This window comes from Hydractinia symbiolongicarpus, chromosome 6 (assembly GCF_029227915.1).
Source record: "Hydractinia symbiolongicarpus strain clone_291-10 chromosome 6, HSymV2.1, whole genome shotgun sequence".
Taxonomy (NCBI): Eukaryota; Metazoa; Cnidaria; class Hydrozoa; order Anthoathecata; family Hydractiniidae; genus Hydractinia; species Hydractinia symbiolongicarpus.
In genome coordinates this window covers 9,457,008-9,513,310 of record NC_079880.1, presented here as the reverse complement: position 1 = coordinate 9,513,310, position 56,303 = coordinate 9,457,008, and the positions used below count along the sequence as shown (strand labels likewise).

Sequence of the window (56,303 nt, the reverse complement as noted above, 5' to 3'; positions counted from 1 at the left end):
TTGTCTATAGGGAGGGTGGATGTCAAAACTGGGGTTAGGCTCCCAGAAGAAGGTTCTGAAAACACTCTCGGACAATTTAAGTCGCGTCCGTCAAACTGGCCACTTCCCCTTGAAAAATTCATAACTTTGTTTAACTAAGGCCTTTATTTTTCCTATCACATTGCAAAAAGAGCTGTACCCTAACAAAAAAAAATTGATGGCCGTCATTATATCGTTAAATTGTGTAACGTCATTATACACACCGTATAAAAATCGCGCCAACTTTCCATGAACAAGCAGAAGTACTTATTGGTACGCATAGTTTTAAAGGCAGGCGTCCTGACGCGGAACTAAGAAACAGCTATTTTTGGCCAAACGTATAGAACGTACGGCATTTTCATAATTTTCGTGCTACGGTTGTAAATTTAGGCGCATAAATATGGTAGTTGAGTTAACGGATATGTTTTCTTGTTTTGAAACCAGATATAATTTTTGAAAGTCATGGCAAAAGTCTTTCAATGTGGATTTTTAAGGGTTTTTTTAATAAGCGCACATAAGAAAATTCATTCGTCGAATTATGACAAAAAATATGAACTGTTTGAAGCTCAAGTTGAAACCACTGGAAGTGTTATGGAGAAAAACATTTCGTTAGAAAATCGATAGCGTTTGTTGCCTATTCGAGGAGAAAACGCTGGCATGGTGCTGCAAGGGAAAAAATATATTTCTGAATTTTTCAACCGAAGTTTGGAAATTACTACCTGCGCACAGTAAAAGAAACCCTCTCCACCACTGTCGAGACTGCTATATCACTTATCAAAGATCACAAAAACTATATAAAATCTTAGATGGACTTTCAACAACATGGGGAACAATTGCACAGGTTCCAATTAGCGAAAATAATATGGGATTTTGAAGTGAGTGAAGTTTGAAGTGAAAACAGTCAACAATTTGATGGTAGGGATATGGAATTTTCTTAGGGTACAAGGTAATCACATGCCCGCTATGAACAATATCGAAAAAGCTTGTACTTAAAAACAACTCCAGGTATGATTAGATATTGTATTACTTTGGGAAATATAGAAAAATTTGGATTTATTAATTTTGACAAGCATCCTTTAAATCAAATTCTACCAAAAAGATTCAATTCGTTTGTTGGCAAAAATCTTGATAAAAAATCAAATTGAAACAAAAATTGGACAAATAAAAAAACTGGGTGAGATTTTAAAATACATTTTGCCCATATGTCAGCAAATTTCAAAATTTTCACGCTATTCGCGAGAAACAGGTAACTTATGAATCTTTGAAAAAGTGCAAGAAATTAAAACTTTCAAAGGACACCAAAAAATATAATGTAATGCATAAAATATACACAATGAAAACGGAGCTCTCTAGGACACTTTCGACTTATCACCGTTTTTCACTCAAAACCCCAATTTCAAGGGTCTAGGACAGCACTGTTTCCTCGCTATATTGATCCTCTGACGCACTCGCCGTGTCTCACTCAAAACCCCAATTTCAAGAGTCTAGCGCAGCACTGTTTCCTCGCTATATTGATCCTCTGTGCAAAGGGTCAATACCGCGGGCAATTACCGCTGTCCTGCAGCACTCTCGTACGACCGCAATGTTGTCACCCTGGTTGGGGTCAGCTACATAAACAAATGGACAAACTGCGACAAGAAGCTAAAGCCTTAGGTCTCAAAAGGTACTCTACGCTAAAGCGAATAGACCTTATTGAGGCCATACGCAAGGTCAAGTATAAGGATGCGTCGACACAAACGGACGGACCGTACTGCGAACTTTGTGTTAAAATTGCATGGCAGAAAAATCTAGCTCAATATTTGAGGGATCTCGCTCAGCGACGTGTCGTACATGATGGCGACTTGCTCATAGATCAAGATACGGGAGAAGTGATCGTCTAGTATGTTGACCAACATATTAGACCCTGTAGGCGGGTGGGGACTCTAAGTAGCGCTGGCATACTGCGCAGATTGAAGTTTTTTCAAAATTTCATCCTTGGCTTCTTGCCTGCCTTGTGCCACCAACTCTGCGCGTTCATTCTCGTTGATGGATTTCACAGCTTTTCTCGTTCGTTGTCGGATCTGCTCCTTGAGTATCATGTAGCGCTGTTTTTCCTGCATGATCCATGTAAACTCGTAGTCTGAAATTGTACCATCTTGGATCGCTCTGGAGATCTTATCGTAAACAGTGTCTAACTTCGACTCTGCCAGGAGTTTGATGGATTCGTGCTTGTGCACCTTATACTGTATCCTTTTGGAAGCATTCTTCAAACCTACTTGGCCCATTCCCACTGCAAGAGCCGCGGCTTCAAGACCAATTGCTATGGGGGCTCCGAATCCGGTTGCGAGCGTGGCAATACCTGCCGCGGAGGTGATGACTGTAACAGCAATCATACCATGATCTGCATACCGAAGCCCCATTCCCCAAAGCTTGAACTTTTTGTATAGTTTTTCTCTCTCCTTGATCTCAGCACGCAGGTACTGCTCAATTTCTTCGATCTTCTTGAGCCTGTAGACCTGACTTTCGTGCCCCTGCGGAGCCGCCAGGCGATCAGGCTCATGCTCAGGCGCACTTGGCGGCAAAGTTGGGTAAAGCTTCATTGTATCAGTCATTTATTCTATGAGTAAATGCATCGTAATTCCAACGAACGAAACATTTTTTTCATGATGATGCTCGTCCGTCAGCATGAACTCCAGTCTGTCTGTTGAGCCTTTCAAAGGAAGGTAGATTGGAGTGTCAAAATTCCATGTAAGCATGTCTCCCCATGCGTTTAACTCTTTGGTGGGAAGCAAAGCAAGAATTTTTGATTTCTTCCCATCCAGTAGGCAATCATCTTCATTCAGCTGGGGGCAAACGAGTCTCAATCTTTGGTATACGTCAGTTTTGTAGTAGCTGTCATAGTCGCCTTTGGTAAAATACTTTTTTGCAGGGTCGTAGGGTAGCCCCATAAGCTCTTGCAGTTTTCGATGAATTACCACAGTATACCCGTCACTAACCCTAAGCCTACAGAGTCCATTTTTCAGGACAAACAGCTTAATCTTGTCCTGTGCCTGACTGTTGACGATGGCCGCGATATCCTCGATCTTGTACAGACCGTTCATTATTTCAATTCGGGTAACAGTCTGATCAGGTCCTACTTTGCGTATTGTAAAATCGTTGTTACTGTAGAGGTTCAGCCATACGGGCCTGATACTTATCGATTTCAGGGCAATTCTCGTGTCCTGCCCTAGGTAATCGTCAAAAATTGTAGGCCTCTCTATATCCGTGACATACAGCTGTCTCATGTTTATTCTTAAAGAAACATGAACATTTATAGCTATAACCACAAGGCAAAATACAAGTCCAATAGAGGAGAATGGCCCCTCGGTGTAATTAATCTAGAACATCAAGACCTCTACGTTTCTACAGAATCACACATTCCCGTGACCTTCTCGATGTTCACGAAATACCCTATAAAAGTCCCCACTAACCTGTTGAACGACCCGGTTAGTGTAAATTGGACCGGTCAAGCCCTTGGCTACTGGAATATACAAGTTAATTTCGCCTGTCATTGCGCTAGCACCGCCTTAGGTATATCCGCCAAACACTTGAATGGCTCCGTGCCTCTCATCAACAGTATCTTTAAATTCCACGTCTATTACCACATGCGGCGTATCCTAGCAAGAATGAAGGTACCCATGCCATACGATGACGGCTTTTCTCAATACGAGAACCCCTACTCTACATCTGGATATGCCCAGATTTGTCGTGAATATGGTGCCGACCCCAATGCCCAATACAAGTTTAAAGCTCTCATGTCCTCGCTCACAAATGGTGGCTGGTGGCCGCAAGTTGATGGGGACTGGGCCAAGTTTATCATGCCTACGAGCCAAGGCCTGACATCGGAAGGTCTGTCGAAGCTTAGCGAGAGTATTCGTGTTTACGTGATTTTACTACTAGGATCCCAAGCTGATGCCAAGGCATCCCTTATAGGTTCGGATGCTGACAATTTTACAGCGAGACAGATACTACTACAGAAATTCGAAGCCATGGTACAACGTAAGGAGAACGTAGGCCACGATATCACCGAGTTTCAAAAGGTGCTTCAATATGCCAGGACCCCAGTGAATTTGGCCGTGATGCACCACGTGTACATGCTACCATCCGATATGAACCTGCGTATTGGTAAAATTGTGGGGTATAACAACAACATCTTGATTGCGCCGGCGAGTGCGATGATTGGCATAACGCTAAACCTAAACAACAAGCCCACACAGCCTCAGGGTTCAAAACGAGTAAGTCCTACCCAAGCGGGGTGGGGTGCCCTAACCCGGGGGGCTGAAAAGATGCCACCGATACCTCAGTCAGGTCTAGGAGATGGAAACCCTCACGAGGACACCAAGACCACCTAGGTTACTGCGGGAGTAGGTCTCATCTTAGCATATCTATGGATTAAAAAATAGGTGCTCATGCTGAGACGGGCTTTGCCCTTCCTCTGACACGGCCGCAAGGCGATTTAATATGTTTTTTGTCAACATACTAGATCATCTACGATAGTTTACCTCTCTTCCCAACATATACCACAACAAGAGCAGCAGCGGCAGCGATCGCCATGTATAGATGTTTGGCTACATATTCGACAACTCTCGCAGCCACTCTGAAAAAGAACGAGACAACCGTTCCAATAATCCCTGGTAGCGCCGCACCTGCCTTACCTGCTAAGTATTTTAAAAATTTTCCAAGCCTTTCCAGCTGTTTTTGTATGAAACCCTTCCCTGCGGCACTTCCTCCTGCGCCTGTTGCGGAACCACCACCACCTGTAACTGCGAGTACGCTGGTGGAAATCAGTAGACCAACGGCCGCCACGATGCTAGCTATAGTAATCCCTTGCTCCTTGAATAAGATTCTAAGCTTTTCAGCCAGAGATTTATCGCCTTCTGCGATTTTCATCAGCGTTTCCTTAATTGCTTTCAGTTGGCTCTGAGTGTCAGATGATAGTAAACCGTGTGCTTCCCGTACTGCTTCCTTTTGATCTTGGAGTCGTTCTTAGCCTTTGCAATGTCTTCGTTCCAGATAGTTTGCTGCTCCTCTGATACTCCAGGTGTAGCTTTCTTCGTCTCAAGCCTTTTCACCTTGGCTTCTGCCTTGGCGATCTCGCTGTCGTAGAAGATCATCTTGTTTTTCAGGTGCCTCAGGTTATCCCTTAGCGTTTGAAGCTCGAGGTTGAGCCCTCTTCTTTCACGCTCTGTGAAGCCAAAAGGAGTCTCTTCCTCCGGTAGGCGATCGATCAGGCTCTCCGTTTCATCAAGGACGTTCTCGAGCAGCGGCATCATTTCGATATCATCGGCCTTCTGTTGCTGAGCCGCTAGGCGATCAACGTGAACAATCTCGTTAAGGAGTTTCTGAGCCATTACCTTACTGCCTTTTTTTGGTGTAGTATAGTCGGTAAACCCCATGGCTCGCAAGCGATTTGTACCTAACCTCCTCCGTATCTCGGCAACGCTCCTTAATTCACCATGCCTTTTCGTGATCTCTATACCATCGAAAAGAAGCTGGTTTCCTTGTACCTCAAACTCGTTATAAAATCTCGCGATTGGCTGCCCTAGCTCCTCACCAAGGTGTTCGTAAAGATCGTCGACCTTTGATTTTAATAGCTCTTCCCTCTGCCTTGTTGTGGTGTCAGTGAGGTCGCCTCGTGCTGAGCCGGATTGTTCCTGATCTTGCTGGTGATGTTCTTGCAGAGCCGCCAGGCGATCGGGCGTTAAATTGGCATCAGGCTGGAGCGTACTGAAATCCTCGTCTGAATTTTTTTCCTCTGGCGTAAAGTCGTCTCCTTCGTATATTGGATTAATTGGCATTTATTTGAAACGAATATCAGCTAATAATAAAGCATGAGTAACATATTCGGAACTAACTCCATCCCTACGCGGAGATTAAAACAATGGTGGCTATGAAAGGGAAGAAGCAGCGTGTAAAAGTAAGTCATGTTCCTAGTATGATTAATCAGAACGAGGACTTGTATGTTGACATCCCCAACATGGGGCAGAACGATGTAATTTTTCCATCTAGTATCAAACTACTTTTTGATCTGGAACTTACGGGAACAAACACGAAGCGCACTATCGTCAGCAATATAGGTAAATCCTTGGTGCAAAATCTTCGTATTACTTTGAAGGACAACGAGGTGCAAAATATTAGCGACTACAGGGTGCTCGCTACCTACAAGGACCTATGGTTGCCCAAGTTTGATCGGGAAAACAACCTGATCATAGAGGGGATCAATCCCAACGACGGTACAATCCGCGCCCTACAGCGACTGATCATGTAGGCACGGATGAGGAAAAAGCGATCGTCGCAGCCTATGGCAGCACGTTTTGCATCCCTATCAGTAAAATGTTCGAACTCGCGAGGGATCTGCCGTTCTACCAGCCAGGGCTACGCGATAGGTTACAGTTTGTGATCCATTTTGCATCATATGGTGACGTTATAAAGGATGCCGGTACCCCAGCTGTTGGAAGCACGGCAGCTAAACCCGCAGACAGTGCGTACAAGATCACTAATATCGCACTAGAGTTTGACAAGGTTAATAACGAGGCTCTCGCGAGCGCTATGATGTCACGGTATAGTCGTTTGGCGCTACCCTATGAAAGGGTACTCCGCAGCAAAGTTGTTACGATAAAAAAGGCTGATACCAGCTAAAATTTGCAAATTGATACTCCAGCAAAAAGTTTAAAAGGCGTCTTATTATTGTTCGTAGATCCTGGAAAAGTGAAGGCTTACTCGGGTGCTAACGAGGTCTTCTACAACCCAAAGATCGAAAAAATCTCGATCACTGTCGAGGGTGAGCCTAATGAGCTCTACACGCACGCGATGCTCCCGAAAGATAACCTCGAGCAGATCGTAAACTTATTCGGTAGCCACGATTCAAAGGTGACGATTGGGCAGTTCTTCACAGAGAGATACGCCCTGTTTGTTGATTTCCGAGCATCACCTGATCATAGTCTACACGGTTCCGGAAGGCCATTACAGAGAGTGTCAGACGGTATAACCTTGCATATGACCAAAAAAGCAGACGGAACAACGGGGGATATTAAATGCTACGTTTTCCTACTTCAAGATGCTCAGCTGAACATCTTAGATGGGTGTTTTCACGGTGCCAAATATTAAACTAGAATCCTAAAATAAAGATGGCAAGCATATTAGTACTCGCGGGTGGGGCTATAATCAATGCCCTCGCGTTCTCGGGGAGCAACTATTTGTTCAGTAAGCTGTCAGGCCATGGTGAGGCCGAGCGTAAAAGGCACGACAAGGCGATTGAACAACTTCAAGCAGCTCAGCAACAGTGGGTAAGAGATCGGCAGGCAAAGATCGATTGGTATAACCATCAACGAGAGCTGAAAAGGCAAGCTGGAGAGAGCTTGAAGGAGCTCGATGAAGCTATGAGAGACTATTACATCGCAACGATCGAGAAGGCTCCTAAGTTATCCGACTTCTACACGCCCAGCAAACAGCAACAAGACGGCGAGCTGACATTTATCGTAGGATCCTTAGCCCTCCTTGGTTTTGCAGTGTACAAGTTCGCCTAGACGGTGGGCGTAAAATGTTTTCGACATGTCGAATATTAAAATAAACATGTCGAAACATATCATTACTCTAGAAGAAGTGAAAAATTCAGCAGTATTTACTATCAGCCCACACATCTCTGGATCGGAAACGAAGCCATTGAAAAACTTGTTGAACTTAGTGGCTTGTCTGCGAAAAAGGTCAAAATCTACCTTGCCCACCAGGCCTTCTGGCAGGTTCACATTCCAGGGCCAAAGGTGGTAAAACATCCTCATTACACCGTTACCGTTCCAAATGCAGTACATCAATTTGATTTGCTTAGCATGCCTCATGATCGCCTGTATGGCTCGAAATACAAATACATTCTTACTGGAATTGACATTGCCAGCAGGTTCAAAGTGGCGAGACCCCTGCGAACGAAAAAGGCTGCAGAAGTGGCCAAAATGATCGAGGACATTTACGCGAAGCCCGGAGGCAAGGCCAGACCCTTGACGTGGCCCGAGACTGTCATGATAGATGCAGGAACCGAGTTCCTTGCAGACGTTACAAAGACCTTTCAAAAACATGACGTCAAGATCGACAGGACGGTGGCAAAGTACCATCATAGACACACTGCCTTTGTGGAAAACTTCAACAAGCAGCTCCCCAAACATCGGAGGCTACGATGCATTGACCTTTATCCTGAACGAAGAATGATCGGACTTGCTTTCCTTTAAAGTAATCAACCACAAGAGACATCTTTCTTATACACGCCAAGGCTCAACCACAGTTTTTTTGTGATTCGAAAAAAGTCACAAAATTACGAGGTCCAATAACCAACACCAAGCTGAGGAAGCCATGGATATTTTTTGCATAACTCTTCAATATCCCGAGTCGTGTTTACCAGTTTGCTGTCATCGTCATCATGCACTGCATCCATTAGTCTAGAATGGGCTCTCAAAAGAGCTTGATACACAGCTTTAATTACGCTCTCATTATCCATCTTTCTTATATGTCAAGAGTCTAACCAACAATCTTGTAACTTCTAGGATGCTCCAGTCTTACGTACAAGCAAGCATGCTTGTACTTCTTGAGCTGAGCCTTAATAATAGAAATTTCTTCCCTACTTGAAATTACATCGTTCTCTTCATGAATGAGCTCAAACTCCTTTCGATTCTTCGGATACCAGACAAAAAGCTGTTTCATTTGATCCCTTACTGTTATTGGGATCTTCTTATATCTCTGTGTTAGTAGCCAGAGACTGTGTTTGCGATGTCTACCCGAAACAGCTAGTTCTATCAACGCACCACGAGTTTTGTCGAGACTCTCGTCGGCTATCATATCGTCAACGATAAACAACGTCTCTTCGCCCGCCAGCAATGACAGTTTTTGGATCCACTCGAACAGCTGCTCCTTGGGCTCTATCAGAAAGACATATTCATCCCTCCATAGCGAGGACCTCTCGAGATAGGTCTTGTTCCAGCGGATTGTAGGGCAGAGAATGACAATGTTGTCGAAATGCTGCCTATACTCGTTCTCAAGCAAATCAAGGACACGCTGCGTCTTACCACAGCTTGTCGGTCCAGTAAAGATTGCCGTATGCGGCTCCTTGACAATGTCATTTTATTTTAGGTCCTTCGGGTCACACAAACCTTGTAGGGCGCTTACTTAGAGATGAAGCGGTTACCTTTTCTAATGTTCTCGCTTGCCCACATTGGTTGGGTATTTGTATAGTGTAGTCTTCTCGTTGGTCAACTATTTTGGAGGCATCATGGAACGCTTATACCACCCTTGTTTTATCGCGTAATCGTCGAATAATATCGCTCCTGTCATATAGCCAGCGAGCTTCAAGCCGTCCCCCATGTCCATCTTGGCCCCCGGTCTAGAAACTCCCAGAGCCTTTTTCGCGCCTAGCGCCAAGACAATAGTATAGGATACTAGTCTGACAGATTCCCACAAGGAATCGACGACTTCTTTCTGATACTCTTTGCTGCTTATTTATTATAGGTTTATCGCATCTTGAAAATGTCAATTTAGGGTTTCGAAGGCTCTCGCGTGTGCTGCTGAGACGCACGTACTCCTGTGGAGACGGTTTCAGCAGGCTTCTTAGAACTATGTTCCGCGCTGCCACGTATGTAATAGACTGCCACGCAAACGGCAAGTACGGCAGCTAGACCTCCAGCGACATAGAGACTGTCTGGGAACTTGTGAGGACTTGCGACAGGTTCCTGACCCTCTTGCGAAGTACTTTTGCCCAAGTTCTTCTGTAAGTCAGCCTTGTTCTTGCGATTCCATTCAGCAAGTCTCTTGCCAGCAGCAACACGACCCTCATTCTTCTTAGTTATGACTTGGTTAGATTCACTCATTTATTTGTAAGGTGAGACCTTGGAAAAAGATGAAGACAAAAAGCCTTTATCTGAGGTCTCTAGAGGGGGTGACCAGATGGGGTGGTGGGGGACGATTCATCCTCCACCTACAACGAGGGAAAAGCCATCTATATTAATGAATCGATCAAAGGCACGCCTGGGCTAAAAATTTTGTAAAGAGCTTTACAAAATTTCCTCGTAGTGACGAATCAGTGAATTTTCGACTTTTCTAGTAGAGCCAAGTTTTGCTCAAAATTCTCCCATACCTTCACCAAAGACCTACAGACCATCGTGTAAAGTAACGATGGTCTCTCTTCAAACCTTATAACAGCCTGAATGTAATGGCGCCTGCCGCGTTTGTGGAACGAGCTAAGCAAAACTGGAAAGAGGCTCAACCCACTCTCCACAAGTACGTGAGAAATAACGAGCCTACATAACCTCCCGTTCCCATCTTCGAATGGATGGATATTAATCAAGTCTATAAACAGCCTCACCGCGTTCCATATCGGATCGTCAGTCTCTGTAGAGTAGTATCGATCCAAGGCGTTTGTCGTTAACCTTGGGATTGCAGAAACAGGGGCAAATTCGTGAAAACCAGCGAATGCCTTAGTCGTCCTGTATTTCCATGTCAGCACGGGTTTGCCGCCCCTGTGTTTTTCCCCGCGCATCATGATTTCATGGATAGTTTGGATTTTGTCAGGCGTGAGACGTCCACAGCCCTTCATCCATCTTAGAGCGCACATAAAGTTTATCATCTGCCTTTTGAAACTTTTCGTCTTGCCGTGTGCGTCTTCAGGATCTTGCATCAGCTTCCAAGTATCAGATGCTGAAAAGTTGGAGCCTACCTCCCCTTCGGATGTGTAGGTTCCGTACGCGAACAGGACTTCCCACCCTTTTAGAAATTCCTCTACGTATGCGTGGGTTTTTCGCTTTCGCGAGAGTTCGGCTAGCGTCGCAGTCTTTCTCAAAACATTTTGGTACTCGTCCCCGTCTGCCATCCAATGCTGCCTTTTCAATTTTTCCATTTTGTTAAATTCACTCATTTATTTGTAAGTCGTTAGACGTACAAATACATCAAGACGGCTTCTGCTCTGCGAAACTTGGTTCTCCTGTTAATCCATTTATTTCATCCGGAAAATCATTTCGCAGTTTGATTTGTGCTTGACGCTCCTCGGCAATTTCGCTGAATTTTTTCCAGTTCAGATGGTTGAAAACTGTGCAAAATAGAGAGACGGGAGCGAGCCACAGCCCGCACTTTTCATACATGTATGACCCTACAACTTCCATCGGAGAGTTCCCTGTGGTGAACAATTTCTCCGTTACATTACCAATCAACTCTGAAGTCGAGTTTTGAATCAGAAAGTTTGTGTTTATGTCGCTCATCATGGTCTGAAAATTGTCAACACCTGACATTTTCGACAGCAAGGCTTTTGCTGCTGCAATTTGCGAATGTGCCTCGAGGTTCCTTAAGAGGTCGTCAAGTTGTTTCTCTGTCGCTTTATCCAGCAACTCAGGCGTCCACTGCTTTTTTCCTAGAGAGTTGACGAGACTCAAGTTTTGCTTGACTTTTTCCCGCTTTCTCATTGCTGGTGACGGTGTGTCTAAGACGTCTAAAATTTCATTCAGTTCTGACATAACTTTTATTAGAGAAGAAAACTTGCAGTAGACGTACAAAAAACTTACGTACAACATTACCAACAAGAGTTCAAGTATCATTTTATTAATGCATTTTCGTGATCAAGACCATGCTGAATGCAAACGTTTGAAACAGAAAATTTTGACATTTTGAAAACACTGAGACTGATGTGTGTGTGAGATGCAAATAAATTTTTGAAGCATCCCGCGAGACTCAAAACATCCATGGTTTAACATGGTCGGGATGCCACACTCTGGTGAGCAATTCTTGCTTGCAAACGCTTGTCATCATCAACACTCAGCGCAATTTTGTTCAGCTTTTCGGTGAAAATCTCGTGTTTTCGACTGGTAAATCTCAGTTGCGTGCGATACAAATTTTGACAGGTCTGTAGGCTGTTCAAATAGTCTTCGAACGTGATCTGTTTCTTGACGACACACTTTTTTGTACCTTTTGCCTTCTTTTGCACGTATCCTTCGAGTGTCTTGTACGCATACATTTTTGACCTCAATGCAACAAATTCGATCATGATTTTGCCACCAAGTTCATCCTTCATTAAGCACAATTTTTTCTTGTTTTTGCCAATAGGCAAGGGACGTTTGTCTTCGGGACTGTAATTCGATGTGTCAAACCTTGATTCAACGTCACCTGCGATATCTTTATAGACATCGTCTGTTTTGATGTGGTAGACGAAACTATCTGTGTCCATGTAGCAAAGCTCTGCGCCTGCACCAAACTTTGGCTTGATGTAGTCGTAGTGAAACTCATACATCGTGAGTTTGCTCAAGTCCAAGATGGAGAGGCCGAGGTAGACAGGTTTGTTCATGACGACCTTCACTTTGTTCATTTCCATTGCCACAAATTTCTTGTCAAATCTTGATGTGCTGTGATAGTTTGGAGCTGATGCGAGCTTCTTGCGCCTCCATTCCGTTGTCACCAGTTTGATGTCACGGTGCTTGCGAACGTTCTCCATGGTCTTGCCAAACACGCTATTATTCATCAGCTTAAAAAAGTCTTTCTCAAAGTCATTTTTGGCATCCTTTCGCAGCTTTGTGTTCATGTCAATGTAGGGCTTCAGCCAAGCACTTTGCTTGAACTCAATGACTCGGTGCACCTTGGTGAGAACCAATCCATGCTGCAGTGCCTGCTGCAATTTGCGAATGTGCAGCACGTATTTTTCCTTGTCAAACACATTGCACGTCAACTTTTCACAGTCGTTGTTCAGACGCATCTTTTCAGGCAAGAATGGAAGGTCGTTGTGGAGTTTGTGCAGCTTTTTCGGGTAGTGGACATCCACTTCAAGAAAATAGCCATCATCTCCATTTTTATAATTTTCTATTAAAGCTTGAGTAAAATTTTCGAGGTCTTCACGCCACTTAAAGCCGTGTGTTGGCAGCTTTTGTGACATGGCACCTCCGTACAGATTGTTGGCATCGATGTACAGCAGATACGAGATCAACAAGTTGACATCAAACAATTCCCCCATGTACGGATTGTTCGCCTTAGCCTGGCGCTTGATTGCTTGGCAAATACCACCCCTGAGCCCCTTTTCAACCATCAGTAGCATGTCGATGTCTGACAGAAGCTCGAGCTCCTGACCCGTCACTTTTAGAGCTGCTTGCCATGCGAGGCCTGGATCAAGCTCGTAGATGTTTTGACAAGTGTCTCGAAAATTTTCAAAAACGTCTGCTAAAAGAAGCGTGTCGCTCATCACGTAGAGATCGTGGTACTCCCCAAGGTTTTTGATGTTGAAAGCCTTCCACACCTTTTGAGCATGCTTGTAGTCGTTTTCGGTGATGTTTTCAAGGTTCAAGCTGCTGTAAAATTGTGCTCTTAGAGGAAGTGCTGTCTCTTCAAAACGCTCCCACGCATCCATGTATTCGTAGGGGTAAACACCCTTACGCAGCAAAAGTCTAAAGTGCTCGTCATTGCCCCTTGCATGCTTGAATGTGTTGGAAAATTTCTGCTTCATAGAATGCTCATTCAGTTCCACCGTCTTGTAGGAGCAGTAACAGTTTTGACACTTGAATTGCGCCTTGTACCCTGAGTCAATCTCGATGAGTTCCATGTTTGATTTGCAGTCGTTGCAGCTGACACTTTTACTGTTGGTTCCAGCTAAATTATCTACAAGGCTTGACATTGAGCTTTGCATGAACCTGCAGCTGTCGATAAACTTGATTTTGCAGGTTGTGCTGATTTCCACCTCTTTCATTTGGTTGGTTTTCTTGTTCTTCTTCATCTGCTTCAGCGGTTCGTCGTCTTTTCCTTGAAATGTGACGGGGTGCTTGATGGAGAAGCTGATGTATTTTTCGCTGTTTTCACCCAGACATTCAAACTCGTGGCTTTTGAATTCCCTGGCCAGTTGCTTGATGATAATGTGATCGTCATACCGTGAGCGATTGTGCATGACCACCGGAATCTCGTTGGGGATGCGATATTTTAGGTTGCACGAACTGTGTGCAGCTCCTCGATACTGACCAGTGTAGTGATAGTGATCTCGAACCTTGCGCATTGTCATGTCTTCGTTGTTATTCTTGAACACTCCTTCGCAAATGAAGCATCTTTTTGCAGACTTGTGGGCTTCTTTCTCTTCATGTGTCAACGGGATCATCTTCTTCTGTGGATGTCTGATAGCTCTATTGACTTGATCTCTCAGTCCCTTACAAAACCTTTCCATACAGTCTTTTCCACGATAGCAGTCGGATGATTCTTCAACTTCTCCATGTGCAAATTTAGTTATGAAGGCATATCCCGAAGCCACATGCTTGCTGACGTCTCTGGTGTGTGATTTTTCAGGGTCTCCATCACAACCTTGAACAGGTTCCAAGATACATTCTGTGTCTGCATAGATGACAAATGGCATTCTGAGCGACTTTTGCCCATCTTCGTGTTTGAGGACTGTTCCTTCTTCAGGCATGACAATCTCGCAAAAATCATGGTCCATGCACACCTTCATGTGATTGTCTCGTGTCTCTTGACTGCGGAATCCGTGCATGCAGTTTCGACAGTAATGATCACCTCGATGTCTAGATGATAAACCGCGCATGAGCGCAGAGTATCTTTTAATGGCAACGTAGTGCTTTTTCCCTCCTTCTTGAATGATTAGCACATCTGCCACCTTTTTACGTGTCGTGTTGTGTTTCGAAGCATATGCTTGTCTGACCTGAAAATCTTCTTCAGAAAAGTAGACATTCAACGCCACGTTGGGGTTTTGCCTTTCAAACTTTTTCCAGTGTGTGTTGGGAGTTGGGAACTCGATGCCACTCCAATTGTACTGTTCAACAAATGGTTTGAGCTTCGAGATGCGCTCAGGATGTGCTCCAATACCATCAAAATGGAGGGCTGCAATGACAGCCCATTTGAAGCACTGCTCGTCTTCATTTTAAGGATTGATGATGCAGTGCTTTTTCTGCAGCCATTCGGGTGTCTTGAACCATGATCTACCTCTCATAAGGTCAATCATGTGGCAGTGATGCGTCATTTCTGTGATTCGGTTGAAGATGTAGTCGCTTTTTTTGAGTTTCTCCGATGTCATTTCAAAGCATTTTAGCAGGCTTTTATACATCTCTTCGATCAATTCTTCGATATCGCTTCCTTCCATGATTGTGACAGCTTCACTCCATATTGGTTTTGTGAACTTGTCAGAAGGATTTTTCCTGTGCACAAACTCCACCACGAGATTCAGTTGAAACTTCCAATTCTGTCTAGTGTTTTGCAAGTCTGTGATGACTTTCTCCACATGTTGTTTCTGTTGATCCAGGTACTGTTCAATACTCACCACTTGACCTTCTGGTGTTCCTTCACTTCGGAAATGTCGATAATTACCATCAAATCCACCTTCCGTTTCAACAGCACTGTGATCCACTTCTTCCACTTGTTCTTCTTCCACAGCAGCGTCTTCAACGGTGGCTTTTAAGGCTTGACCGTAACCAAGCCTCTCCTTAGCCTTGTGGTATAATAAAGTAACAGTGTCTCGCAGGCTCTGCAGTCTCTCTGCAAGAGCATCACGTGTTGCTGCTACTGGCGCTGAGACAGCGCTATATAATTTACTAATTGCATTTCTAAAGAAACTCATTGCTTTATTATATGTTGGAAAATTTTCTGGGACGCTGGACATTTTATTTTATGTTGTGACCAGGGTGACAACATTGCGGTCGTACGAGAGTGCTGCAGGACAGCGGTAATTGCCCGCGGTATTGACCCTTTGCACAGAGGATCAATATAGCGAGGAAACAGTGCTGCGCTAGACTCTTGAAATTGGGGTTTTGAGTGAGAAACGGCGAGTGCGTCAGAGGATCAATATAGCGAGGAAACAGTGCTGTCCTAGACCCTTGAAATTGGGGTTTTGAGTAAAAAACGGTGATAAGTCGAAAGTGTCCTAGAGAGCTCCGTTTTCATTGTGTAATATTGTTGCATTCTGAAACTTTCCAAAGTTTAAAGAACGTACGAAAAAAAACTAGGCATGTATCCTTGTAAATGTATCTTAACCAAATTAGTTGCTAAATGTTGCTATATTCAATTAACAACCAGACAAATATTTATGCATGAAAATTGTTAATAAAAATATTACATACTGATTTTCAGGCACAACCACACGATCAAATTAAGCAAGAAATTGAAAAACAGGTCAGAAATGGAAAGTATTTACTTAGGAATCTGATAGGGCCGAAAGAGTATACAAAATTTACAATTGATGCTGATGGTACTCTCAACAAAACATGTTATACAGTATATGGCAGAAAAATTCCTCTAGCAGATTTAAGAATAAAATTGTACAACAAACACAGACAGCTTGGCCTATGAAGAGAGCCAGCAGGGATTTTTCTCAAAAGGAAGTTCTTGATATGAGCAGATCATGCTTCAGTTTTGAATTCAGGGCATCTACTGGTAACAGTTAAAGTTATCTCTGATAGTAAAATATTTTTGAGAAAAGAAGAGATGAAGGGTAAAAAAAGTCCAAGAATTGGTTGAGCAACCACATGTGTATATATTAAGGCCGAGATACATTTGAAATTTTTATATCGAAACTGTCTGAAATTTTTATTTCAAAAATATTTCGAAATATTTTGAAACATTTTGAAAGCTTTCGAAAGTATTTCGAATTGCTCTGAAATTAATTTTGAGATGATGATGAGGTGACAAAGCAGCTAGCTGTAATGATATTTCATGTCTAAAGACAGCTAGTTCTACTATAGCTAGAGGTTGCAACCCTGTAAAGATTTTTCAAAAAAGCAAAATCCCCCTTTTTGCAAGGATTTCCTAAAAACATTCAAAATTGCTTTATTTGCTTGTCACGCCTGATACCAAGTTTGTAAACGTAGGGACTTTACCTAACTGGGGTACGAAGTGGGGTCGTTACACCCAAAGACAAGCTAAAAGCAAACCCCTTTGCTAAGCTTCTTATAAGTTACGAGAGAATAGTAGCTGAAATCTTTATCCTCTGGGTACCATGGAAGTACAGGTTTAAAGCAACAGCAAACGTGTTTTAAAGAGAGAGAAAAACAAACAAACTAGGAACGGGTATAAAAGAAAACATATGAAGTAGTGCTGTTGAGTGTTGTTGGATCAACTTTGCTGATTGCTTTATCATTGCGTAGGTACCAAGAGTTTGTGGTCCGATCTAGTATATGGGCTCAATAGTGGCCTGCGTTTAATGTACCAGAGTGGTTTATCACAGCTACCAAATCATACTTGTGTATAAAAGATGTGTTGGAGCGATTAGATATCGGGATATTAAGATAAAATTCAGAAGATGAAAAACTTTCAACAAATTTATCGTCCTTAACATCTCTTGCAAACCTTTTCAGGTGCAAGATTAGAATTTCGCTGTTCCTTGTAATCCTTTTTATCCTTATTGCTCTCTCGGTGCAGGGAACATTGTGGGCAAAACTATTTACTTTCTTTCTCCAAATTGTCGGAATCTAAAAATCTGTTAACCGTCAACTGGATGCTGGAAGGTGGTGCGAGTTTTAGGATGTCCCGATCTTCAACAACCGAAGAACAGAGACATGTGTTACAGCTAACTGGTATCGATACTTCTGTCGAGATGTTCAGAGACGCAATCACGAAGAACCCTTTCAATTCATTCATGGCAAGAAGTAACATCTCTGCTACATCTTGCTGAAAATTGTATTAAAAGGTTGTATTTCCAGAAGGGTGTATATTACGGTCTAGAGCCTTCAGAAAGTTTGAAGGATCAACAGGGGTCATAGAATGGTTTAGCATGGTCGTGTTTAGAGCAATCGCCCTCACAATTGCTGACAAACGGAATGACTCTGAAGCACACTGGGACCACAGCGATGGCATAGTATACTTATTACTTGCAAAAAAACATTGCCATAGCACGTATTGCCTTTGTTGACATTCTTGAGACCAGTCTCTTGATTCCCGAGCAATCCATATACAGAAAGGAATTGCCTAGGTTTTTGCGGTGTAATATGCCACTTTGTTCGAAAAACACGACGACACGACGTGGCTGTTACTTCACGACGTGGCTGTTACTTTTAAACACTTAATCATTCCTAGTAGCAAACTATTGCGCTTGGCAAATTGCACTTTAAAACCAACTTCCTTAGAGAAAGAAAATAAATTACAAAGAGGTGTCTAGCCACCGCAATGATGAACTCAACCTGCTAGATCTTTAGAAATAAGCTAGAGGTTGTACTTCTCTAGAGAAAATGCCTCTAAAAGAACAATTCTCCCTTATTCAAGGATTTAATTAAAATTACTAAAAAACAAAAATAAAACGACGCAACACATATGAAAAGATGAACAGAACTTCACCCAAGGGCAGGTAGGTTTCGGCCTATATTTCTGAACCTAAGTACCCTGGATGTCTAGCTGGGTCACCTCGAAGAGATCCACGGACGGTCATCAGTAGAAACTAGACATGTCTATCTTCCTAAAGTAAACTTCAATCGTTTTCTGTTTAAGTGTGCTATTCTTTGTTTGTATCTCAGGTAATAAGTGGAGTCGTTACTCTCCAAAGACAAGATCATGTGTGATCAAACCCATCTGCTAATATTTTTTTGACTGGGGTAATAATTTGAGTCGTCACTTTCCAAAAACAAGACTGACTGTAGTCAAGCCCCCTTGCTGACTCATTTTGGTTAAAATATTCTTACCTCAACTCTTTTAATATATATGACTCGGGACTGTTAATAAGGCGGTCATCACAGAAAATTACTGCTCTATCGTTGCAATGTATCCACCTGTGAACCTTTAGAAAATGCATATCCGGAGTCTTTCTTTTTCCCTGAACGAATATCTACCCCATCAATTGTAAATTCGTTGTTTTTTTTTTTATATTTATTGTTTGTTCCATTTATCTAGGTATTTGTCCATCTATATATTAATACACCTTGTGTGTGTGTGCACGGTGAGACCATGGCAAAAAAATTCATGGGTCACTTTCTTCTTTCTTCCAATGCATGGCGTTACGTTTGCTAAGTTGAAAAAATTGTACAGGGTTGATATTGATAAAGTAATTTAATTTTACCCTCAGCTTACTATATGCGCGCCGTATCGCACGGAAAACTGGTTGTTTATCAACTGAAAAAAGAAAACCTGAAGGGAAGAAGGTTGTCTCTTTTTCAAATTAATCCTAAAAAAGTTACTTCAACAATTTTTACTCATCATTAGATTTAAGCATATTCCTTCTTCTATGTGTTCCATATTTGTGTTCTGGGACCCAGGTTGCATCCTTTTATAAAAAACTATTGAATTCGAACATGATAATTGAAATCTAAAATATAAAAACAAAATTGTTGTTGTCGAACGAAGATAGTGTTGATAATTAAAATTAGATAAATAAGATAAATTAAAATATTTTTTAAAAACAGAAAAACGTAACATAATATAACATCACAAAGAGAATTGAGTAAAAATGTATTAAACAATTGTATACGCTTCCAATTCGTTCTCTTTAAGTTGAAGCAAAGTGCAGTATTCGAAGTATAAAACTGATTAAACTTTTATTCAGAGAAAGCTACCTACTAAGAAAGCGAAAGAAAAACAGAGGTTTTGTTTACATTATTTATAGATAAATGAATTTTGGTGTATAACGATTTTTTATTTGTTTTAACTAACAGTGCTAAATTTTTTTATAAACATTAAAGTGTTTTGTTGTGTCTTGAACCAGAAAATATATTCAATAATTTGTAAGAATATACTCTGTGGGTCGGAAGTTAAGAATATCCTAGGCATTGCCAATAGCTAACTAATAGCAAGCTTTAATTTATTAAGGCGTTATATATTTTCAATATATTAAGAATAATGAGGATTGTGAAAAAAGTTAGGAACATTGAGCAGGAACGAAAACACACTGTTCTTGTAAAATCAGCGTGTATATCCTAAAAATTATTGATGAGGCGACAAAACAGCTGTAATGATATTTCTTGTCTAATGACAGCTGGTTCTACTATAGCTAGAGGATGCGATCCTCTAAAGATATTCCAGAAAAGCAAAATCCCCCCTTTTGCAACGATTTCCTAAAAACGTTGAGCGTAAAATTGTAGAAAGTAGTTTTCCATTGTTACTATTTTTAACGCTACAAAATGGGTGATTCACTGTTGTTCTCGTTTTTCAAAACATAACTAAATGTAAGAAAACTTAAATCAATGTTTACATCTGTTACGTAACGATCGATTAAAATATGTTCCATTCCTAAATTCGAAAACTCTTCATTGTTATCATGACAGCACGTTTCAATATAATTGAATTTTATGTCACAAAATTTTCGCGAGATTTCATGATGCGCGAGTCGATCCGAACCGACTTACGGCCACGACTCAGCCTTCCTCGTCCTTATTTTGAAAAGTTTAAGGAAGGTAAGCAGCAGAAAATATTTGTTTTTCCAATATCGAAGTTAACCTGAACAATCGTGAGAGAATGTTGTTGTAAACGACTATGAGTTATCTGACGCTGCAGCTATATCTTCTGACAATGAAATTTCTGCCAATGACAGTAATGACGAAGCTCAAACTGCTCCTGAAGCAGGTGAGGCGAGAAAACGTCCCATTGAGGAGGGTGATCAAGAAGGAGGGGCCAGCAATTAAGAAGTTCTGCCTTCTTTCACTGCCAAATAACGAAAAATTAAAATAGTCTCTACCAAAGGAACTTGCGGACCTGTTCAATTCTGGTTGTAGTCAGCATGTCAAGGAGGGGGACTTGGAGGAATTTATTGCCATTCCTCCTCCGGATAATATAACGAAAGCAATAAAGTTTGACTCGTTTTTGAAACCGTTGCTTGAGAAGAAATGACACAATAAAGTGTTTTCAATGGATAATTATAACAGAACCAGCTTGTCGTAATTGAGGTTTATGCTACTAAGGTCGAAAAGTTAGCACAAAAAAAATTATAACGCCATTTGGCTCTTTTAAAAGGAACTCGGGTCAAGCAAGCTGCACTGCAGTATTATAAATCTTATAGCGTGTTTAAGTCCTGTCAGCGATCGTTGACCATAAATCTGATAAGAGCTAGATAAAGGACAAATCAAAAGCTCTCGGAGAAGAAAATGAATACTTGTTCGGTGAAGCTTTCTGTAAAAACCTCAAGGAAACTTTAAAAGCCCAGGAAAATGAGAAAAAATTATTTTGAAAAAAAATAAAAGACACCCTTTCAGAACTGCCCCTCCTCAATACAATCCTACCCCCGTGGAGGGGCACGACCTAATCGTGGTGAAGGCCTGTTTAGAGGAAAAAGAGGTACGAAACTGTCTCCCTCTAACAAATCGGGTTTTATCATCCAGCCTTAAGGGAACTTTTTCCAGAAATTCTGCTCTATGTAATCGAAAGCAATGCAGGAAAAATCCAGTAATACATAAACAACTGGCAGATCCTCACAGGGGATCCGAATAAACTGGAAAATCTGATAAGGGATCAATTTCGTTCAACAATTTTTGTTCGCCCCAAAAAGAATAGATCAAGTCTCGGCCTATTATAAATGTGAAAAACCTGAACAAATTTCTGGAATACCATTATTTCCCAATGGAGGGTATACAAAATGTGAAAGAGCTCCTTCGAAAAGGGGACTATTTAGTCAAAATAAATTTAAAAGAGGCATATTGGCAGTTCCGAATCAATCCAATATCAAGAAAATACGTAAGATTCAAATAAAACAAAAAATGTACGAAATACTAGTTTTAGCCTTCGAAGTGGGACCGTGCCCTCGCATTTTCGCGAAATTAATAAAAGTACCAATAGCACTTTTGCAAAAGTTGTTAATCTTAGTAATTATACCTTTAGTATACCTGGAGGACCTACTGCTGATAGGGAGGACATACCAGACAGCCCTGGAAGAAAGTGACTCAGTTATTTTTCTTCTTGGCTAATTGGGGTTTAAGATAAACTGGTAAAAATTCTTGTCGGGAACCAACACAACAGGTAGATTTTTTCGGAACTATAATCAACACCCAAAAGATGGAAAAATCAGTTCCTATTCAGAAAATCCAAAAACTGACAAAACTGTGTCAAGAGACATTACAAAACCACCAACCATCCCTGATACAACTATCAACAGTGGTAGCGAAACTGTATGCGACCCTGCCCGCAATCCAAGCAGCACCACTACAGTTGATATACCTACAACAAGACCTTATTCAAGCGCAAAGGAAAAAAGTCAATTGCAGCCACATAGTTACTTTGTCAGCAGACTCCCACAAGGAGCTGAAATGGTGGATTAACAACTTGATTCTGGCCAAGGGAAAACCAACACACCTAAGCAACCCGGAAATGGTAATTTTTTCAGATGCTTCCTCTCATTAGGGACCCATCCCTTGTAGCAATGGAGGAAGGCCCGTCAACCGGGGGAGCTTGGACCAAGGAAGAAAAGTCCAATGAAGATGACGAGGTAACAAAATGGCAACACCCAACATGGACTGTTTTGCAATCTGAACAATGAAAAAACTAAACAACTACATGAGGCTCAAGCAGGACCCATAGTGCAAGGGAGTGAATGCACTATACCACAATTGGAAGGGCCTTTTCTCAAAACTTGTTCTACCCCTCTGTATAATAGGGAAAATATTGCAAAAATTGGAGAATCGACCATACTAATTGCTCCTCTTTGGCCGGGTCAACCGTGGTACCCAAGTTTAACAATAAGACATCCACTTCTCCTATTGAACTCAGCACAGTTCCTCACAAATCAGCAAGGAGATCTTCACCCAATAATAGCAACATGAAATCTGAAACTTTCATGCTACACTCCAAAAGAGTTAGCACAACAGACACTTACACAACGTTTTGGAAAAAATGGTTGTGTAATGAAAAACAAATGGATCTCATTGATGCCCCTGCCAATGTAATACTGGATTTTTTAACATAATGTCTATAAAGATGGCCTAGAATATACAACTATAGAAGTATATCGCTCAGCTATATCTTAGCTATATCTGCATTGACGCCTCCTAAACCAAGGTGCTGTGTTGTTTGAGAAGTGGAAGAAGTTCTAATACAGCTTAGGAAAATGAGGGGTGTGCCAGATAAAAAACCGACATTAAAAACTGTTATGCTACTCGCTTTGACTTCTGTAAGCAGTGCATCAGAACTAAACCTTTTAGATACAAAATTTACGGCTGTGGGAAGTACCAAAATTGTTTTTTCAGCTTGCAGGAAAAGCAAAACAATTCAAGAAAAGGGCAAAAGGCCAGATCCAATCATTTCCTTTGCTTCTGGGAAGAATTATGGCCAGTAAAAACACTTAATATCTTGAACGGACTAAGCCTTGGTGAAAAGATGGCGAAACAAAATTATTTCTTGGTATCGTAGAGCCTCATTTACCTGTTACAACTAGTAGCATCAACAGATGGTTGAAGTCAGTGCTAGAACTTTCAGGGGTTGACACATCAGTGATTAAGGGCTACTCTACTAGGTCAGTTTCTTCTTCTAGTGTGCACAAAAGGGTGCAACAATTGAGGAAATTTATTAGTGATATGCGACTGGCACATCATAAACTCTCACTTAGATTTTATAACATAAAAATCCAACTTTATTTCATGCAACGTGGTGCGCCATGCTCATAAAATTTGGAAAATTTCTTGAATATAAGTTTTAGTCTGTAAGGAAAACTGTTCTTTTAATACTTTGGATTAAAATGTTACGATAGATAAATAATATACCAAAGAGATTCAAGTTTTTATATTTTTCTTTTATGTGTTGTTACTATTGATTTATGTGTTGTTATTATTGATTTCTTATATTTCAAGAAAGATTTTGGGAGGATTGCTATATGCACTAGACTGAATAACTGATTTTGTATGATGCATTACAAACTGTTTATACATTGTGAAATTATGTAATAACCTTTTTGTATGGCGAATATATTAAATTTTGATATATTTTCTTTCCCTCGTGTACTTCTGGCATGGCAATAATGCAAGTACATATATAGAGATTTTACTTTTTACGTAACGGTTGTTAGACGCCTTTATTTTTGTTTATTTTTTATTACACGTAGCACACTATTGTATAGCCCAACTTCTTCTTTGGAAATAAGCTACTCGTCCTTTGTGTTTATTTTAGGCTTTATTACCCGAGTTTAAAAGCCGTGAATTAGTAATAAAAGTTTAATTATGATTTATCCCTCATGGGAGTTTTAATCATTTAATACATTTTAACTTGTGTATAGTGTATGTTGGTAGATGTTGATATGTGATGTGAATACTTTTTATTTAGCGGTTTTACTGTTTATATACTTTTACTTATAGCCTGATGATGAAGTAATACTTCGAAATATATTGCTAAAATAAACATATTACATTGTTGTCTTGCATACTATGTTGAAAATAAAAACGACACAACACATTGAAAAGATGGACAGAACGTTACCCAAGGTAATCAATTTGTAATACTTAAGCTACGCAACTACCCTAATTTGATTGTCACACCCGTCCCCCTTAAGTAACATTGACTCAATAGCCCTTTGAGTTTCTTTTTCTTTGAATCTTCAGCTTCACTGAGCAATCTACAATCGTGTGCAAAAATGTTTTAAAAAACAGTATGTTGTTGACTGTATTGACATGTTGACTGTATTGACAACAGTGCCTTTACAAGACCTGACACTAGCGATCAAAACAACAAATTTAACACTGAATTTGGGGGAAGGGGGTCTGCTATGCTAAAAGAAGTCTAAAAACTTAAAAATCAGACAGTTTTCCAAATATTTTTGCGCACGATTGTCTGAATTTTAAAGAAACAAATGAAAAGGGTTACCTAGTTAGGGAAGCCGAGAAGGGACACTGAAAAAAAGAAATCTAAATCAAGAAAAGAAAATTCAAATCGAGAAAAGGAAATTCAAATCGAGAAAAAAAATTCAAATCGAAAAAAGAAAATCAAAATCGAGAAAAAAAATATTAAAATTGAGAAAAGAATAAATCAAAAGTGAAAAAAGAAAGAAAGTATACATATCGGAGAAAAAGAAAAAGGATTGAGAAGAAAATTAAAAAAAGAAAATGTTTTAATTATTTTCGGTTGACGTGTTATTTTGTACCAAAACATTGATTGCAGATAAAAAAAGCATACTGTGTAGCGTGTGGATCTGAAGTCAAAACAGAGCACACTTTTTGTGGGAAATGTGGCGCTAGAACATCAGAAAACGATACATCTTATACTCCATCGAATACGATGCCTTTGAATAGTTTTACCGAGAGCCGAGAAAAATACAGACAGACCTTCTTCAAGCCTGGTACAAAGAGAGACATAGTATATCATCAACAACAACATCTGTAGCAGCAAAACCATCTTCTGCTTCTATGATGGGAACAAATAATAAGCAGAAGAACAGTTCAAAAAATTTAAAAAATCGGTGATTATTAATGTGGGTATAGCTATGCGGGATGAGTACGGAATCATCTGGAACAGAAACTTTTACTTTCTGCTATCGAAAAACATGGCAACCACAATCAGGAATTTTGTGCCATAGAAGATTGGGTTTTGCTCTATCCAGACTTTCAAGAAGTCATATGTATAACTGGCAAAAGTGTTTCTTTTAAATTCAATGAGTACAAGGAAGACCTTTGTAAACCATATTCCCAAGTTTTACATTAATGTTGAAAATACGTCCACCAGAGTATAATGGTTACAATTTTCTGACAACAATTGACGATGTAGATGATCCATTCGGTTTACTTAATGAGAAAAAGAAAATGATTTACAAAGAGGTGGCAAGCCACCGCAATGATGAACTCAACCTGTTAGGTCTTTGGAAAATAAGCTAGAGGAAAACTTAAAAATATATTAGCTGCCACAGACAATGCTGCCTTCAAGACAGCTATACAGTTTTTCCTAGAGAGATACGACTTAGGAGTTACAAAAGTCAATATAAGTTTAGAAGATTATCTTATATATTAATTCCCTTGCGTGAGTAAAACTGTGAGTCCACGACACGGAAATCACGGGTCACTTTCTTATGACGTGGCCGTACGCTAAAATTTAACTAAAAAAATTAGGGATGTACTTCATAGAAATCGCACATAAGGTGTAAATATGTAACCCGCTGCTAATAACGATATAAATATATATATACCCTTATGCCAAAAAATCTATATGAGAATATATATATATATAGGTATCGCTACATATGAAACGGTATTAGATATTCACAAAGCATACGGACTGTTCCTAGCATAAAACGGAAATTTTGTGTTTTCGAAAAAGATGGCTGTTCTTTTTTACTATTCTCTATATACTCTGTCATTCAAAATAAATCTTTAAAAAAACATTTGAAGAAGAGCATGGTTTTATAAATTAATCATAGCAAGGTTCTGTAAAGTTTTTTCATGTTTTTTTTTCCAGTTTTGATGATATTATTGATGTCAGACATATTTTATAGCTAGTATCATAAAGCCAACCACCATCAGCCTAGCTACCTAGGAATTTATATATATGTACCCATGATTTTGATGCCTAGCTCCAGTTATATTTAAATAACCTGTGAGTTTTATATATGTTGCTGTGTGTTGTTGTGGATTGTTTGGACCTTTTAAGCTTATATTAGAAGATATTTAAGAATAGCTAAGGACTCTTTTTAAGATGTATTTTGTGTAACTAAACTTATACATCGGTTGCATGCAATATGACAAAAGGATTTTTATTTAACATGTAGTAATTTTGGTATGGGGCTATTTGAGAATTGGTCATCATTTAGGTCAAAAATATAAAGTCTACAAAAACACCCGTTAACATTTGATTTAGTTTTAATTAGGCTTATGCTATGGGAAAATAACATTTAATACCAAGGCAGGTCCTACTTTTTCGTACATTTTGCACCATTTGTACAACTCTCTTGAAAAATTTAGTGTCGGACGGAAATTTTCATTATAGCCTTTTACCGGCGTTTCTTTTTAAAAAAGAAGTTTTTGAACGTCTCAAATCTGTTTGAGTTGGAGGAGGGATTAAAAAACTGTCCAAAAAAGATAAATAATTAAAAAAATAGATTGAAATAAAGCTGTTTTAATTAAAGTGCGTCCAATAAAAATGAATACTTTCAAGAACTTTTAAAAACAGAAAACTTTGAATATTTTTCAAGATTTATAAGAAAGCTTATTAAAACCGAAATTGTTGCTAAGTATCAATTAAACCCTTTCGGAGAAAAAAAACACAGATAATACATCCATAACTTGTCAAGATTTTTCAATGTGAAGACTATTTTAAAGCGATTCCTTTTTTCCCGTCCGACACTAAAATAAATAATGTCACTCCATTGCTCTTTAAGCTATTTTAGAACTTTCGAACGTCGTTATGTATGGTTGATTGACTTTCTCTCCCGCGCAGATCTCACCTACACTAATCCTGGACGAAAGGACAATGTATACATAGGTAAAGTCGACGGCGAGAAAGTGTTCAAGCAGAAGCTTTACTTACTATGGAACATTAAAGACGTTCTTAATACCGCTAATGGATCCGGTAAAATCAGAGTCCCGGACACTTTCTTTCATAAATTTGAAAAAGAATTAACATTCTCACAGCTTTACGATTTTTTAAAAGCTCACAAAGAATACGCCTTTAATAAAAATATTCCACACGGCTCTTGCCTGTGTGAGATATGCGAGAATGCAACTCTCCTAGCTAAGGCATTGAATAAAGTTTTGGAAAACCCAATCCCTTCAAATCCCCACGATTTAGTCGAGAAGTTTGCATGTAACCTCTCTTTAAAGAAATGTGCGTCTAGTCAGTGTGAACAGTTTTCTACTTTTGATTTTGGTCCAAGAAAGTCCGATTCACACTCCGAATCCTCATCCTCGTCTTCATCTGAAAAGGACAGTGCCGATGACGACATTCAATATTTCTGTTGGACAACCATAGAGAAAAGGATAACAAAAGCGAAATTTTCTCTTGGTTTCGAGGATTCTGTCGCGTTAATGAAGGAAAAAATTAAAATCTTGAAGGAACATATTTCGGTCAAACGCATCCCGTTTTCTGCGTATGTTCAACAGAAACAAGATCTCACTGCTGATGATTTGCTTGTGCACGTAGATTTTGCAGAAAACTATAAGAACGATCAGCAAGACGAAATTCAGAGCGCTTATTTTGGTCACCAGAGCTTCTCCTTATTTACATCATGCTGTTATTTCCTGGACGAAGAGCAAAAGCTAGATCATAAAAGCATTGTCGTTATTACCGAAAGTTCAGATCACAATCGCATAACTTCGATGAGCTCCTTGAAACAAGTTGTGGAGATTGCTGAAGAATGGACTAAACGGAAATTTCATCGCCTAATCGTTTGGAGTGATGGAATGGGCTCCCAATTTCGTTCGCGTTTCGTGTTCAAGATTCTATCTGCTACCATCCTCGCTGATAAAAGTTTGAGTTGGTTCTACAATGAGAGTCACCACGGAAAAGGACCGATGGATGGGGTTGGAAGTACGCTAAAAAATGTCGTTTTTCGGAAGGTGAAGTCAAACAAGGCTGTGATTTACAACCCGAAAGAATTTGCCGAAGCTGCCTCGCAGTTTGTTCCATCTGTGATCACTGTCTACATGCCGAGTAAGTCGGAAATCACGGAGCCGGAAGGTATAGAAGCCGCTTCTCCCATCCCCGAAACCCTCAAGATTCACAAGTTTGAGAGGTCAATCCACCAACGTGGTGATTCCTCAATTGCATTTTACAAAACTGCTGCTGATGAGGAGCCGTATTACACTCATTGGTACAGCAAGGCTGGTGGCTTGATCTGTGATCATAACGTTTCAACTACAGTTGAAGAGAACCAATGTGCAAAGTGTTTTGCTTCCTATCATTCAGATAACACTCCGGATTGGTTAGAATGTCCATCCTGCAAAAATTGGTTTCACGAAGAATGTTTTTATGTCTAGTTATTCCCAGTTTTAAGGTGGACTTGGATGAATTGTTTTTCTCCGTTAAAACTAGATAAAAACTTGTCTTTTTATTTTAGTGTTGGACGGAAAAAGGTTAATATTTTTATCCTAACGAACGAAACTGCAGCCTTCAAAACTGTATTTTATGAAGTTATTTATGATGTTCCTTGGCATTTATTTACGATGATTTTGTTTTTCTTTAAAGATTGAACTAAAGTTCGAGCTAACATTCATTTTTAAAAAGCTCTATTTATTTTCTTACTTTAGTGTCGGACGGAAGATTTTTAAAAGTTCAATTTAAACTGGACAAATCTAACTCATCTTTAGATAATTTCTTGAATTAATTGCGTTTCCATATAAATCAACGTTCTGTCATGTTTTTTTGCGAGAATAGAGACATTTATTTTCTTCCGTCCGAAACTAAAATTCAGCTTCCGTCCGACACTTTATTCCATTGCTGAAGAAATTTGTTAATATACAAAGTTCAAAAATTGTAAAATTTTCCAAATACTGTTCAAAAGAAAGAGGAACGTTTCAGTACAAATATATATCTCTACTGCATCTTTCTTTCTCTTACTTTCGATAGAAACGTGTAGTGAATCGAAATTTTCAAAAGTTCTTTTTTATCGATTTCGTCCGACACTAAAATCAAACTCTAAATCCTTCCCCGTCAGTATCTAGTATGATCACATCCTTTTTACCCAAACTAAACCAGCCCTCAGGCAATAGAATAAACGCATAGGGAAACCGTAATTATTTGCAGATTGTTTTTTATAGCCTATTCAAGTATCGATTTTTCCGTCCGACACTTTTTTAATAAAAAAATAGCCCCGTATATAGTTTAAGTGTGGTGATTCGGAGGAAGGAGTTACATTTTTTTTACATTTAGAGTAAAAAACATACAGGGAAGGCTGGGGTGACTTTCCATTTATATATATATATATATATATATATATATATATATATATATATATATATATATATATATATATATATATATATATATATATATACACAATTTAATAAGGGAATAACCAACAAATCAGTAAGAATGACAAAAGTTATTAATACGTAATATTTCGTTGGTATATCAGCCAACTTTGTCAAACGAATACTTACAATTTGGTAAAAACTAAAATATATACTATTAAAAACGTTGCCTTGGTAACATAAAAAGGAAAGTAATTAAAAACAATAAAATATATTATCACCAACTAGATGGTTTCTACAGCGTTCACTTATTAAGAGGATGGTTTCTCTTTGTCCGTACGTTTTTTTTCGGTTCCAATCGTGGGTTCCGTTTAGACCGCAATGCTGCGTCACCAACGTTCCTATCCAAAACTTTTCCTTTTCCAACAACAACGAATCAAATATATTATAAAAATATTACGTATTAATAACTTTTGTCATTCTTACTGATTTGTTGTTGCTTATTATTCCCTTATTAAATTGTGTTTACGTATATGTTTCTGGAATAACTGGATAAAACCGTATTTGTGTTCGTTCATATATATATATATACTGTATGTAATCTATACAAACTGTTGTGTGTGTTTTTTTGAAGTTTTTTGTTAACTTTTGTGGCAAAAGGATTATGCAATATATATACTGGAAGAACTAATTTTTGTATAATTTGACTTTACATCTTGCAAGGCACTCGTGTTTTTATACATTTAAATGAGAAACTCTGTGCAATATACCGAAATGACTGATCCTTCGTGATTTAAATTTGATGCGTTCCAAATCGTAGTTTTTTGACATTTTGTGTAAGATTTAATGGTTAAGGACAACATGCAAAACGTCAAAAAAACTAATTTTTGTTGAATCAGAAGTACTCCCTGCATCCATTTTTAAACTTTGTGAAGCTTTTGTGGGAAAAGATTGTATGCAATACCATCAAAATAACTTATTTTCGTTGCAAACTGTTTTTCTTTTGCATTTTGGATTAAAATATTGTTTTATCCCCTATAATTACAATTTTGCAAATTTGGATTTTGTTGTCAACCTCTCATCCTTTACATTTTGATTAAATTTTTGTGGGAGACTGTGGATATGCAATTGACCAAAATAAGAGAATTTAATATATATATAGATTACTAGCTGTTTCCCGTGGAAGAATCCACTGTATTCCATTTAATTTATGTAGCAGATATATGTCCATCAAAAAACAAACAATACAGCAGTGCGCATCTTACATCTGCATTATTATATGAATGACCAAAAAAATTAAAGGTTTTCAACAACTGCAGTATTTATGTGACATTTAAAATCTAAATCTACTAAAATTACTTGCTCTGACCATCTGACAAATGCGAAAATTATTCAGAAAGAAGTTTCCAAAAGCATTTCAACATACATCTCACCCATAAAATTTAAATCACTCAAAACGCCACATATATACAAAAAAGCTGATCAATGTCAAACACAAATCTCTCTCATTGTATATGTTAAAATCAGTTAGTTTATTGCAAACCCTGCCAAAGGTTGACACACAATGTGAAAAATAAACAATAAATTGTGCCTCTGACAGAATTTTTTATCTACGGTGTAAAAAAAGGGATTTGCAAGGACAAATTATAATGCAATAAAACATTATTTGATATATTGCATACAGTCCTTCCTCACCAAACTTTAGACAAAATGCCAACAAAATAACGGTGTTTAAATCTAAAATTAATAAAGTCCTTTTAGCAATTTGCATGCTGTTTTACCATCAATAAAGTAAAAAAAATTTCAAATCTCACATAGTATTCTGTCACAAATTTTCATAAAATATATATATAAGTCATAATGAGTCATGTTAAACAACAGCAATCAATCTGTATATAAGTTCATTTTATGTCAATTTTTGCACCAATTTTGCAACACAAAATACAAATTCTAAATAATACTAAAATCTCTTATTTTGGTCCTTCGCATACCGACGGTCTCCCACAAAAGTTTAATCAAAATGTAAAAAATGAGAGGTAACGACAAAATGAAAGTTTGCAAAATTTAACTATTTCAGTACATATATCTACTGCATATGCCCTCTACAACAATATTTTAATCCAAAATGCCAAAGAAAAACAGTTTGCAACAAAAATCAGTTATTTCGATAATATTGCATACACTCTTTCCTCACAAAAGCTTCACAAACTGTAAAAAAAAGAATGGTTGTAGGGAGTGCTTCTGATTCAACAAAAAAAGTTTTTTTGACATATTGCATCTAGCCCCTACCCATTAAATCTTACACAAAATTTCCAAAACTATATACGATTTAGAACACATCAAATTTAAATCGAGAAGGATCAGTCATTTCGATATATTGCAAGGAGTCCTCCCCAGTAAGAATTTATACAAAATATAGAAAAACAAAGCTTGCAAGGTGTAAAATTGAATTCTTCTTCTGTGTATATATATATGGTCCTTCCTCACAAAATTAACATAAAATGTCAAAAAGGTTCAGATATAACATCTAACACAACAAAAATCAGTTCTATCAGTATATGTCATGCCATTGTCTTCCACCAAATGTTCCCCTTAAAGTTTCACAGACACAGCCTGTAAATTAAAAACAACTAAGATCAGGTATTTTGGTCTATTTCATACCATTCTGTTCCAAATAACTTATAAAATGTAAAAATTGAGTGGTAAAACAGAAATGTCAAAAAGAAGAAAAAAATAGCTTACAAAGAGTATAAAATTGAAATCAACAAAGTAGCTCTTTTGGTGTATTAAATATAAGCCATACGCACAAAAGTTTACACTAAATGTAAGAAAATGGTTGTGTTTAGTAATTTTAAATTAAGAAAAGTCAGTTCTTTTAGCATGCTGATTAAGGTTTTTGCCCACAATTTGAAACAAATTAAATTTACATTTTTAAAATAAGTAATTTCTGAACTTTATTTTCAGAATATTTGGAGGAAAAGAACTTCGCAAACCAAAAAAAACCCAGGAAAATGTTTAAAATTTTCAGGGTTAATAACGTTTGATGTGTTTTGTGGGAATATATATACTGGGAATCTTTAGTTTAAAGCTAGCATTAGCTAGCTACAGCAGCTAATAGCTAGTCACTTAAATATAAACTGGAGACTTAGCTAGGTATAAAGAACATGGCTACATATATATATATATTCCTAGCTAGCTAGCTAGTTGTTGGCGGTGGTTGGCTTTTTATGATGCTAGCTTTAAAACATGTCTGGCAACAATAATATAATCAAAACTGAAAATAAAACATGAAAAAACCTTACAGAACCTTGCTATGATTAATTTATAAAACCATGCTCTTCTTCAAATGTTTTTTTAAAGATTTATTTTGAATGAAAGAGTAGAGAATACTAAAAAAGAACAGCCATCTTTTTCGTAAACACAATTTCCGTTTTATGCTAGGAACTTCATTTAACAGTCCGTATGCTTTGTGAATATCTAATACCGTTTCATATGTAGCGATACCTATATATATATGCTAACATATAGTTTTTTGGCATAAGGGTATATATATTTATATCGTTATTAGCAGCGGGTTATATATTTACACCTTATGTGCGATTTCTATGAAGTACATCCCTATTCTTTTTAGTTAAATTTTAGCGTACAGCCACGTCATAAGAAAGTGACCCGTGATTTCCGTGTCGTGGACTCACAGTTTTACTCACGCAAGGGAATTAATATATAAGATTTAGAATTTGTATTTTGTGTTGCAAATTTGTTGCAAAAATTGACATAAAATGAACTGTTAGATTGATTGTTGACAGGGTTTGCAATAAACTAACTGGTTTTTACATATACATTGAGAGAGATTTGTGTGTAACTTTGATCAGCTTTTTTTGTATGTGACATTTAATATATATATAGATTATTTAGATGTATTTTGTTAATGCTTTGGTAAACTTCTTTCCAAATAATTTTCACATTTGTCAGAGGGTCAGAGAAGTAATTTTATTAGATTTAGATTTTAAATGTCACGCATATACTGCAGTTGTTGGGCACCTTTTATTTTTTTGGTCATTTATATAATAATGTAGGATTCACACTGCTGTATCATTTATTTTTTGATAGACGTATGAATATCTGTTACATGAATTAAATGAGAAATACAGTGGATTCTTATTGTAAAGTTCTCATGGAATATGACAATGTGAAACGTACTGAAAAATTTCCTATACATTAAATTATATATTATAAAGTGTGTTCATTTGACATTTTGTGTGAGATTTTAATGCTAAGAACATTATGTGTGCATGCAAAATGCCTAAATTTCGTCGATTGGGATTGACGGTTTTACTGCTGTCAGATCTTTTTAAGGAAAGTTTTTTGGAAAGGTCATAATTATTGAATTTTAAATAATTTCTATTTCATGTTTTTACTGTTTTTTTTAAAATTAAATTTTTGAAAGGATGACATTTAAGTATGAAATATTATCTGTGTTGCAAGCAATAGCTCTTGCAAATTTTGTGGACAGATCCAATATTTTTTGTATGACATTATAAGCAATGAAATATCTTGCATATTCCATAATGATGTTGTAAACCTTTAAATCCGTGGCACACTTTTGAGCATTGGTTTTTTAAGCGCCTGGTTATATTTTTTAACATTTTGTGTCAGCAGTTAGAAAATGGAATAATGCAGGGTGATACTTTGGTATCTTTATACGAGAAATTGGGGGAGAAATGGGTTTATTTAGTTCTTAAAATAACCCAATAGCAATGCTATAATAATGCCTTTTTACACCCGTAACACGTCGCATTATAGTTTTCGTCATCATTAAGCTGCGGTCGAGCAAGAAAATAAACAAAGCGTTCTATTGGCCAAGACGGCTTAAACAAAGAAGCTTATTGGTTTATATTGTAAAAGACCGTACCTGGGCAACGCAAATATAAACAAACAGATCCGTCAGGCTCAACGGGAACATGAAATAGAAATTTTTTAAAATTCAATAATTATGACCTTTCCAAAAAATTTTCCTTAAAAAGATCTGACAGCAGTAAAACCGTCAATCCCAATCGACAAAATTTAGGCATTTTGCATGCACACATAATGTTCTTAGCATTAAAATCTCACACAAAATGTCAAATAAACACACTTTATAATATATAATTTAATGTATAGGAAATTTTTCAGTACGTTTCACATTGTCATATGCCATGAGAACTTTACAATAAGAATCCACTGTATTTCTCATTTAATTCATGTAACAGATATTCATACGTCTATCAAAAAATAAATGATACAGCAGTGTGAATCCTACATTATTATATAAATGACCAAAAAAATACCTGAAGACCTGTTTTGCTTTCATTTTTGATCTGATTGGAGAAACAGTTTAGCCAGAGAAGTATATTTGTAAATTAATTTGGTTTGTTCCATTATTTGTTGATTTTATTTTACTTTGTTTTAGTTTAGCTATCTATAGCCTATCTCCTGGTGAAAGCTCACTGCCTGGAGCGCCAGATGCGACATCGTCAGCTATTTGTTTTTGTTTTTTTTTGTTTTTCTTTATTATTATTTAGATTATTAAGATTATTATGTTTTGCTTTATTATACGAGTTCAGAAAAATGTCATCTGGATTTACAAGTGTTGTTAATGCTTTTGGGAGATTTTTTATGCAGCAACCTAACACAACTGATCCCATTGAAAGGAACAGGCCATTGCAACAAAATGTTGTTGTTGCAGATGATGAACGCCCCCCAGCACCTGTTATTGCTAGACTAGCAGATGATATTGATGTAGCGGATGCTCAAAGAAGAGCATATGCTAGGCATGCTGTTGCAATTAGAGCTGAAGAGGACAACATTGTTCGCAATGCTAGGCAGCAACAACATGCTGCCTATATGCGAGAAGCCCGTGCCGCTCTCAGAGCAAATGGCAGAGGACAAGTTAATATTGCGCGGCAGTGTCACATTAGGCCTGTTCATGCATTTAATTTAGGAGCAATGGATAAGTTGTGTCCATACTGTCAGGCACTAAAATTTGTGGGGGAAAACCATTTTAAGTGTTGTCAATCTGGCAAAGTTCGACTAGAACCTCTTTCACCCCATCCTTTAGAACTTAGGGAATTGTTAACTGGGGGTACTCCTGCTGCAAAACATTTCCAAAAGGACATAAGAATTTACAATAATGCCTTTTCATTTGGTTCATTTGGTGCAGACTTAAGACCACCTCCGGGGAATGGTCCACCATGTTTTAGACTGTGTGGACAACTTTATCATCGGGCTGGCTGCTTGCATCCAGCAGCTAATGTACGTCCCTCTTACAGTCAGTTATATATAATAGAGGCGGGTGAAGCATTTAATGCGAGAATGGATAATCCAGCAAATGCTCAATGTCGTCAAGATGTAATGCATATTCTTCAGCAGGTGATGGACAGAGAGTCACCTTTCATTGCTGCTACAAAAATATGGCACAGGTAGAACAAGAGGAAAACACAAGGGCTATACAAGAAAATAGGACACCATCTATTGTGAAAATGATGATGAAAGCTGGGCCAGATAGACGGCGGTACAATACTCCTTCTCATGAAGAAGTGGCTGCTATTTTCATTGGGGAAGATGGTGCTCCCCCTGCTCAAAGGGACATAGTAATCTATCCAAGGGATCATGCATTAGTCAATATATCTACCATGTCTGCTAACCTAGATCCTATGATTTACCCAATGTTTTTCCCTAGAGGAGATGCAGGTTGGCATAATTCTATTAATCATGTTCTGGAACGACAAACTGCCACCCGGCATTGCGTTACAAGGTTGCAGTTTTGTGTATATCGTATTGCAATAAGACAATATTTTAGTTCTCTACACTATGGCCGTAAACTTTTTCCGCAGTACATAGTGGACTGTTATTGTAGGGTTGAAGGAGAGCGACTTGATTATATTCGTCGAAACCAAACACGGTTAAGGGCAGCCTCTTATGTTGGTCTTATAGACCATTGACATGCAAAAGCTGAGCATCGCAACCTTCAGCCTGGTAGGATGATTATTTTACCATCAACCTTTTCTGGTTCCCCTAGGAATATGCATCAGAATTATTTAGATGCTATGGCCATTGTTTCTAAATTTGGAAAACCAGACCTCTTTTTGACTTTTACATGCAACCCCAAATGGCCTGAAATAACTGAAAACCTACTGCCTGGTCTTTATGCATGTGATCGCCCTGACTTGGTCTCTAGGGTTTTTAAATTAAAATTAAATCAGTTGGTTAAAGATATTTATAAGAATCATGTTTTAGGACGTACAGTGGCATATGTTCATGTAATAGAATTTCAAAAGCGAGGACTTCCTCACTGCCATATGCTTATTACTTTATGTAATGAGCATAAATTACGTACAGCTGATGATATTGACATTTCTATTTGTGCTGAAATACCAGATCCAGCTGATCAAAATCTTTATGAAATTGGTAAGTCTACTATGGTTCATGGTCCATGTGGGTATCTTAATCCTAACTCATCTTGTATGAAAGAGGGCAATTGTTCTAAAAACTTTCCAAAAGAATTTTCTAATTCCACAATTTTAAATGCTAATGGATATCCACTGTATCGAAGAAGGAATAATGGTAGAACATATCAAATTCGTAACATGGAACTTGATAATAGGTGGATTGTTCCATACAATCCTTACTTGACAGAAAAATATCACGCACATATTAACGTTGAGGCCTGTGTTTCTATAAAATCTGTTAAGTACCTCTATAACTTGATTGAATTGGTGTGTATGTTCAGACTTTTGGAACTAAAAACGAACACAACTCTTTAACGACGTTTCGGCCGTACGACGGCCATTTTCAAGTATAGCTATTTACAATTGACAAATTCAACACTATATACAAAATATCGTACGATATATCATCGTACGATCAAATATTGCGTAGGGGCAAGTCAATTATCTGAAAATAGAAATAATGGCATTGATGCAATATTTCTAGTTCTTATTATTTTGCCATATTTGGATAATATATCGTTGAAACTGCGAACTCACTTAGTTAAAACATTTGATAAGCATCTTCCGTGCTGTAAGCTTAGGGTTATTTTCAAATCGGGTTGTAGAATTGGCAATTTTTTCCGGTTTAAGGACCGTGTTTCAAAGGCTCTGCGTTCAAAAGTCGTATATAAATATCAGTGTGATGGCTGCAATGCCATCTATTATGGGAAAACTATGCGACATTTGAAAGTTAGAGCCTGCGAACACATGGCCGTTTCTGCCTTGACTGGAAAATCCGTCAAATCTATTAACCTTAGTGCGGTTTTGGAGCATGTTGTTTTCTGTAAAAATAGACCATCTTTAGATAATTTTTCTATTATCTCCTCCGCATCTAATAATTTTGATTTGGAATTGAAGGAAAGCTTGTTAATCCGTAGGGATAAGCCAATTCTTAATAGAAATATTGCATCAATGCCATTATTTCTATTTTCAGATAATTGACTTGCCCCTACGGAATATTTGATCGTACGATGATATATCGTACGATATTTTGTATATAATGTTGAATTTGTCAATTGTAAATAGCTATACTTGAAAATGGCCGTCGTACGGCCGAAACGTCGTTAAAGAGTTGTGTTCGTTTTTAGTTCCAAAAGTACCTCTATAAGTATATTTATAAAGGTCATGACTGTGCAAATATACAAATACAAGAGAAACTTGACCATAATGAAGTCAAAACATTTTTAGATGCTAGGTATGTTTCAGCTCCCGAAGCTGCCTGGCGTCTATTTTCTTTTGAGCTACATAAGCAGTCACATACTATTTTTCGATTATCAATGCACCTTCCTGAACAACAACAAGTGTATTTTAGAGCTGGTAATGAAGCAGCAGCACTTGAGAGGGCAGATGAACATGATACCCACCTAACAGCTTGGTTTAAATTAAATCAGCGCAATGTTGCTGCTCGGAAGCATCTACATGCCAATATACCATATGATTTTGTGTTTAAAGAACATGCTTGGTGTACAAGGCAACGAGGTGGTGAAAAAATTGTCAGTAGATTATATTCTGCCCAACCCAGTGAGGGTGAGAGATTTTATTTAAGAATATTACTTCTTCATGTTCCAGGAGCTACCTCCTTTGAGTCATTAAGAACATTTAATGGAGAGTTATTCCCAACCTTTCGTGAAGCATGTTTAGCAAGGGGACTTCTTCAAGATGATAATGAATGGAATGGCACTCTTTTACAAGTTGCCACCTTAGGTACACCTTGGCAGCTTCGACAGACATTCTCATTTATTTTAAGTCATTGTGAGGTCAATGATCCTTTGACGTTATGGCTTACCCATAGAAATAGTATGATAGAAGACTTTCTTCGTACTATGCAAGATTATCAGGCTGAACAGGCTGCACTAGGTTTTATAGCTGGTATTATAGGTCAGTCAGGGAAAAGACTTTCAGACTTTGGTCTTCCTGAAACAGAAGAAGCACCAGTAGAACCTCCAGCTGATTTAGTTTATCTTGGTCAAGAAGCTGATAATATCCGTTCCACATTAAATCCTGAACAATTAGAAGCAGCTGATACAATCATTAGGGTTGTTATGAATGTCCATAATAACTCTCCTCAAAATAACCGTTTATTTTTTATCGATGGTCCAGGTGGAACAGGCAAAACTTACACTTATAATTACATCATAAAAGAATTAAAGCGCAGAGGAATGAAAGTTGGTACATCTGCTTGGACCGGCATTGCGGCAACACTTTTAGATGGAGGGAGGACTGTTCACAGTCTTTTTAGATTGCCTGTGCCGATTGTGGAGACAAGTACTTGCAATGTTCCTCCTACCAGTAATCATGCCACATTCCTGATGCAACAAGACTTATACATTTTTGATGAAGCATCAATGATCCCTAAGCATGCCCTTCAAGCTATCGAGACCATGTTTAGGGATATTTCTAATGTTGGCAACTTATTTGGAGGAAAAGTCATTCTTTTAGGAGGGGACTTTCGACAAATTTTGCCAGTAGTAAAGAGAGCCAGACCTGCTGAAATTGTAGAAACATGTCTTAAAAGCTCCTATATTTGGCCAACTGTTCAGGTATTTAAGCTTACACACAATATGAGAGCTGGACAGAATCAGCAGATTTTTGCAAACTGGCTTTTACAACTTGGTGATGGTATTTTACCTACAAAAGCAACAGCGCCATTTACGAATAGCATTGAAATACCAGAAACTTGCATTATCCGTGAGCAGAATGATCAATCACATGTTGATGCAGTGTTTGGAGATGGTAACTTGGCAGATTTTGCCAGTAGGATTATTCTGACCCCTACAAATGATGTTGCCCTTGATATTAATAACAAGATATTAAATAAAATTCCAGGGGAAAGAGTAACATATAACAGTGCTGACTCTGTAGTTTCAGACGATCCTGAAGAAATTGCACTTTATCCAGTCGAGTTTCTTAATTCAATTACACCTTCTGGTATGCCACCTCACAACTTGCAACTAAAACTGGGTGCAGTAATAATGCTTCTTCGAAATCTAGATTTAAAACATGGATTATGTTATGGCACTAGATTAATAGTACAACAGTTAAGGCAACATGTAATTGATGCTGAAATCATTACTGGTGTTGCTACTGGTAAAAGAGTGCTAATACCTAGAATTCAATTAGCGCCTTCTGACACTGGTCTTCCTTTTCAGTTACGAAGACGTCAGTTTCCTATACGTTTGGCCTATGCTATGACAATTAATAAATCTCAGGGACAAACATTTAATAAAGTTGGAATTTATCTTCACAGGCCATGCTTTTCTCATGGACAATTATATGTTGCATTTTCACGTGCACGTTCCTTTGAAGATGTTAAGGTAAAGATTCATCAAACAGAAGCACAAGGGTATGTTCAGCATAAATGCTATACACCAAACATTGTTTACAGTCAAGTGCTGTAATAATTGTTTGCATATACATCCAGTTAGAATTATATGATATATTCATATCTTTGTGCCTTTTTGATACTTTATTTGAAAAAGAATTTAATAATTGAAAAAATAATTGAAAATTAATCAACCAATTCAATTCAGTTGGAGTGACAAATAAAAAACATTTACTTCATTTTATGTAAAATGTTATTATACCAATTCATAAAAAATACTGTGCACAGAATTTATTTTACATTGTTTCTTTTCTGAATAAAGTATCATGTTATTTCACAGTACAAGACAGGATGAGATGATTCCTGTGCAGGATGAGATGATTCTTGCAAGAAGAATTCTGTGAATGACATTTAATGAAAAGGGATTCCTGTATTGAAAATTATTTTTTTTGTATATAGGTTATATAGTTGAATTTTCTTCTTAATATACTTTGCTTCATGATTTATTTTGACAGAATTTATTTAAAACTCATTATTACATTTTAAAAACTTACTTACTTAAAAAGTTCCTAGATTTTAAATAACTTTTTTTCTCCACAACATAATAATTAATAATAACATAATTAATAACAACATAATTAATAACTTTTTTTAGTTGAAGATTATAAGAGTGGTTTCAAGGAGATACAACTTGAATTGGCTAAAATAAAAGAAGAGAAAAAGAGAGAAAGTAATTTTTTTTGTGTGTTATTATTTACCAATAAAAGACGCTAAGCAAATTTCTGACATTCTGCTATTAATTGGCTAAACTAATTAATTGTATTGTGAAACTTACATAACGTTACCGCAAAAATCCAACAGACAATCTCAATGCATATGAAATGTTGCATTTAATAAAACCAGGTGATTGCATGTTGCTGCTCCTTAATTTTTCCAGTTTTGTATTTGTGATTTATAATTGAGGGCAGGTGACTTTTTTCTGCATAGTTTAAAATGAAATGTATTATATGGACATTATATGTATCATCAATTTTATATACCATTTTTTTCAGAAAACCAAAGCAAAGATAAAAAACTTTGGGCTAGGTACAAAGAGTACCGTAAAAAACATCCCGGCCCACTCACAAACAAATCCTTCCACTTTTGGAAAAATAATGATTTTAAAGACACTGATAGATTTAAACAATATTGGGAAAAGAAGTTTGAAAAAAATATTCCAAAAAAAATTGAAAGGCAAGAACAAAGCAGCGGTCCCTGTACTGTCACTGTTTCAGAATGCCAAAGTAAAAATTTTACTTTCACTTTAGGAAAGTAAATTTTCTATTTGGCTGGAACAGTTTTGTATCGATTCTGTGCTGCTTTTTATATTCACTACTCTCTTCAATAAACTGGCATACCAATTGGTCTTTGTTCTTGCCTTTTACTATTGGAGGCACTAAAAAATGCTAAGTTATACAGTTTTGATTTAGTGTGCTCTTAAATATTCGTTTCAAAGCATTTTTCAATGCCTTCAACTGGTGTCCTGTTGACACAAAATTCCTATTGTTGAGAGAATAATTGAATAATGTGTATTGAAAAGTCTGTTTCTATTGCATGCAAACCATTATTTTTGCTGTTTATTGAATTCATAGTCTCTTAAAAGTTATAATATACTTACTATGCGTCATTTCCCTCTTTCTAATATATATAAAATTATATAATGATATTACGATTATGGAGGCATTAAAATACGTTAATACACCAGCTTACGTTTACCCCAAAAATATGTAAGTGATATTAAAAAGAACATTTTAAACGTTTTTTAATGCCTTCAGTTGTGTCCTGTTGACACAAGATAGAAGTTGTTTGAAAATGTTTCTTTTTTTATTGTTTGGTTTTTGAAAAAAAATACACATAATTGGTAAATCTTAACATATCCACTTATAACGCATATTATAATCCCAATCTCTTTGGATTCCAGTCTATCAGTCCATTTGCAAGTAAAAGGGAGCCTGTGCAGTAACCTGCCATTTTAATAATATTGTAATTACCGTGCTCAACCATTGTGTGCAAGAAGGTAACATATTACACAATTGTATGTATTGTCTTTTTTATCCCTTCAACCTAGAATTTTTACCACTGTCAAAAAAGTTCTTGGCAATATATATTGATAGTTTTCTCCTATACTTATCCTGCTGTGTACAAATGATTAAATGATTATAGATTTTTAGGTTACATCACGCTCTATTAATTATTCTTCCTTGCCAAAAGTGATGTCAATAAAGGTGAACTCATTGAATGTAAGTTTCAATTATTTTGCCGATATGCGTTGTCTCTAACAACAAGTAGCCTCTTAATAGATAAAAAAAATTAATAGAATATTACATCAACGTAAAAGATAGTTAAATAAATAAATAAATGAATCAATAAACAAATGAATTAATGGATCAATAAACGAGCGAGCGAGGGCCGAACGCATAAATCAATAATAAATAAGTAAATAAATAAATACACAAATAAATAAATAAATACACAAATAAATAAATAAATACAGAAATAAATACAAAAATAAATATAGAAATAAATGCAGAAATAAATACAGAAATAAATACAAAAATAAATACACAAATAAATACAGAAATAAATACAGAAATAAATACAAATATAAATATAGAAATAAATACAGAAATAAATATAGAAATAAATACAGAAATAAATATAGAAATAAATACACAAATAAATACACAAATAAACACAGAAATAAATACAAAAATAAATACAAAAATAAATACAGATATAAATAAATAATTGAATGAATTGCAAAATTTAAGAACTGAATAAACTGAAACTATAAAAATATCAGTTGTCACGTACTTTGGATAATAAATGTGGTAAAGATTTCAAACGCAAATATATCTCACACTACAGGTAATTATTCTCTTTGTCTCACTAAACGTTACTTTCATTCTTTATAATATTTACTGTCAAGCAGAAGATAATATTTGTTCTTTTCTAGGTTGAAGCGCAAAGCCCCATGACTTGCCTTCCCGTGGCGCGCTTCGTTACCTGCATTATTTCTTTGTATAGAAATAAGTCAGACACTAAAAGTCAGGGCATAACATGTTACTCTTGTAAACTGTTATAGGGGTGGAAGATTTTGTTGAACCTGCTGTAAATTTAAGTCAAAATTAAAGTGAGCGGTAAAATTTAAAGAAATTATTGTTTGTCCTGCTTCTTAACATTAACTTACCAAGAGTACCTATATATTACATATATTGCGACTAAGAAGTACGAAGTACCATACAGTAAAGGTAAGTTTTCGTAATAGTTTTAATATACATAAATCTCTTTTTGTAATTTTTGTAATGAAAGATACAGTGGATTCTTCCACGGGCAAATCAGCTAGTTTACCATTATTTATTATTATTATATATTGACAACATCATCAGAAAATAATTTACAAAGAGGTGGCAAGCCACCGCAATGATGAACTCAACCTGCTAGGTCTTTGGAAATAAGCTAGAGGTTGTACGCCTCTAGAGAACATGCCTCAAAAAGCACAATTCTCGCTTTTTACAAGGAATTAATTAAAAAATATAAAAAAATAAAAATGACACAACACATTTGAAAAGATGAACAGAACTTTAACTAAGGGCAGGTAGGTTTCGACCCATATTTCTGATCCTAAGTACCCTGGATGTCTAGCTGCGTCACCTCGAAGAGGTCCGCGGACGGTCATCAGCAGAAACTAAACATCCCTATCTTCCTAAAATTAACTTTGACCCCTTTCTGTTCAACTGTGCTATTCTTTGTTTTTAACTCAGGTAATAAGTGGAGTCGTTACTCTCCAAAGACAAGATCATGTGTGATCAACCCCCCCCCCCCCCCCTCCAAAATTTTTTTTTATTTATTTTTTATTTATTTTTTTTTTTATTTTTTTTTAACTGGGGTAATAAGTGGAGTCATCACTCTCCAAAGACAAGACCTAGTATGATCAAACCCCCTTGCTAATTTAATTTTTATTTGATTTTGTTTTATTTTTGACTGGGGTAATAAGTGGGGTCGTCACTCTCCAAAGACAAGACTAAGTGTAGTCAAGCCCCCTTGCTGACTCATTCCGGTTAAAATATTCTTATCTCAGCTCTTCTAAAAAGAAAACATATGACTCGTGACTGTTAATAAGGCGGTCATCACAGAAAATTACTGCTCTATCGTTGCAATGTATCCACCTGTGTACCATTTGGTCGAAGGCTATGGTTGTGTAGTGACCATTATTTAAGTTGCCGCAATGGTTGATAATAGCCCTTAATTTAAAATTTTTACGAAATTTCACTTCTCCATCTACGGTTAAAGGTATGGAAAGGGTACCAGGGTAAGCAGTAATACGAGAGGCGACAGTAGAATACACGAGTAATACAGAAGATAAATCACTACGTAAAACAGAAGAAGACATATGTTACAACTAGACAATTTTTTTAGAAATATTAGAGCACGAGGGATCGAAAAAAGTCAAGTGATGTTGTTCAACTTTGTACTGGTTCAGAGTTTGTTTTGTCATCAATGTATGGAATAGGGAAAACATCTTTTAATCATGTCAATGATGAGCAGTTTGGGAAATGTGTCAATGCAAACACATGCTTAATGATCCTGACATTGAGGAATGAGAATTTTGAATTTATAATTAAGGGGAGAAAATAACGTTTCTATGTGCTAGTTAATTCTCTTGAATACATGAACACCTAAATACATGAACTCATAATTTTTACTACTCTTTCTCCCTGATGCATACGAATAAGTCGATTATTTTTTGTTTATTCACTTTTTCAACACCATGTCATGTTAGTTGCATTTTGTGATATTCTATTGCTGCAATCTAAATTCCCAAGTGAAAAAAATCTTCACAAGAAACAGTATATTGTACTTTTTATGTTTGACATAAATTTTGTTAATGCTCATATACAGACTCCTCTTCTTACTAATTATGTTTGACTTCACGCCAATATCATTCTTACATGAAAAATAGGCTTGTTTAAACTGGCTTAAAATTCGTCAATATAAATATATTTTTGGCTACATCATATACTACTATGTTATATTTCTATAGGTGAAAATTATGTTATTAGTTTCAAATGTCTCCTTTCTATGCAAAAAGTTTTATCTGTTCAAACGTACCCTGACCATTGTGCCAATTTTTTGGTGGATATTCCATGTTCTCTAATTGAACTACATATTCAAAATATTCAAGAAGTTCAGTATCGACCTCTGTCATAGCGTTCTTTCCTTCTAAAATTACATCTCTTTGCGATATTAAGTTATGCATATGATCTTCTGACATCAAACGTTTTTGGTCATTAGCATTAACTGTACTTGGCAAGTAAAATAAGATATCTGGAATTCCACTCACACTGTCGTGGCGGGACTATCGTATAAAGTGGGTGTTCCATTGGTAGCGAGCCTGGTCTGGTTGAGATTGTGATAAATCAGAAAACACAAACCAAACACATTCCTCATGAATTTGATTCCAAGGCAATAACACTTTTTTCTCTACCATATTCTTAAAAACAATTGTTATCCAACTTGCGAAAGATCGTCGATAGAAGGACCACCAATTTTTGATCCTTTGATTGGGCAGCGATGACCCATATATGTGTGCGTTAGCGTCGTGTGTTAAGTAACACTGTATATCAGTCGTAACACCGTTTTCAGTACCTCGATCTGTATGAACTAAAAGTGGACAAAACCCCAACTATTTTACTTTTTCTAAGAATAAGTGAGCAGGTACTAGTGGGTTGTTATTGCTTCTGGAAACTTTCAACCATAAAACGTTTCGCAAGAAACCATCAATACAACCGTGAATGGGGAGACCATATGGTTTCAATTTATCCCACCCATCTACGTGCCAGTAATTGTTAGGACCTAGTGATGTGTATGCTCTACGGCGTAGACGGCGCGATCTCCTTTGTTCAGTACCATCCGGATCTAACTCTCTTAGCAGTTGCATCACGCTGTCACGTGTAGCCATTATGCCGTATAACATCGAAGTGAATGCCAAAGCCCTCGGTATTCTTTCACTGCAGCTGGACCTTGTAGTTCTTGTTCAATTATACTACGTAAAACTGCCTCGTTAACATTACTACGTCTCCTTTTCAACCCAAAACTTCGTAATCGTCGTTTCAGGGTTCTCGTTGACATTAATGTGCTATGATATATTTTTAAAAACAGAACGATTGCATTGTATGGGAAATGCTTCTCAAAGTAATAAACTATCAATTCTTGCTCATCTGCTGTAGCTGGAGGACTGTCTGAGTAGTACATAAGTCTTTTCGTGATCCACATTGAGTACAAAATAATTAATCGTCAGATAACTGCCTACCACACTGCGTACAAAATGACATACTTGTGTAAACAACGGAGAAGAAAGCGATCAGTGCCATGATCATGAAGTGACAAAAGAGCTGGCTGTTGTGATATAGCTTGTCTAATGACTGCTGGTTAGATATTATAGAGGTTGTAACTGTCCGAAGATTCTGCATAATAGCAAAACCATCCCTTTTAACAAGGATTCTCTCAGAAAAAATACATTGACCATTAAACAAGACGCGTAAAAAAGTGGCAAAGCACAAAACACTAATAAAAAAAAAACATAAAAAGACAACAAACAAAACAATTGGCAATTCAAACTGAATTATTAGGCACACGTAAGATAAATAAAACTTATTATGACGAAACTACCCTTAAACGGATAAATCTTAGAATAATTCCTAAGGGAACAAATGTAAACTAAAGCAGGCAACGATCTGTGCGCCAGGATTTGTGAACCTGGCTGTAGCTTTACACCTGTTCAGGGCGCCCAATACACAGATCATTGGCTCTTATCATTTAATTTTACTTATAAATATTTTTATTCCATTCTTTTGTACTTGTTTTTTCTTTTCCTGATTGGTGAATTTTTTTTTTTGATTTTGATTTTACTTTGTCGATCGGAATTGTTTTTGTTTACAAAGAAATTTAGTTTTCAATTCAAATTTTCTTTTTTGAATTCGAATTCTATTTTTGGGATTTGAATTTTCTTTTCTCGATCCAAATTTTTTTCTCCCTTTAGACTTTCTTTTCAGTGTACCTCTTCCGGATAACACCTACTCTATGAGTCTTAGACAATGTGGCTAGCTAAATTTCATGATTGCCATTTTGTTTTTAGCCAATATCTACTTCGCGTGTAGTTACACATCAAAAGAAAAAAGGGGGGGAAATTCAAACTTTGAGTTCAACAATCACAGACCATGTGCCCAGCTACATTCCATGACTAGCATAACGGATTTCAAGGCAACATTTAATTCGTGTCTGTTTACATGACATCAAAACAAAAAAGGCGGAAAAATTCAAGCTTTCGCCATTTAGAAAAAAGGGGACAACCATTCAAAGGTAGAGAACTATTTTTGCTAAACTGTCACATTTAAAATAGCCGTAGAATAATTCACATGCTACAAATGCACACGGCAGCTACATATATCCTTTTTACTAGCAAATTCATAAAAATAAACTCTGTCATACCGTTAAGTATGAAAAAAGCATAAACACGTAACTGGTGCCTTTAAAAATAATCTTCATCACACAGGCAACATGAATTTATCAGACAGCGAAGACTTTCAAACGTAAAAGGTATACCCAAATTGCAGACAATATTTTGTAACACACCACAAAGCTGATCTAGCTAAATTTCCTACACGAGGCAGTTTTTGCGATACACTGATATCCTCATTCAACAGAAAGGTAACTGCTTAATACTTGGCATGTTGTTGTGAAGAACAAGCAAACACTTCAGGGTATCACTATCATGCATGTGTAAAACTGTCCGGCTCAAAGAGTTGGGATCCTGTAAAAAAGCGACTCTTTCAAAACTATGGGATTCAAGTACACTTTTCTGAGTCCCACAAAAAGTACTACTCGCCTTACAAATACGTCTGCAAAGAGGATCGTGAAGTTTTGACGAGTCCTGCTCATCCTGACTTAAAGGAAGTTGGGTCTCCAGGTACTAAAAAATGTATGAGTTGTAAACGTAAACTACAACAAATCAAACAAAATTCTCAGATAGAACAAAATGACATAAACAAAAGTAACAATAAACAAGACACAGGTCGACCAAAAAAAATGTCCAACTTAGATGTCAAAGTTTATTGTTAAAAACGACATAAGGAGCGAAGAGGATTTGTTTATCATAGCCACCGAACAATAAGAAGCAGGGAAAAAAGACCTTTACAGCTTTCTAATTAACCGTCCCCAGAATAACGAGCAGACCTATTTGTTACAACCTGGAAAATGCGGGATGCCAAAACATCAGCAAGACGCTGCCACACACCACACATATAATCCATGAGGCCGCGGCTGCGGATTGTGTCGACTTTTGTGATGGCCGGTGGCTGCAATGTGCGCTAGAAGTGCTGAGGTTTATTCGCTTGTATCCAATAGTTTTCTCTGAAGCACTGGGTGATCTCCTAGTCAATGGCAGAGGAAAGCACAGAAACATATTCAACACAGGGCGTACTGACTGCGCCAAAACATTCTTGTTGGATCCCTTGCAATAGATCTTCGGCATCTTCTCAAACACTTCAGACAACAAATATTCTTGGCTCAATGTGGAAAAGGCTGAAGTCATCTTCTTAAATGACTTCCGTTGGAGAAAATAATTTAAGAGGTGGCAAGCCACCGCAATGATGAACTCAACCTGTTAGGTCTTTGGAAACAAGCTAGAGGTTGTACTCCTCTAGAGAACATGGCTCTAAAAGCACAATTCTCCCTTTTTACAAGGAATTAATTAAAAATAAAATAAAAAATAAAATAAAAAGGACACAACACATTTGAAAAGATGAACAGAACTTTAACCAAGGGCAGGTAGGTTTCGACCCATATTTCTGAACCTAAGTACCCTGGATGTCTAGCTGGGTCACCTCGAAGAGGTCCACGGACGGTCATCAGCAGAAACTAGACATCTCTATCTTCCTAAAATTAACTTTGACCACCTTCCGTTCAACTGTGCTATTCTTTGTTTTTAACTCAGGTAATAAGTGGAGTCGTTACTCTCCAAAGACAAGATCATGTGTGATCAAACCCCCCTGCTAATATTTTTTTTATTTTTTATTAATTTATTTATTTTTTTAACTTGGGTAATAAGTGGAGTCGTCACTCTCCAAAGACAAGACCTAGTATGATCAAACCCCCTTGCTAACTTAATTTTTATTTGATTTTATTTTATTTTTGACTGGTGTAAAAAGTGGAGTCGTCACTCTCCAAAGACAAGACCTAGTATGATCAAACCCCCTTGCTAACTTAATTTTTATTTGATTTTTTTTTATTTTTGACTGGGGTAATAAGTGGAGTCGTCACTCTCCAAAGACAAGACTGAGTGTAGTCAAGCTCCCTTGCTGACTCATTCCGGTTAAAATATCCTTATCTCAGCTCTTGTAAAAAGAAAACATATGACTCGTGACTGTTAATAAGGCGGTCATTACAGAAAATTACTGCTCTATCGTTGCAATGTATCCACCTGTGTACCATTTGGTCGAAGGCTATGGTTGTGTAGTGACCATTATTTAAGTTCTTGGCAATGGTTGATAATAGCCCTTAATTGAAAATTTTTACGAAATTTTACTTCTCCATCTACGGTTAAAGGTATGGAAAGGGTACCAGGGTAAGCAGTAATACGAGAGGCAATTTTTGACACAAGGCCGTTGGCACTGGCGAAACGTTTTAGCTGTAAAATGAGATGGGAACCGCACGACACCACTTCTCTTTCAGCATAAGAAAATAATTTACAAAGAGGTGCCAAGCCACCGCAATGATGAACTCAACCTGTTAGGTCTTTGGAAACAAGCTAGAGGTTGTACTCCTCTAGAGAATATGCCTCTAAAAGCACTACAACTCCTCGCTTTCGAAGAAATTATCTAAGGAAGATTGTAACGTAGGGTGCAGAGAAAGTTGGATGCATGGTGCTATAACTTCTGAGGAGCTGGTAATATGACATGAATTGCAAGTGGTTGATGTCTTGATGCCAATACTAAAAAGACTTCCAAGAAATGGAAAGTCTAATGACAGACCAGGTAGGAGATATTCGAGAACCTCGGGGACGTCGTGCTGAGCAAAGATATTAAATGCACTTCCCTTCGCAGCTGAGATATGATGTTTCATAGCACGCAATAAATGGTAGGGATCAACTGGACTTCTAGAAACAGCAAAACTTTGAAGAACACCTACAAATGCTTCGCCTAATTTTGAGGTTTTTTTGCTGACAGAAATAGCTTCTTTAACTTTTGGAAGGTTATAAAAACATTGTAAGATGGAGTTTGCATAACATGTGTTTCCCAAGTTTTTTAGACCGCTATTCCTAAAATCAGGGTTAGATGGCAATGCGACTGTTGTTTTGGAGGACCTTGTAGCAAGTTTTTCGGGTTTTTTGATTTTACAAGATTTTGTGTGATTTGCGGAAGATATCTCAGGGTTTTTTGATTTCTTACATTCCATATTTGCAACAGAAGAAACTTCAGGAATGATTGGGGCCGTTTCAGGCTCAACCCAAGTGGTAGAATTTCGAGACATCCAGATGTAAAAAGAAGCACTCATGGAGGTAAAAGTTAGGGATTTTAATAGGGAACGTAAAGGCTTGTTAGGGAAACCAAGGCGACGAAAACAGGTCCTTACTAATTCTGAACAGAAACCCCTTGCACCCACCTCAATGGCAAATAAATGCACGATCCATCCATTGTTTTTCATAGCATAACAAAGTGAAGAATATTTGTTAAGCTTTCGTTTGTGCCAATATTCCGTGTTCTCTTCACATGGACAAGTCAGTTCTAACATAATTACAGTTTTGGAAGAACTGGATATTAATAACACGTCTGGGCGTAGTTGTGTTATTGCAGTGTATGGTGGAACAACTAAAACGGAATTTAAATCTGACAGTATTTTCCAATCGGAAGCAAGGTGAAGAAGGCCTGGACACTTTGTATGCCTCTTCTTAGATGGTGATTGACCGGCCGAAATGAAATTAATTTTGTTGCACTTGGAAACCTTAAGAGGTTCAGATGATACCAAAAACTCTTTTAATGCCTTAACCAAAACTATCAAAACCGAATCATGACTACAGGCACCCAATATGTGAGAGACATTTGAGGATGGTTTCTTGCACAGAATGCAACTTTTGTCTTTCTCAATTCCCCATCTCACAAGATTGGTTGGAGAGGGAAGGGTGTCGTAGGTTGCCCCTATACAAAAGGAAGTTAGACATTGTGGCAGTGAAAGAATTGTTCTCCAAGATAAATCATTTTTCACATAAGAGCACCATTTCGTCCAATTGCCTTGCAAATGCAACTGTACAGCTCTGGCATGGTAAATATCTTCTTCATTTTCTTCAATGATATTGGAAACAAGCTTTCGGTAAGCATAAGTGCCTTTTGGTGGTATATTTTTGTGGTCTAAGATCCCTAAGGCAGCTCGACCAGTCTGATGCAAACCTAAAATCCTTTTGAAATTTAGCTGACTATCCGCCGAAAGAACTGCCTCACTAACTTTTCAATTTCCAGCTTTCAAATCTGGTACGCACTTAGACACACAAGGGTCGACAGAATCTCTTAGTAACAGATGTCCACTGATTTTGGCAGATTTGAGAACACATGCAAGACTTTTTAGGGGAAGAGGACAAGGCGATGTCCGGGAATATAAGGAAATGTTGGAAATTGAATGATGTGAGTCAATCGCTTGGAAAGAACTGCTGCTTCTTCTTGAAGGCCAAACCACACCAAAGAACAATTATGAACGCAGCCTGTGTATTGATGGAAACATACCTGTTTTTGCTATTGCAAAAACGGGTATGTTTACTATACTGTGAGAAGTTTACTATACTGTGAGAAATCAATGTCGTTTTCAGGGCTACTTACACTGAAAGGGGTGCTATGGATAGATCTTCCCTTGATGATCACAAAACTACGGGATTTTTCAGCGCAAAATGTCATATTGGCCCACCTTAGAGCTGTGGTGCACCTGTTAAGGAGTACTTGTGTTGCAGCAACAGACGAAGACATGATGTTTATGTCGTCCAAGAGAGATAAAAGCCCTTATTAAAGGTAAGAATACTCTGTTAGAGGTGATGTAGCATGACACAGATGTTGCCAGCGTATACTCCAAAATAACATATATGCCTAATAAAACAAGACGATAGATAGGGTGCAGCCAGCGAAGATGCCCCTTAAGTGCTGGAGCCAATTGCTAAGAGCAGATTTGGAGAATGATTTGCTGTACAGCCCAGAATAGTAATTCTTTACAATGGCAATCCAACTGTCTCACTTCACCATGTGCTCAGGGACATCCCCCTTGGCATTCCATGATGCATTGCAAGGTGGTATAAAAGAGCCATGTGCATAGCATCTTCCTTTTCAGTTCTTCAGCCTTTTCAGCAGTTGTACACAGCAATCACTTATCGTATGTTACAGTATCAAGCTTCTTACATTTTATATTATATATATCTCCATTAATTTATTTGCCTTTGGTCATGTTTCTCCAACAACATTGGCTATGGTTCCTTCTGGCTACCTTAGTTACTCCTACAGTTACCCCTCAGCACTCCGACACTGAACAGACACCAGATCTAGCTGCTGTGGTCGTTGATGAGGAAACCAGAAGGAGATCCCGTTGCCCAACCTGTCGTTAACCCCATGCAACCCATGATTTTGGTCACCCCTTTATCCACTGTTTGGGAAGACCAACTGAATTTCTGCAGTTGGGATCAAAGAAAAAGAAAAAGCCCACAGGTGACATAGTTTCTCAATCAGAGAACACTACTACCAGCCCCAATTCTGCTAACAAAGCAGGTAATAACACACAGGTTGCACAGCTTCGTCAGCAATTGGCCTCCTTGGAAAGGGAGGAGCAGACTATCAGAGAATTGATCGCTGCCGAAGAAGTTACTCTTCGACGTGAGATAGCAGCACGAGAAGCCCAACTTAGAAAACTTCGGGCATCGTCCACCGCACTGCCTCCATCAACAGCATCAGAACGGAGCAACACATCAGGCTCGGAACAGAGCAACGATAACATTGATCTCCATCGTCGGGAATCCCCAACTCATCATGCTACCGTCATGCAAAATATTTTGCAAGGAGGAGATCATGCGATGTCCACTTTGCTCCAGCCTAGGATTTCAAATTTCCCCGAAAAAGCGACTGTGCCTCAAACACAAACACAGCCACAACTTGGTCATCAATTTGCGTCTCAACAACGAAGTCTCGCTGAAGTCTTTCGGGAACAGGAACAGCGAAGTTTAGAGCTATTTCTTCGGCCGTCTCGCCCTTCCTCAACTGGTCAAGATAAGCCGCTACGAATCATTGACTATGTTTCTCGTTTGCGTCCTGTTGACGAAGAAAAAATTATCAGTTCGGACTCTGGTCAAAATACTAAACTTGTCCTCTCCATTGGAGAGAAAAAGCCTAGACCTGAAAGTATCTCTGTAGAACAATTTTCTATTGCAAATTTACGAATTTTTTATGAACTTTTAATGACGAGCAGGCTCCCCACCTCATCCGACCTCCGTGACTTCCTTTCACACTCCATTAAGGTTATGGAATTGGCTAGGAAATATACCTGGGAGTCTGTGCTGAAATACGATGATGAGTATCGCATTCTTCAGCACACTTATGGTTACCCATGGAGTTTCGATAACAGCCATTTACATGAGGTGATGCTAATCCCACGTTGGGCAGTACAACAAGCTCCTTTGCGGTCGAGTAATACAGGCAATGGCCTACCTTCATCCGGTAAAAGTGTAGTACCAACCTTTGCTACACATAATTCAGATGGAGTAGAAATATGTCGCCATTTTAATCGCCTGAAGGGATGTGTAAAACCTGGATGCCGTTTTTCCCATGTGTGTAACCGTACGATTGGTTCTCAGGCGTGTGGAAAGGCCCACGCTGGTCACACACATCCTGGAGGGCACGGGAACTGACTATCTCAGTTTTCTTTCTCCTCCCCCCTTTGTCATGGTATTTGGACTTCGGAATTGGTTGGTGATCCTGATCAGGAATTTCTCCTGGATGGGGTTACCAATGGATTCCAGCTTCTTCCTAAGGACAGCAGGCCTGAAATGCATAATTATTTCTCCTCTGTTAATCCCACTGCATCTTCTCAAGTGGAAAAAGTTCTACGAGAGGAAATTGCAGCTGAAAACTATGTTATATCTGCTACCAAGCCGCTGATTGTTAGTGCTCTTAGTGCCCTAAGCCTGACACTTCTGAAATACGCCTCATCCACGATTGTTCAATGCCGCCTGGTAATGGTGTTAACTCATACATCGATATTGAGCGACAAAAATTTCAAACTTTGGACGAGGCTGCCCGCTTATTGAAGCCTGGTTACTTTATGGCCAAGGTTGACTTACGGCATGCTTATCGTTCTGTCCCGGTTCACCCTTCCAATTGGCCAGCACTTGGTTTAAAATGGAAGTTTCGCATTCAGATATGATTTTTCCTGATTCTTGCTCTTAGTTCATTTATCCCTAATGAGGACTTTTTTAGCTCATAGTCATAAGCACCATTATAGAGCCTGTATATATTTATAGTACCTTTATATTACGTATAGATTTTTATTATGCTTGCTTTAAGACTTATTGCTACACTTGTATGTATATAGCTAGTAAGGGTTTTGTATGTTTTTAATTGTGTTTTGTACATTTTACATATTTCTGAAGAATTAGTACTTTCTGCATTCCGGTGTTTTCGATAGGTGAGTTTAACAGTCTTAAAACAACAAGATTTTTTCGAAATTAAATTTCTGTGAAAAATATTGAAATGGTTTGAATCTGACAAATTACTCTTGGTAAAGAAGTGGTATATTTATTCACATTTTTTTTTCACAATGCAATGCGTTGAAATGATGATGCGTTCAAATGAAGATGATGCCAATTCGGAAGTACTAACCAACTCTTCATCAGGAGAACACACAAATTTGACTCAATCGACAGCTTTTAATAACATAAGTAATTCAATGTTAAAAATGACAAATTGTCTTGGTCGCACTATGGAGACGTTAGCAACCGCTTTAACAGCACTACCTGCTGTCACTTAACCACAACAACACCAGCAAGTGCATTTTCGGCCTGATGGTGGACAAGTTGTGCTATTACAAAGTCTTCTGAATAATCAGCAATAAACTATGACACTTTGGAAACCTTATTTTATATTCAGTTTCGCAATTTGGCATGACTTTAGTTTTTTGTGAATATGTGCGGGAAAAAACCCTTTATATCTTTTGTTTTGGTTAGGGTCAACTTTTGTCCTTGCAAGAAAGATAGTAGAGATAAGAAAATAATCTACAAAGAGGTGGCAAGCTCCGCAATGATGAACTCAACCTGTTAGGTCTTTGGAAAAAAGCTAGAGGTTGTACTCTTCTAGAGAACATGCCTTTAAAATAAACAAGCACCACTTAGTCCAGTTATCCTGGACATGAAGCTAAACGGCTTGAGCATAATAAAAGTCTTCCTCATTGTCCTCCACAAAATCTAATATAAGTTTCCGGTCAGAATGCTTACCTATTTGTGGAGCCGTAGATTAGTGGTTATAGCTTTCGTACTCTGTGCGGGAGACCGGGGTTCGATTCCTCTTGACGGCGATTCAACATGGGCGAGTAAATGTTACCATAGCCCCGGGTTAACCCAAGCCATGTGAGGGAAATTGG

General features: G+C 37.8%; 3 protein-coding genes across 3 annotated transcripts; 2 read left to right on the top strand and 1 right to left on the bottom strand.

Moving 5' to 3' along the window:
- Window positions 1-11,749: 11,749 nt before the first annotated feature.
- Window positions 11,750-15,634, bottom strand: LOC130648006 (uncharacterized). Its single transcript, XM_057454024.1, has 2 exons — window positions 14,962-15,634; window positions 11,750-14,892 (listed from the first exon to the last, which is right to left on the bottom strand). Exons 1-2 carry the CDS (start codon window positions 15,632-15,634, stop codon window positions 11,750-11,752), a joined length of 3,816 nt encoding a protein of 1,271 aa, XP_057310007.1.
- An 11,484-nt stretch (window positions 15,635-27,118) lies between these two features.
- On the top strand, window positions 27,119-29,039 carry LOC130648004 (uncharacterized). Its single transcript, XM_057454023.1, has 2 exons — window positions 27,119-28,771; window positions 28,907-29,039. The coding sequence occupies exons 1-2, from the start codon at window positions 27,207-27,209 to the stop codon at window positions 29,037-29,039; spliced, it is 1,698 nt and encodes a 565-aa protein (XP_057310006.1). The 5' UTR covers window positions 27,119-27,206.
- A 7,739-nt stretch (window positions 29,040-36,778) lies between these two features.
- On the top strand, window positions 36,779-41,011 carry LOC130648003 (uncharacterized). Its single transcript, XM_057454022.1, has 4 exons — window positions 36,779-37,517; window positions 37,677-38,159; window positions 38,408-40,628; window positions 40,948-41,011. Exons 1-4 carry the CDS (start codon window positions 36,779-36,781, stop codon window positions 41,009-41,011), a joined length of 3,507 nt encoding a protein of 1,168 aa, XP_057310005.1.
- Window positions 41,012-56,303: the final 15,292 nt, after the last annotated feature.

Bases quoted from the DNA above. Each gene is read 5' to 3' on its own strand.
- LOC130648004 (XM_057454023.1), top strand. From the start codon at position 27,207: ATGTCACTCCATTGCTCTTTAAGCTATTTTAGAACTTTCGAACGTCGT. The intron at 28,772-28,906 runs GTTAGAATGTCC...TTTTTATTTTAG, and splicing joins TCAGATAACACTCCGGATTG to TGTTGGACGGAAAAAGGTTA.
- LOC130648006 (XM_057454024.1), bottom strand. From the start codon at position 15,634: ATGTCCAGCGTCCCAGAAAATTTTCCAACATATAATAAAGCAATGAGT. The intron at 14,893-14,961 runs GTAGATCATGGT...CTTAAAATGAAG, and splicing joins CATGATTGACCTTATGAGAG to ACGAGCAGTGCTTCAAATGG.
- LOC130648003 (XM_057454022.1), top strand. From the start codon at position 36,779: ATGATTATTTTACCATCAACCTTTTCTGGTTCCCCTAGGAATATGCAT. The intron at 37,518-37,676 runs GTATGTTCAGAC...AATATTGCGTAG, and splicing joins TAACTTGATTGAATTGGTGT to GGGCAAGTCAATTATCTGAA. The intron at 38,160-38,407 runs GTAGGGATAAGC...ATATTTATAAAG, and splicing joins GAAGGAAAGCTTGTTAATCC to GTCATGACTGTGCAAATATA.